This window comes from Lissotriton vulgaris, chromosome 8 (genome assembly GCF_964263255.1).
Source record: "Lissotriton vulgaris chromosome 8, aLisVul1.2, whole genome shotgun sequence".
NCBI classification, from domain to species: Eukaryota; Metazoa; Chordata; class Amphibia; order Caudata; family Salamandridae; genus Lissotriton; species Lissotriton vulgaris.
The window spans coordinates 1,350,603,895-1,350,675,983 of record NC_141696.1 but is presented as its reverse complement, the minus strand read 5'-3'; positions in this window follow the sequence as shown (position 1 = coordinate 1,350,675,983).

Here is a 72,089-nt window from a genome sequence, read left to right as displayed (position 1 = left end):
CTTCAGGTCAAACGGATTGTTGGACAAGGTGTGGAGCAGGCGCAATTATCTCGGGGGCCTCCGTCAAGCGGTTTAGGGAGGCACTGCATCACATTGTTTTCCAATGCAGTCAGGTCCACAAACAGCCCCCACTTACTTTCAGAATAGTGAAGCTGCAGCAGGTGCAAATAAGCTTCAGACAGTGTTACAAGCGCTGCTCGGAATCCTCAACTATGGCACCCAACATCCAGGACTTATGCCATTTGTGCAAGGCAGTGACATCGAAGCATCTCAGGGACCAAGCAACATACCATATCCAGAGTCCTTACCACAACCTCTGCCTTCCTTCTTACCTAGTTATTGTTCTTTCACTCCCACTCCAGGCTTTTAGACTGTGGATGGAAAAACATGAACCTACACTCACCTATGAAAATCTTACTATTGATGGTTGATTTTGAGCCACAAACACAAAGGCTTGTTTGGATCGATGTTGCAGCAGGCTGCCATGTAAATAGATATTTAATAAAACGTTTTACCCTGTTACTTGTTGATTTTGAGCCCCAAATACAAAGGCTTGTTTGGATCGATGTTGCAGCAGGCTGCCATGTAAATAGTTATTTAATAAAACGTTTTACCCTGTTACTTTGCTGGTGTGTTGTATATATTTATAATATTTGCATAGGGTTTGTCGTTATTTTGGGTGGGGTGGGCGGCGGAGCCGAGCTGTCTTGCAGCCATCATGGTGTCGAGCTCAGTTCCTCTCACTAGTTTCGTATTTCTCATGAGGGGTTGTTCATAATGTTTCTATTTTAGCGAGGTCAAAAAGAGATCCCATTAGTGGCCTACTGATTTTGCTTGATTCCTTTTGTTTTTTTAACGATTTTTCACTATCTGCAAAGACTAAACAGAGTATTACGACTCTGTGCTTGTTTGTAAATAGAGAATGAACCAAAGAGAACCAATTCCAAAACAATAAATGCTAGGATAACAATCAATCAAATGGAGAGGGAAGCAGAAATGACAGATTACAACGGGGGCAAAGGCCTGCGTTACCTACCCTTCACTATCTGCAAAGAGAGAATACTCCTAAAAGAAAAGAGGAGGGGGGGGGCAGCGTTCAAAGCACATCAGCATGCATAAACACGAAAATGTTTTTACCTACCACGTACTTGACATTTTAAAGCTTTTGATATTTGCTATTAAAAAAAACATTAAAATTCACTGAAAAAACCATAGGTTTTAGACCATATATAGTTAGGAATTAGCATTTACAAAACCTTGAAAATTCACTGAAAAAACCATGGGTTATAGACCATATATAGTTAGGAATTAGCATTTATAAAACCTTATTTTACTCACACAAAACCATTGAAATTTCATATATAGTTAGTTTCACTAACTATATATCGCGCACCCGCAATCCACTGCTGATCATGTCACATATTACATCATTCATGACATGATCAGTGACATCACTGATACTTGAACAGGAGGAAGAAAAAGTCAGATTCATTACCACATTTTCTGGCCAAGCTAATGAGGTTCGCAGAATCTTTAAAAAACATTGGCATGTCCTACAAACCGACACACATTTGAAGAAATATCTAAGTGACAATCCCCAAATCACTTTCCGGAAAGGGAGGTCATTAAGAGATGAACTGAGTCACAACTATGTCACCTCTAAAGATAATGACAATATTCACAAAGAGGAAGGCTTTAAATGCTGTCGTAAATGTAAGGCATGCAAATATAGTTTTGATTGCAAATCACTGACGGTCCCTCACACCAACAGAGAATTTACAATACGCAAACATCTTACATGCACCACGTCCTACAGTATCTATGTTTTAATTTGTCCTTGTGACAAATGGTATGTTGGCAGTACCAAGCATGAAGCCAAAAAAAGGGTACTGGAACACCTACGAGCGATCCACAATAACAACAAACAATACCCCATAGCAAGACACTTTTGTAACAAACATATGCAAAATGAGAAGCTGGTTCGCATGGTGGTAATTGACAAAGTGGATTTGGGTGTACGTGGTGGCAATCGGGAACTGTCCCTCAGAAAATTAGAGTCAAAATACATTGTGGACTTTGATTGTTTAACCCCTAAAGGATTAAATAACAGTGAAGAATTAGCGATACATTTACATGAATGAGAATTTTATCTTGTACATTTTGCCGAAGGTCTTCAACTCTACAGTTTTTAATGTTATTATTTTCTATCATTTTAGATTTCACTTAATGCGCTATAGCGGAAGAACTTGATGACTCAATGGACTCTACAATATTACAATAGACACTTTTCCTGATATGATGGTCTTCTTGATTGCCCACTGGGGCGGGACTATGATGCCACCTTTTGAAGTATATTAGCCCACTTGGGCTTTATTTGTTAATCATTTATGATATATGATTCACACATATTGGGTATTGCAGTATGAATTGCATAATATTACTATAACTATTTCTGCAGTAACCTCCATGGCAGGCAGCGTAATGGTATAGGCTGATGATAAAGACCATGTATCTTGATGTCCCTAGCCCACTCGGGCAGTATGCAAATTGTGACACAGAAACGCATTGTTCAGACCTGATACACAATAACTTTGTGAGTTTAGGAATACGTATAATTATGTGTATTCTCTCCATAGTAACGACACTTCCAATCACAATACTGCTCTTGGATAAGCGGCCAATCACAACCAAGGTTGCATCTAGTATCCTAGCGAAAGTAAATGGGTGTTTACTGTGTCAAATATAAGACCTGAGTTTTAAATAATGTAAATATTGATATTGCCATAACGAACGTATATTATGTGATATAATAAGATTATTTGTGTATGATTTACTTTATTTCGTGAATTTACGCAAAAATGTCTTTTTACACATAAAGACACAATGATAATGTTTAGGTAATGTTAATACGTCTGTTACCATTTAAACAAGAATGCTTTGTACATTTTTCTGGTATGTTCGTTATATTACAAAATGTCTGCCGCTTTGCGCATTATTTTCTATGCACGTGGGTGTTGTGGGTTTAAAAATGGCTGCCAACACATTTGAGACGAGCATGATCAAGCCTTAAGTGGTGAAACACGTCGTGAGACTTTTTCGTCTGCTTGAATAAAAATACCATCACAGAAGCTCTGGGTGTCCCGCATTTCTTCTTAAATACGGAGAACTTTGGATATAATATATATATATACACATATATATATATAACATGGCAACATTCTATTCCCAATAACTTTAGCGCCGATTGACAAATCTTCGCAACATTTTCAAAACGAATTGTTTGTTGAGATCAGCTCCTATGTTGAAAGTGTGGGGGTGATTCGTCAAGGGGGGGCAAGAAAAAAGGGGGTCTCAAAACGTGTTTTTTCAATGTTAATTTCCATTTGAAACTTTAGAGACAAGGCTGCAGGTCGAACGGGTGAACAGAATTACCTTAAATTTGGCAGGGAGAAGGGTCTTGGTCTAGAAAGCACTCTTTTGTTTATTTGGTGTAAATCAGTTCAGTAGTTTTTGAGAAATATCGAAATTTACAGATATCAATATTTGGGAACTTTGCCATCTGATTGGCTGAGGCGTTACTTGCACGAGCTTGCTGTTGATTGGCTGTAAGCGATACGAGCATTTGCAACTAGTAAGTATTGGCCGCCATTTTGTGGTTGCGTTGAAGCGAGTAAGGGGAAAAAAGGGTGGAAAAAGTGGGAAAGAGGAAGGTAGGAGCACTGTAACCTCTGTGGAGTGTTTAGGGTGTGCTATAGAAGGTGTGCGAAGCAAAGTATTCACCCCTACCTGTGTGATAGTGCTGGGCTACGGAAATTAAGTGAGGTATTTGTAGTGTGGAATGTTGCTAAGGTGAGCTGGTGCGCGACTCGGAGATTAAAGCGTGAACCCAAACTGTGTGTCTTATGCAGTGAAGTCATGTGCCCTGGCCGCTGCAGTAGAGTTGTGGAAGTATTGTTAGCATGTGTTTATACCTAGTAGGGTGAACTACTGACCCGTACTGGTGTGAAAACCTGTGGTACGGAAAATATGTGAGGTATTGTCTAGAGTCTCATGGAACTAGGAAGTGTTTGCCGCCATTTTGTGATTTAGTTGAAATGAGTAAGGGGAAAAAAGGGCGAAATACGTCGGAAAGAGGAGGGTAGGAGCACTGTAACCTCTTTGGGGTGCTAAGGGTGTGGTATACATGGTGTGCGAAGCAAACTACTCATATCTACCGGTCTGAAAGATATTGCATAGAGTCTGATGCTGCTAAGGTGAGGTGGTGCGGGACTCTGGGATTAAAGCGTCAGCCCAAATTGTGTGTCTTATGCTGTGAAGTCATGTGCCGTGGCCTCTGCACTATACATGTGGAGGTAGTGTCAGCATGTGTTTATACCTACTAGGATGAACTTCTGACCCGTACTGGTCTGAAAGTCCTGGGGTACGGAAAATATGTGAGGTATTGTGTAGAGTCTAATGGTGCTTAGCTGAGCTGCTGCCGGACTCCGGATGAAAGCTTGAGCCCAGACTGTGTGTCATATGCTGTGAAGTTTTGTATACTAGTCGCTCTGCCATATCTGTCCAAGTAGTGTCAGCATGTAGTTATAGCTACTCGGAGGAACTTTTGTTTAGTATGTTGTAGCTTGTGTATGGTGTTTAGGGGGTGTTATAGAGCGAGTGCGAAGGTAAATCTGCGCGTATCAAATCAATTCGGTATTTGTGAAGTGCTAAGTACTTACTCCTATGGGTCTGATCGTGCTGGGGGAGTAAACTGAGTTGCTGACGGACTCGGGGTAAAGCTGTTGAACTACTGACCCCTACCGATCTGAAAGTGCGGGGTACGGAAATTAAGTGAGGTATTGCGTAGAGTGTGATGCTGCTAAATTGAGCTGCTGCTGGAGTCGGGGTTGAAACCTTGAGCCTAAACTGTGTGTGCTATGCTGTGAGGTCATGGGCTCTGGGTGCTGTGTCACACCTGTCCAACTTGTATATGGTGCATGGGTGTTGTTGTATAGGGAGTGCGAAGGTAAATCAATACGGTATTTGTAAAGCGCAAACTACTCACCGCTATGGGTGAGCAGAGCCGGGGATCAAAGCAAAAGCTCTGTGCTGGAAAGAGAGATTGTCTAGCTGCTGCGCCACAGCTGTGTGGAGATTTTTTTTTTACGAGGGTCAGGAAGTTGCCGTTATGTGGTCGTAAAATAAGGGGTCTAAGTTGTAAGTTATAGGGTGGCTCTAAAAAGAGACCTTGTCTTCATTAGTTGGAGCTACATATAAGTGCCGATGCACAGCTTCAAGTTATTCAGGAAAACTCGATTTCCCTGATCTGTGAAGTGTACTCCATCACTTCTGTACATATCCGCCATATCAAAACGTATCTTGTTGTTGTATATGGACCCCATTTTGTGGTCTTTGAGGTATGCAGACACAGATTTGTTCACTTTCTTCCAAGATTTTTCAATCAGAGGACAACATTGTTTGGACCATTTCCACTTTTGTCTTTGGGATATAATGGAATATACAAAGACAGCTTGATGCAAAAGTAACATCAATTGTCCAAAGGTGTCTGTAGTATCTTGTTATTCTCTATGCTATCCCTCTCTACCTCTATTGGAATGTTCATGTGATGCATCTATCAGAATGCTGGTGATCTGCCTGACAGATTACAGTTGGCTGGGCTGAACACCATGTTGGATGCTCCTGGTGGGGTCTCTCTATACATCTTGGAATAAAGCATCTCAAAACTACATCTTCTCTCGTGGACATTTCATCATTACATTTATGGGGACGATCTTAAGAAAGAACCTACTTTTGTCAAGTCAAGAAGGACTTCAAACTACAAGATATTAAGAAAGAAATCTACAAATTATGAAAGGACCTCCTGCAACAAGAAAAGCTACCCCGACTGCCAGCATGACCCCACCAATGACCTACAACCGGTCGCCCACAGCAGTCTGGCAGTTGTCCTGTGTACCAGTGAGTCTTCAAATTTTAAGTTGGAGCTGTGCCCTGATGCTGCGGTATCCTCACATGAGGGTAAGCATTTTATTGGGCAACTCTGCATTTTGTCCTATTTACAAGGAGAACCGATTATATTCTGTGTTGGAACTGTGCCCTCAAGAGTAAATCCAAATCTTTTCAGCTTTTGGCTCATCCTGTGCTGTGCTTTCACATGAGGGTAAGCATTGACTTTCATCAAACCTCCCTACGCTGTCTGGGGATGAAGTATGACTGAAAACTTGTACCTTTGCTGCAGAAAGCTTTTATTTCTTGAGCTGTTTTCAGCTATCATTTTTTTTATGGAGCACCTGAATCGTTATGGGAAGCCTACTGCCAGCGTGTGCATGTTTTTTTTTTTTTTGGTTTTACTTTATGCTGAGGTGATGAGCTGACAATGAATAGTTCCCTGCTCTGTTCAAGTTTACATTTGACTTTACCTTGAGGTTTTGTCAAGTTCTTTCATCTTTTGAAAAAACCTCAATTTGTGGTAAATCAACATCGCCGTTTTTTTTAAATATTTGACTGTTTCCCATTTCTGAATTCAGGCACGACGTGTGAGGTATTATTCATGTATTTTTCATCCTTTTTGTGACAAAGAGCCAACGTCAGTTCAACTGCTAATATGAGATTTTAAAATTGTTGCGCGTGTTTGAGCGCACTTACCTGCTGTTTCCTTCGATGCTCCTGTGGCGTCCTGCCCGGTCTGCTCTATCTGCTGATCTGATGTTCCATGTTGTTAATGAGAGCTGTGAGCCACCCGGCTATGCGCCACTGTACGTGCCGCCATCTTACGTCGCTCTGCTTCAATCAGTTCTAGTTACAGCATTCGGCCAAGTATTCTTTTGTTTACAGCAGTTCTGTGTTGTTCATTAACTTACTACCAAGGAGTGCAGCAGTTCGTTTGGAAGTGTGGATCTGGTGTCAGTTCTTAAGTGACACCCGATATGAAGGTACTGTGCATCTGCAACTTCTCTTTCTCGCAGTGTGTTCTTCATTTTAATGAGGATATTTCTCTCGGGGGCAAGGATCGAGCTCCGGAGTTTAAAATATTAGTGAATGCTAATGTTGAACTTCAATCGATTAATTTACATTTCTAGTCTAGCTTTTCAAGCCCTGTCATGTCCTGCTTACACATTGTGGATTGCCTGCACTACAACACGGTGACAGGCACACCTATGACTTTTCAAAATGTAAGGTGTTTTGTGGTTGTGACAGGCACACCTTTGTCGAGATGTTAATACGAGCTTTAACAAAGAAGAAATGTTACTTTTCACGGATTTATGAAATGTTTATGCTTTTAGTGTATTTTTACAACATAGTAATTTTCCTTAATGTGTACTTTAAGGTGTGTTGTTAGCATAGGAGTGGGTTTTAGTCCCATTTCCTGTTAAAATACGTTTTCCCTTTCTTTGTGTTGGGGGTGGGTTTTAAGTCCTGTCACCCCAGTATGCCAGTTGGCATAATGTTTTTCGCTACATTTATTGTGGGTTTCAGTCCCACCTGTTTGATTTGCTATGGGTCCCAGTCCCATTTGCTTACAGTTACTGTGGGTTTTAGTCCCACTTGTGTAATTTAAATGTTCGCGATGGGTCATAGTCCCATTTGCTTGTAGTGGGTTTTAGTCCCATCTACTTTATTTAATTTACTGTAGTGGGTTTTAGTCCCACCAGGCATTACGTCAGTTGTCCACACGGACCTCGTCTATTTTTCTTTTGTGCCCTGTTGGGTGTGCGTATTTTAGTCTCCATCAGAGGAGTTATGCTAGGGTTATAGTCCTATAGCGTTTTTGTGTTTTTATTCACATTTATGTTTTAAAAGATTTACATCCACATATTTAGCTTGTTTTTCTATTTATGTGCTTTTATGCTTTCTACGCTAAGTATGTTTAGATTTGACGTATTTTTATTGCAACTTTTTGCACTGTTATCTCTTGCCTTATGTTATTGTATTTTGCTTAGTGGTAATAGTGTCTTGATGAGTTTTCACTTCTACTTTGAAAGTTTCTTTTGATCTTTCTCCTTTCTATTGCTTTACTTTGTTTTCTTCTTTTTAATGTTCTTTAAGAAGAGAGGATGGTTTATATGGTGTAAGAAGGGTGGATGGTCTATACGTTTTTTCAATTCTTCCCTCATGTTCTCTTTTTAAGGGTGTTTCCTCTTTACTGTTCTTTTTTCCGCTTTTGTTCAATTTACTTTCTTTCATTTTCTCCTGTTCTCCGTTGCTGTTTTTAGCTTTGTGTTTTCTGTTTAAGGAGAGAGGATAAAGTAGTATCTTGTTATTCTCTATGCTATCCCTCTCTACCTCTATTGGAATGTTCATGTGATGCATCTATCAGAATGTTGGTGATCTGCCTGACAGATTACAGTTGGCTGGGCTGAGCACCATGTTGGATGCTCCTGGTGGGGTCTCTCTATACATCTTGGAACAAAGCATCTCAAAACTACATCTTCTCTTGTGGACATTTCATCATTACAGTGTCCTTTATAAGCATTTCCAAACCTATATCAGTCAATGTGCCTAGGTCGTTTCCACCATAGTGCACAATGACGATGTCAGGGTGTTGGAGATGCACACAGGTTTTAACCAAAGGCAACAATTGGTGCCATTTCATTCCTCTCTGTGCAAACCATTTAATGTTTTAATGTTCACATTTTGTAAATCTAGGTCTGAGTCAATACGTCTCTGTTCTGCATACCTCTTCCACCAGAAAACATAGCTATGTCCTACGATGCACACTAGCATTTTGAAGGTATTGCTGGAAGGTATGGAAAGATGTCTGTAGGTCATGCAGTTTCTTCGTAGAATAATAGATATGTTTAAAGATGGGGAACTATTTTCCTTTCGCATACAAAACGGTACCTGATTGGATATGAAAAGGATTGTTTTTAAAAGTAGGGTGCACATTCGTTTTGTGGAAAAGCATCTTTGTGATTGGTTAAGAAAAAGCATTTTGAACGTGGATTACATATTATAGGATAACATTTGCTCAACTCAGCCACACCCATGCCTTTGGAAGGCACTGTTCGAACTTAAAACAATTGTGAACTTTTAATCTGCACGTGCCGTTAAATGTGCGAGAAAATGTTGCAAAAAAATATCGTTAGGTTTTAAAAAATTAATGAACTTTTAACCTACACGTGTTGTAGAATGTTCTAGAAAGTGTGTTGATAGAATAAGTTGCATTTCTGAGTTCTATGTGTACTTGAACATTAACCTGTTCGATGCTGATGACGGAACCGCTCCGTCATCAGCTGCGGTTGGGCTGTGCTGATGTCGGAGCGGTTCCGTCATGGCCCTGCCTCCGCGCCTGCGCGGTGCTGATTTCGTGCCTGCGCGGCGTGTTCTATTGAGCGGGCGGGGCCATGACGGAACCGCTCCGTCAGAAGCACAGCCCAACCGCGGTTGGTGACGGAGCGGTTCTGTCACCAGCATGCGGCCGCCGAGCGGCCGCCCCGCCCACTTAGCGCTGCGGCGGAATAGCCGCCGCAGCGATGTGGTTAAAAAAACTGTTTATATGGAAAATTAGAAAGACAGTAATAGAGGGAAGTTTTGAAACCTAAAAGAATCAAGGAACTATTCTATTTTTTTCTTTATGTATATTTATGTGTGGGGGAACAAAATTATAGAAAGAAGAGCAGCAGGAAGAGGAAGAAGCAGGGAGTGGGGGTACAGGGGAGATGGGTACAATGGCATACATGTACAGTGAAGTACAGCACAAGTATAGACAAACAATGGCCAGAATACAACAGACCAACAATGAGCATAAGTCACAGAGCTCGGCAACATCACAGTGCTGAATGAGCATAGAAGTGAAAACCACGCTGCATTCATATAGAATGTGTACAAAGGCCGGTCGTGAATGTTGTTGGATGTGTGCGAGTGTGGTCATCATGGATGAGATGTCCAGCACTTGGCACATGGGCAGGTTCATTGTGTGTTACGTTGCCAAACAGCTGCTCCTCCTTCCCTTGCGCCTCCATACTTTTGTGCGGTGCGCTGTTGTATCCCGTGCACTCGTACTGCACAGCATTGTAATGCGTACTTCGGCATGCTGTGCGGTATTCCAACCACATCGCGAGACTGCCGTTTGGAGGTGAATGAATGAATGAATTAGAGTATTTCTATAGCGCCTGACTACCCGGAGGCCTCGTAGCGCTTTGAAGAACAGAAGCCGGCACAGACAGAATTCTCAACTAAGAGGACCGGTCAAATAGGTGTGTTTTCAGAAGCTTACGGAAGGATGTCAAATTGCGATTCTCACGTAAAGACTGAGGAAGAGAATTCCACAATATGGCCGCCGTACATGAGAAAGAACGCCCTCCCCATCTTGCCTTCTTGATCTTACTAATAGAAGCCAGGTGTTGAGTGCTAGAGCGGAGGGGTCTTGATGGTAAATAGGGTGATAGCAGGGAGTGGGTGAATGGCAGGGCCCGTTTTCCACCAGGCCTTATGGGTTATGCACATCGCCTTGAACTGTATCCTGGTGGCCATAGGTAGCCAGTGAAGCTGTCGAAGGGCTGGCTTTGCAGATTGTCTCCTGGGAATCTGCAGAAGCATCCTTGATGCACTATTATGGACCACCTGCAATTTATTTATAGTGGCCAATGGAGCTCCTATGTACAGCACGTTTCCATAGTCCAGCTGAGATAGTATCAAGGCCTGGACCATTATTCTGCGTGCTTCAAATGGGAGTAGAGGGAGAATTTTACGTAGCATCCTTTTTTTTTTTTTTTTTTTTAGAGTTCAAAACTGCTTTATTGCACAAGATGAAACACAGTACACAGCTTTTTGCGCCTACAACCCGGAGGCCGGCAGCGTATTGAGGTAACCATAACACAGCCTCGTGGCCGGCATCCCTGAGGTCCGGCGGCACAGCACATTTGTAAGCGAGGATAGTGACACAGCCGATGTTGTGGCGCGTTGAAGGATGAGCAGCAGCAGAACAGTGTTTTTAAATTATTGTCCATTTGCGTAATAGGTAAAAGAACTTCCCAACAGTGAAGAAACTAAGAGGCAGTTCATTCTCGCTCGGAAAGGAAAAAGGTAACAAACCGGTATGGCAACCCAGATAGGCAAAGACTTGCATGTTGCAGTAGCCGCAACCCATTAATCCCAACAGCTAACCAGCAGTGCCATAAATAGCGACGTGTGTGGTGTCATGGAATGTTATGTAATAGAAAAAAATGCGAGTATGTGTCGGGTGTGGTTAAGGGGATCCCTTAATAACACAGGGGGGGGAATAGGCGACATCAGGAGGGAGGTCTTCGATGTTGGGTACCGTGTGGGGCGTGTCAGGCAGGCCGAATCATCGTGGCCTGAGGATGGTAGGTCCCGTTGAGGGCTGTCCGAGATGAGATGTGGATGTATGAGTGGGAACAATGGTCTGAGTCAGAGTTCAAGCCATAACGTTACACAGCAGCAAGGTTTTCTTCAGGCGTATCTGCATCATCTGAACGTGCGAGCAAATAGCTCACTAGAGGATCCCAAATGTCACTAGGCCGACTTGTGATGAGTAATAATTCAGCGAATGTAGTATGTTGTTCCTACGTAGTATCCTTAACAGCCCATAACAGGTAGATGATAGGACCGTGGCTTGGTGTCCGAAATTAAGGGCGTCGTCCAGCCACACACCTAGGCTCTTTATGTGCGGCTTTGGTAAAGGAGCGGGGCCTAAACATGAGGGCCACATAGGGACGGAGATTGAGGGGGAAGATTTGCCCAGTAGCATAATCTCCGTCTTGTCTCCGTTAAGATGGAGGTAGGAGCCCTTCATCCACCTGGCTACTGCTACCAAGCAGGGAGCCAGCATGAAAGACGATCCCTTGTCGTGGCACAAAGATACCACTAACTGGGCGTCGTCTGCATAGCTGACGATCTTGAAGCCAAATGGGTGGATGACTCCCTCCAGTGGTCTCATGTACACATTGAAGAGCGTCGGACTTAAGGCCGAGCCTTGCGGTACCCCACACTCCAGTGACAGACTAGAGGAGGCCACATCTCCCTCAAAGACTTGGAAGCGGCGGTTACTGAGAAAGGAGGTGAACCAGACCAGTGCAGCACCCAATACCCCGACACTCTCAAGTCGGTTGATCAAGATGGTATGATTGACCGTATCGAGCGCTGCACTAAGGTCCAGGAGAATAATGGCGGCACTTCCCCCTTTATCCACTAGCCTCCTTGCCTCTTCGGTTACGAACAACAGCGCGGTCTCCGTCCCATGATTTGGACGGAATCCGGTCTGTGTATCATCCAAAAATCTGTTGGATTCTAGATGGTCAACCAGGATGTTATTTATGTGCTTCTCCAATAGTTTGCTAAGCCATGGCAGAAGCGAGATAGGACGGTAATTCGCAAGTATGGATGGATCCAGGCTGGGTTTTTTAAGTAGTGCTTTGACCATCGCGCACTTCCACATAGGAGGAACCGCGCATGTTGAGATGAAGGAATTTAGGACCTCTATGATGACAGACTGAACAGATTCCATTAACGCCCTAAGATGTTGGGGCGGAGCAGAGTCCAGCGGGGAGCCTGAAGAGACTTTGCTGATGACCCGTCCAAGCGTTTCTGTGTCCAGAGGACAAAATTGGTCAAGCACCGGAACATGAGATGGATTTACGACATCACAGTCCCCCTGTTCAGACTGATTGGAGGAGAAGGTAGTATAGATGGCCTGTATTTTTTCCTAAAAGAACGCCGCCAAAAGGTTACAGCGTTCAGGAGCCCCTTCCTTTGAAGGAGGTATTTGAAGAGGGGCGATAAGGGACTTCCCTATTCGGAAGATCTCCTTAGGAGAATTAGCTGCAAAGCTCATTTTGGTCTCATAGAAATATGCCTGAGCCATTTTGATCTCGGCTTTATAACTCCTAATAGCCTTCCTATAGGTGTCCTTTGTGTCTTGCGAAGGGTCCTGTCTCCATAACCTTTCCAACTTGCGGCAAGCTTGTTTTGAGGCTCTCAGTTGGGGGCCGAACCAAGGGGCCGCGTTTTTCCTATTTTGTTTTTGGACAGGAACTTTGAGGAGAGTCTTATCAAGTGTTTCCTGGATCCACCTGTTAAAATTACAATTTGCCTCCTTAATATCAGTTCCCTTTGATGGCTTTGCGGCCTCAAGGGATGAGTTCCATTCCTCCAGAGGCAGCCTGCACCATTTCCTGTCCCACGCTGCATTGGGGAGTTGAGCTCCCCTGGCGGTCTTTGTTACTAAAAATAAAGGGATTAGTAAATGATCGGACCAAGGAAGGGGATGGGGTCTCCTGAAGTGAGGTTGTCTAAGTTACTAAAGACTGGGTCCAGGAGATGGCCTTTTCATGCATAGGGAGGTGGCATTTTAGACCCAAACCAAGGGCCTGAAGGCCCGATAGGAGGTTATTGGCTGCTGAGAGGGAGACGTCCTCCAAATGTATGTTAAAATGTCCCAGAGTTGTAAAGTTGGCCATGGCCAGCACCCTCTCTGAGGCTAAATCAATAAGTTTAGGAATAAAGTCTTTTAACGCCTCTGGAGGGCGGTAAATCAATTTGCCCGAGAGGCAGTCAGTTGAGGACAGTTCAAGTGAGAAAGCAAGACTTTCCTCATCTTTCAATGAGGATGGTAGTGGTCGGAATGTGTAAATGTCTTTATATATAATGGCCAAACCTCCCCCTCTTCCTGAGCTGCGATCCCTTCTGTAGATTCCGTATCCTGTCGGAAGTGCTCGGATAATATCAGGCTCATTCCCTGCTTGCAGCCAGGTTTCCGTCAGGAACAAGGCTTCAAGCTTATGTCCCTCGATTAAAAGTGCTAGTTCAGTACAATGTTTGGGCATAGATCTACAGTTTAGGAGGGCCAAATTATATTGTTTAGTGGATGCGCGATCTCGGTCTAGATAGCAATGTGGCTTGAAATGTCGCTGGCAATAGGGTATGATGGCACTCTGTCCTCTCTCTTGGTCTCAGCCTAAGTAGAGCTGCCCTACTATATTTTATAAGAATATCCTTGTGAGGAAAAGGGGTTGTGGCCCCTGGGCCCGGCCAGGCACGGACGGGCGCAGACGCGCTTGCCTTTGGCGCGCCGCCGGCGTGCCGGCTGCGCGCGTCCGCTGCGCCGCCGGGAGGGTGCGTTATTCATATGCCGGCAGAAGTGGAAATGGCCAAACAGCTAGAGCGGAAGTCCCGGGCTTCCCCCAAGATGGCGGCCAAAGCTAGCTCTCACCGCAACAGCACTTACTCGGCTGTACGGAAGAGCAAGAATGAGATGGTAGAGAGCGCGGTGAAATAAGCGTCCTTCACACAAGTAAGTTTTAGAAACAACACAATTTTTAAAAATCAGCGGGTCTCCCGACTTTTCGCCTCAGGAGGTCTGCGCGCAAGCAATCGTTCTGTGCGGGAGGCTGGGAATGCGCTTTAAGTACCAGCAGGGGTGGGAATGGCCGAACAGCTAGAGCGGCGGTCCTGGGCTTCCCCCAAGATGGCGGCCAAAGCTAGCTCTCCCCGCAATAGCACCTACTCGGCTGTACGGAATAGCGAGAATGAGATAGTAGAGAGCGCGGTGAAATAAGCGTCCTTCACACAGGTAAGTTTTAAAAACCACACAATTTTTAAAAATCAGCGGGTCTCCTAGCTTTTCGCCTCAGGAGGTCTGCGCACAAGTAATCGTTCTGTGCGCGAGGCTGGGAATGCGCTTTAAGTACCAGCAGGGGTGGGAATGGCCGAACAGCTAGAGCGGCGGTCCCGGGCTTCCCCCAAAATGGCGGCCAAAGCTAGCTCTCCCCGCAACAGCACCTACTCGACTGTACGGGAGATCGAGAATGAGATGGTAGAGAGCGCGGTGAAATAAGCGTCCTTCACACAGGTAAGTTTTAAAAACAACACAATTTTTAAAAATAAGCAGGTCTCCCGGCTTTTCGCCTCAGGAGGTCTGCGGGCAAGCAATCGTGGTGCATGGCAAAGTTATAAAGTGGTGCATGCCACTTTACAACTTTGCCAGCTTCTTGTGGCAGGCTACATCAGAACACAGAGACACACTTACCGCTCTTCCTGCACACAGACATGTGGGAGACACCCCGTTTCCCTTGCCGGATGGGCACACCCCTGCACTGACTTGTGTGGGCCGAACCAGCACACGTGTGTTGTGCTAGCAGGAGAATGCCTGGGTAGCTACATGTCCAGGGTCACTGCTAATGCTGAGGTGACATGGGAACGTCTGGTGAAGACAGCACACTGTGATGTTGTAGGGCATTTGCTTATCATGCTAACACAATGAGCACACGGACACACTTGCTCAGATGCGGGTTTGGTGTGCGTTGGTGGTCCTGGGGTTGTTGCGATGAGTCTGGTGGCCCTCATGGTTATCCCTGTATCATGCTCATTGACTCTATGGCACCTGTGGGGGTTCTGGTGTGTCTCTTCATGCTGCAGGTAGTCATCCTGTTTAACACTAGTATAAAGCATGTGTAAAATTCTTGGTGGTAACGTGGGTTATCGCCGGAATCAATTTTGCATTGTAGTTGTGAAAGTTGTGATGTCATTTGTTCATGTGCAGAACAATATACGGACTGGGTAGTGTATCCCGTTATGATCCAGCATCTGATGCAGTATTTGTAATCAATATAAATACAATGAGATTTCTTCATTGATTTTGTGTGTACACTGTAAGTGGAGGGACTACCTCAGTGCAATTCAATATAGGATTTTAGTATTTAGAATAAATCGCAAAGGTGCACCTCGTGTCTCTTTGCATGGGAACGGCTACTCTGCATTTCATTATTAGCACTTTAATGCAACATTAAGTTGAGATAAATCTAATACAGTACTTAGAAGTTGGTGAAAACTGGAGAGATTAATAATATTCCTGCAATAAGTTTTCTAAAATTTAACATCATGGTGGTTGCCACCAAATAACAGTAATAGGAACAAGAAAGGGTCACACAGCAGTTAAGAAAAAATCAAAAAGGTTTATAATTTTTTTTGTCAAACTTTATTTTTTAATAAAGTTATATAAATCATAAACTATTCTCATATTTTTTTTTATTAATATATTTATAAAAAATAAAGCAATAATTAACATTTTACAAATATAATAGAAAACAACAAGGTGGAAGATTCCTCTGGGGACCATGGATGTTGACGACAGAGCTTGGAAAATAAAGCACATAATAAGGACATTTGTAATGTGCATATGAAAGGACTGAGAGAGAGAAACAGAGAAGGAAATACAAGCCAGAGAGAAAAAGAGAGGAAAGGAAAGAAAGGGAGTGAGAAAGGGAGAAGGGAGAGCGAGATAGAAGGAAAGGAATGAAGAGGGTGAGAGCGAGAAGAGAGGGAAGAGAAAGAGTGAGTGTGAGAGATTGTTGCCTCTGCGCATCGATTAGCAAATAATTACTTAGTGCTATCGGAGTGTGCTGCAGTGGGCGGACTGCACGTTCCTGTCAAAACCCTGCCGATCTCAGATGTGTTGCAGAGTCCTGAGTCCTGAATGTCAGACACCACATTACATTGTGCGGGCATCTTACAGATGTCGATGAGACTTGTATAGCGGACACCACATTAGCTTCTTTGCGGATCTAATAGATGTTGTTGAGGCGTGTACGGTGGAGAACACTTGAACTTCTGCGTGGTCTGGCATATCTCACAGATGTCGCTGAGTCATGAGTCGTCAATTACGGAGAGCACCTTAGGGTTTGGTGCCGCTCAGCTTGAGGAACTCAAGTTAGTAGCATGTTTTGGTAGGCTCCTGATGGCCACATGAGTTTGGGGTGGCAGTAACTCTATGTATATGAAGTCCGCGCCAAGTGGATGCTGACGGCCACATAGTTGAGGGTGCGACTAATGTTAGGTGCAAGTTTTCGTGAAGTCTTTATGGTTGAGACCCGTGGACCGTTCGCCAGCTAGTGATCACTGGCAATAAAAGATGTGACGTTTTCGATCTATTATATTTGCGTGGTCTCATGGCCTGTGCCGAATTAGTGGGTTGTGTGTGCAAACCTGTCCTCAGGGTGTGGCCGTGAGATGTTGAGAACTTGACCACTGACCTGCACACTAACAGCGAGTACGCCTTCGACAGGTAGCTATGTGGGCCAACGTCGGAACGTAATCGGAGTGGCGTGGCGTACAATGGAACAGGGCAGGGATAGACACAATGACGCAGATGGCTCTTAGCGCTGCGTCTGGGAGTCGAGCTGACGGGCCGCAGCTGTTGGTGTGCGAGCCTGGGTCTGAACTGTTCATAGCTCACACTACATAAGTATTGAAAAACTATTTTGTGATTCAGTCCGTCAGCTGGCTGTCCGAGGCATTTGTGAAAACATACTGCTCTTCTTTATGTGAGTGATACCCCTTTGGACGTTTCCCACATTAGCAGGTAAAATACCCTTTTTTCATATTATCAACTACCCCCAACAACCATCTTGGGCCCAGAAGTATCACTGTGCGTTTGAACTAAGAAGAATCTTAGTCATGTATAGATTTACATATAAAAAAAACTATTTAAAGAAAAGAAGAACAAATAAGACTGAAGGGAGTCTGGTGCTGTGGTCTCCGCCACGAAGTTGGGGTCACTGCTGTTCAAGACTCAGGACACGGATATGTGGGATTTGTCAGTGTGTGTTAAATAGGGTTAGTGGTACCAGAATCATTGAGAGTGTAGGAGCTTGTGATGATGTTTGATGTGGATGGGTCGCACTGGTAGCAATGTGTCTTGCGTACTGGAGTGCGTCATGTGGAATCGGGACTGTATTTGAATTGTGAGGACTGCTGACCGTAGTGTAGGTCAGAGGTGTCATGATTCAATCACGTATAGGGTGGCTACAGGTCCCAGAATGCTTGGTTCTAGTCCACTTTCACTGTTTACTCTTTTCTCCCTTTCTGTTTTCTATATTAGCCTCCTGTGTGCCTTCCGCGGTGCTTGTCACCTGTGGTTAGCCGTATCTTCGAGTTCTGACTTTCAGGGGTATTGTGCGCAGTGGAGCGTTTTCGAGTCATTGTGAACGGTGCTGGGGAGAATCTATTCCTGGCCGTTCTCTTTGGGCGTTTCCTTCCGTCGGACGCCGCGGAGCAGCTGTGTGGAGCTCCAAGCTGTGAGCTGAGAGCCGCCTGGAGACCTGCTGAGAGCCGGAGAGAGAGAGACTCGCGCTGGGAACCGCGCTGGCAGTTGGGGAGAGAGCTGCGCTGGAACAAAGACAAAGGTACACGGAGCTCGCGGCCAGCGATTAGTTCTAGTACTTTATTTTCCCTTACTTTTCTCATCGGACCTGTAGCTAGCGGATTGCTAGCGTGGGAAGAGTGTTTTGTAACTCTTCGTGTTTTCGTTCAAGACTTGGCCTTTTGGGGTATTTTTGGCATTTGAACTCTGCCGAACATTTTTTTTTCTTTAGAGCCGTTGAGAGGCTCGGATTAAGTGTTCCATCATTTTTTTAAGTCACGGACAAACATATGTCTAAAAGGAACATTTGCCTTATTCACTGAGCTGAAGCTATAGCAACAAACTATGGATTACTTATGAGAAGCTTCCTGTTTCTCTCTGGATTTAGGGTTCTTGGGCAGATCCCTGTTTTCTTTTCCTTTTACTTTATTTTTCCTATTTTGCCTTCTTTTCTCAGAACGACTGTGGAAGCCTTACGTTGTAAGTGTATGTCCTCCCATTGCATACATAGAAGCGGTAGTGTACCATAGTGAAGAGTGTAACTTTCCTGCTCTTGTGTCTCTGTGCAGGTACCTACTTACAGAACCAACATTTGGCGTTCTCCTGTTGTCGAGTCCTGTAGATGGTTTATGGCTGCCACTCCTTTATGTTTTATTTATCCACTTTTTCCCCTTCCCTGGGTGGGGTCCTCATAGGCGAGTGTTAGTCTTATACTCGCTTGTGATACCGCATCTAGGGAGGAGTGAATCTAGCTTCTGCATCACTCCTGCTGTACCGGATTCCAAGGTTAATCCATCTGTATTCGTTGTGACAGAGTGACAAGCCCACGTTCTACTACGGCCTGAGCGATGGAGACCGAAACTATATTGTCATCTATGTTAGAAGCCCTCAATGCTTTACGGGTGGAGGTAGATGCCGTTAGAGGGGAAAATCATGAAATGAGGAAGGAAATGGGTACTCTTCGACATGAAGTAGCGGGAATAGCGCGATCCAGCCCCACTGCTTCTAGAGGAGCCCATTATATTAGAGAAGCCACATTGCCACCTCCGATGCAGACTCAGTCCCCCATCATTCAGGGAGGGCAAGATCCTTCTACCATTCAAGTTGTGCAGCCAATTCAATTACCCCTGGAACCCCCAGAAAGGTTCTTGGGGGATCCTAAGAAATTTGGTACTTTCCTGGGTCAGTGTAGATTACATTTTATGTGCAAGCCTACTGTATTCCCTGATGATCATTCCAAAACTGCGTTTATGTTGTCTTACTTGGGGGGTAATGCAGCGAGATGGTCATTCCCGCTCATTGAAAGGAATGCTCCTGTATTGAATGACTTTGAGGAATTTTGTGAGGAGATGCGTAAACTCTTCGATCGCAAGGCACACATGCTGTCTTTAGACAGGGAACTGATTACGTTGAAACAGGGATCACAAGACTTGTTGTCTTACATAACTAATTTTAACCGTCTTGTTGTCGAAACTGACTGGCCGTCCAAAAAGAGAGTCTCCTTGTTCTACCAAGGATTACGAGGAGAGTTGAAGGACGTACTGGCACAGGTGGTGACTTTGCCCACCACATGCGAAGAATTAATAGACCTCACTGTTCAGCTGGATCATAGACTGCAAGAACGAAGAGGCGACAAACACCGGTATGAACTCCGGTTTCCAACGTCCAAACCTAAAGCAGCTGCAGAAAGCGCTACTACCTCCGACACCACCGAACCTATGCAAATCGGAGGGATAAGAGGCCCCTTAACTGCGGAAGAGCGCACCCGCAGACGCAATCAAAAACTCTGCATGTATTGTGGTAAATCTGGACACTTCATTAGAGAGTGCAGAGCAAAAACCAAAGGCGCACAAACTCTTTCTGTGGTGGATTATCCTCTCAATGCCTCGGGAAACGAGAATTCTCAAGTGAGTCCCAGACCCCTTGCTTGAGCCCAGAGATAGATAAAGAGGTCTACCATGCTGTAGCTAATACAATGCAACCGGCTGTGCCCCACATGAACTTATGTGTTACCCTACAATGGCCAGGGGAACAACCCGTGATGGTACATGCAATGCTGGATAGTGGAGCAACGGGCAATTTCATAGATCTGCAATACGCCAAAAGATTAGGAATCCCTGGTATTCAGAAAGACACTCCTGAAGCAGTGAAGGCGGTGGATGGGTCTGATCTTACCTCTGGGCCCGTGTGCTACCATACAAGCCAGTTGGTTATGCGAGTTGGACAAAATCATCACGAATATATTGCTTTTGATTTAATAGATGCCCCTCAGTTCAAACTAATATTGGGAATGCATTGGTTAACTTTGCATGACCCTGTAGTTAAATGGGCTGCTCGTACCATCACTTTGAGTTCAGATTACTGCTCTGATCATTGCACCCTCCCATGTATTCATGAGACAATAAGGGTGGAAACCCCAGCAAGCACTCTGGCAAAAGCAGGAAAACATCTGGAAGTGAACGCCATCTCCACCCTTCCTGAGGTGTATAGACAGTACCAAGATGTCTTCGATGAGAAAGAAGCCAGCAATCTACCCCCTCACAGGGAGTATGACTGTGTGATAGAGCTAGAACCCAGGGCCAGCATTCCCTGTAGCAGAATATACGCTCTCACAGAGGCAGAAAATGTCTACCTTCAGGAATACTTGAAGAAGCTCTTAGCCTCAGGATTCATACGTCCCTCTACGTCTCCGGCCTCATCTCCTCTGTTCTTTATCCCGAAAAAAGAAGAGGGTTTGCGAATCTGTATCGACTACCGAGCCATCAATAGGGTAACCAGAAAGAACAGGTACCCTCTTCCTTTGATACCAGTGCTTTTGGATCAGTTGAAAGACGCCACAATATTTACCAAACTTGATTTGCGGGGGGCATATCATTTGGTGCGGGTTCGTCGTGGAGACGAATGGAAGACCGCTTTCCGCACTAAATATGGGCTCTACGAATACCAGGTAATGCCCTTTGGCCTGTGTAATGCCCCGGCAGCATTTCAATTTTTCATGGATGAGGTGTTAAGGGGCTTGCTGGATGTGTCATGCATAGTCTATATAGATGACATTCTCATCTACTCTGCCACGCAAGAAGACCACGTCAAGCATGTGATTGAAGTATTGGAACGGCTGCAAAGGCACGAATTATACGCCAAGTTGGAGAAATGTCTCTTCTATACCACTGAAGTGGAATTTCTTGGATACATCATCGGGTCGAATGGGTTACGAATGGACCACAAGAAGATCCAAGCCATTACACAATGGGAATCGCCTGCTAGTGTAAAGGCATTGCAGAGCTTCATAGGTTTTGCAAACTTTTATCGCCGATTCATACAAGGATTTTCGAGGATCATCCAGCCCTTAACATTTCTTTTGAAGAAAGGAGCTACTTTCAGGTGGACGGACGCTGCGGAGCAGGCTTTCCAAACATTAAAAACCCGTTTCATTTCTGCGCCCATCTTACACCATCCAGATGCCAGTCAGCCATTCGTGTTAGAGACTGATGCCTCTCATTTTGCTATAGGAGGTATTTTATCGCAAAGGAATCCGGATACAGGCCAACTACACCCGGTAGCCTAATTCTCCAGAAAATTGTCCTCCAGTGAGGTTAATTACAGCATATCCGACAAGGAGTTGTTGGCCATTAAGCGAGCCTGTGAAGAATGGAGACATCATCTTTTGGGGGCCAGACACACCGTTGAAATCTTTACCGATCATCGAAACCTCCTCTTCTTGAAGAGTGCGAAGGCATTAACACCTTGTCAGTTGCGATGGTCGTTATTCTTCTCAGATTTTGACTTTGTAATTAAGGACCGTCCTGGCACCCAAAATGGCAAGGCAGACGCCTTATCGAGACCAGAAGCGGTATTAAGGGAACAATCTTCAGAGATGGAGGATCCCCCCTTTCTTCTTCACAAGACGTCATTCAATCAGTCTGTATCTCTTATTACCGGTCCTGCGGATTTCCTGAAACAAGTTTGAGGAAAAGAGCAACCACGTAGACGTGCAATCCTGGTTAGCTAAAGAGCCAATGCAGAGACAGAAGAGAGGTAAACTCCTCTTCAGAAATAAACAGTTGTACCTTCCAGAACATGAAGTACAGAGCTCGGTTCTTCAATGGACTCATGATTCCTCTTTGAGTGGACATCCAGGGATGCTCAAAACTTTACAGACTACCTCCAGGTACTTTTGGTTGGAAACGATGCGTAAAGACATTGAAGAATACGTTGCCAAGTGTCCCATATGTATTCAAGCCAAAACACAGCATCAAAGAAGTACTGGACTGCTACGTCCCATACCGATACCTCCCTGTCCATGGCATACGGTATCAATGGACTTCATCGTAAAAATGCCTCTCAGTTTCGGCAACAACACTATTCTGGTGGTGGTAGACCATCTCACCAGAATGGGTCATTTCATTGCACTACCCTAGTTACCCACGTCAGGAGAACTAGCTATAGTCTTTTTACAGAATGTGGTACGATTGCATGGAATTCCTTCTGTTCTTATTACGGACAGAGGAACTCAGTTTACTTCAAAATTCTGGAAGGCCCTATGTGAGGTGATGAAAATCGATGCTAGGTTATCAACGAGCTATCATCCGCAGGTGGATAGTAAAACAGAAAGACTAAATCAGACACTAGAGCAGTATTTGAGATGCTTTACACTTCAACATGAGGAGGAATGGAGAACGTTGTTGTGGATGGCAGAGTTTGCCTACAATAACACGACTCACTCTTCGTTAGGATGCTCGCCTTTCGGTTGTCTTACTGGGTATCATCCCAACTCATTGCCGTTTGACCAATTATGCCCCTCATCCCATCCCACCATACAACAACATCATGCTCATCTTCAGTCTGTTTTACAGGATGCCAAAGAGCATCTGGAGTCAGCCAGAAACCGTGACAAAACACAGGCCGACAGAAAGAAAACTCCTGAGCCAATCTATTCAGTGGGTGATAAGGTGTGGTTGAGTACCAAACATCTGAAGTTGAAGGGTAACACAAGATTGCAACCCAAGTTTGTGGGTCCTTATCCCATTCTGGCTGTGGTTAATCCAGTAGCCATGAAACTGAAGCTTCCTTCCTCCTCGCACATTCATCCCGTATTCCATTGCTGAAACCATACATTTAAGGGACTAGAGCCGTAGCAAAACCCCAGCCTTTGGAAAGAGAATGGGAGGTTGAGTACGAAGTAAAGGCAGTGCTGGACTCCAGAAGGGTGAGAGGGGTTTTGCAATATCTGGTTGATTGGAAGGGGTATGGCCCTGAGGAGCGCTCCTGGGAACCTCTTAGTAACTTGCATTGTCCTGGTTTGCTGAGGTGTTTCCATACTCGATTCACATCGAAACCTGGTGGACCGCCGGGACGTCGATCATTGAGAGGGGGTTCTGTCACAATTCAATCACGTATAGGGTGACTACAGGTCCCAGAATGCTTGGTTCTAGTCCACTTTCACTGTTTACTCTTTTCTCCCTTTCTGTTTTCTATATTAGCCTCCTGTGTGCCTTCCGCGGTGCTTGTCACCTGTGGTTAGCCGTATCTTCGAGTTCTGACTTTCAGGGGTATTGTGCGCAGTGGAGCGTTTTCGAGTCATTGTGAACGGTGCTGGGGAGAATCTATTCCTGGCCGTTCTCTTTGGGCGTTTCCTTCCGTCGGACGCCGCGGAGCAGCTGTGTGGAGCTCCAAGCTGTGAGCTGAGAGCCGCCTGGAGCCCTGATGAGAGCCGGAGAGAGAGAGACTCGCGCTGGGAACCGCGCTGGCAGTTGGGGAGAGAGCCGCGCTGGAACAAAGACAAAGGTACACGGAGCTCGCTGCCAGCGATTAGTTCTAGTACTTTATTTTCCCTTACTTTTCTCATCGGACCTGTAGCTAGCGGATTGCTAGCGTGGGAAGAGTGTTTTGTAACTGTTCGTGTTTTCGTTCAAGACTTGGCCTTTTGGGGTATTTTTGGCATTTGAACTCTGCCGAACATTTTTGTTTTCTTTAGAGCCGTTGAGAGGCTTGGATTAAGTGTTCCATCATTTCTTGAAGTCACGGACAAACATATGTCTAGAAGGAACATTTGCCTTATTCACTGAGCAGAAGCTATAGCAACAAACTATGGATTACTTATGAGAAGCTTCCTGTTTCTCTCTGGATTTAGGGTTCTTGGGCAGATCCCTGTTTTCTTTTCCTTTTACTTTATTTTTCCTATTTTGCCTTCTTTTCTCAGAACGACTGTGGAAGCCTTACGTTGTAAGTGTATGTCCTCCCATTGTATACATAGAAGCGGTAGTGTACCATAGTGAAGAGTGTAACTTTCCTGCTCTTGTGTCTCTGTGCAGGTACCTACTTACAGAACCAACATTTGGCGTTCTCCTGTTGTCGAGTCCTGTAGATGGTTTATGGCTGCCACTCCTTTATGTTTTATTTATCCACTTTTTCCCCTTCCCTGGGTGGGGTCCTCATAGGCGAGTGTTAGTCTTATACTCGCTTGTGATACCGCATCTAGGGAGGAGTGAATCTAGCTTCTGCATCGCTCCTGCTGTACCGGATTCCAAAGTTAGTCAATCTGTATTCGTTGTGACAGAGGTAGCGATGAGGAAGGGTGTACAGCCTTGTGCATGCGTTGGTGCCGTCACCGGCCTGCGTAGTTCAGGTTCAGTGGCACCACTTGCGGCAGACTTGAATCTGAAAATACTCCTCACTAATCGAAGGGAGTGAGGTGCTGTGGTCATTCACACGAAGTTGGGGTCACTGCTGTTCAGGACACAGTCACACATGTGGGTTCGGCTTGTGTTGAATAGAGTTAGTGGCAGCACATGTCGCCAGCCTTCCATTTTGCAATATGTCTCCGTGATCGAAAGAAGTCTGGGGCAGTAGTTGACTTACGGAATTGTGGTCAGTGCTATTTAGTACTCAGGACACAGTTGGACATGTACGCTTGTGTTGAAGACGTTTAGTGGTCTATGTGTCGACGGTCTTCCACAGTGTAGGTAGGTGTAGTGGTGAGGAAGGGCCCACAGCCACATGCATACTTTGGTGCCTCCTCCGGCCTGCGTTGTAAAGGTTTAGTGGCACCACGTTTCGCTGGCTTTCCATATGCAAATATCATTCACTGATTGAAGGGAGTTTGGTGGTGTGGTCGTTGCCACGAAGTTGGGGTTGGTGCCGTTTAGGACTCAGAAACCAGTTACACATGTGGGATTGGCTTGCATTGAACACAGTGCAGGCCAGAGGCAGTGGTCAGCAAAGGTCCACAGGCAGGTGACGCTGACTTGAGCTGCACAGATTGGGAGCATTTGGTCTTCTTAACCCATTATAGTCTCTTACACAATTTGGGTCGCTACTAATCTTGAATTGTGAACTGTGTAACCCCAGTGTAGGGCGCAGGCAGCAGTCAGCATGGGGGCACAGCCACGTAGCGTTGGGTTGAGCTGCACAGTTAGTGGCACCTGGAGTACTCGGCGTGTACACACACTTCGATGATAAGTGGTCTCGGCGTCCCCTCGTGGGAGCAATGTCTTGACTTGATAAGGCCATGTGGTGATGATTTATGGTGCAATGAGTTAGTAGCAGCTGAAGCACACAGCGTGGTCCCGGCGGGCCGCACTGGGAGCAACGTATCTTGGGAACTGGACTGCGTCATCTGCAATCGCTAATGCATCTGAATTGTGAGCCCTGCTGTCCGCAGTGTAGATCGAGGGCAGTATTTAGCATAGACATCGAGCAATGCTTTTTGTTACTTCTTTTTGATAAAATCCGAGGACATAGAGTACAATTCTGTCTGCATTTAATAAATCAAGGCAGAGCTGAATGCAATTTGTGAACCCTGCTGTCTGCTGTGCAGATCGAAGGCAGTAGTTAGCATAGCAATCGAGGAATGCTTTTTGTCACTTTTTCTTCACAAAATTCGAGGAAATAGAGCACAGTTCTCTGTGTAATTAATAAAGCAAGGCTGAATTCAAGTTGTGAACGCTGCTGTCCACATTGTAGATCGAACACAGTAGTCGGTACAGACATAAGTCTGCAGTGTTGTGGCACTGGGTTCGCAGGGGGCTTGTGTGGAGGAGGCCTGCGGTCATGGTAGCAGCCACGTGCCAGGGTGAGGGCCGTAGTTCTGGCAGACTCGTTGGTCTTACCATAAGTGAACCAGGCACAGATTGAGATAATTTGGTCTTCTTAACCCATTATAGTCTCTTACACAATTTGGGTCACTACTAAACTTGAATTGTGAACCGTGTAACCCCAGTGTAGGGTGCAGGCAACGGTCAGGATGGGTGCACAGCCACGTTGCGTTGAGTTGACCTGCACAGTTAGTGGCACCTGGAGTGCTCAGGGTGTGTGCACACTGCGATGATACGTGGTCTAGGTGGCCCACAGTGGGAGCAATGTCTTGCCTTGATAAAGCCATATGAAGATGACTTATGGTGCAGTGAGTTAGTAGCAGCTGAAGTACACAGCGTGTGTGCATCCTGCGATGTTATGTTATTATGAATTTGTAGAGCGCACGTTCACCCCAGGGTTTCATGGCGCTGTGTGCCGCTGGGGAACCCGTCCTGGCTTTCCCTGTGAGATGGTCCCTATTGGGCATCCCCAAGGTGAAGCCAGGCATCCCCGGCAGCGAGGGGGCCGTTGTGGAGATTAAGCAAGCTATTGCCCAGAGTTGCATCGTTGGACCCAAGGTTAGAGAGAGGCACCGAGGCGAGATTTATCGAGCCCGCTGACATTGGTTCCGTACCCTGCCGCGTCGGGAATCGAACCCTGGTCCCGGGCCGACCTCTGCTTCTGGGTCTGCCGCCTCTAACCGGTGAGCCACACTTCTCCACTGATGATGATGCGTGGTCCCGGCGGGCCACACTGGGAGCAACATGTCATGGGAACTGGACTGCATCATCTGCAATACCCACTGCATCTGAATTGTGAGCCCTGTTGTCTGTAGTGTAGATCGAGCGCAGTAGTTAGCACAGACATCGAGCACTGCTTTTTATTACTTTTTCTTGATAAAATCCAAGGACATAGAGCACAATTCTGTCTGCATTTATTAAATCAAGGCTGAATTCAATGCTGTTGGTAGTGTAAATTTAAAGCTGAATTCAAGTTGTGAACCCTGCTGTCCGCAGTGCAGATCGAAGGCAGTAGTTAGCATAGAGCTGGAGGAATGCTTTTTGGCACTTCTTCTTCACAAAATTCGAGGACATAGAGTACAGTTCTCTGTGTAATTAATAAATCAAGGCTGAATTCAAGTTGTGAACCCTGATGTCCGCAGTGTAGATCGAAGGCAGTAGTTGGTACAGACATAAGCCTGCTGTGTTGTGGTGCTGGGTTAGCATGGGGCATTTGTCGAAGAGGCCTGCGGTCATGGCGGCAACGATGTGCCAGGGTGAGGGCCGCCGCTCTGGCAGACTCTTTTGTCCTCGCACAAGTGAATCACGCCCAGGGCGTGGCCTATGTATTTATACTCTTACGCTGGAGTTGCGTACGTTGGTCCAGCCCATTCCGCTTTCGCTTTAAGGGGGGGACAACACAGCTACATGACCGAGATCTTCCCCAATGTCTGAGGTAATATGGTTACGTCCACTGTGCAGTACACTACACGTATCAATACTATATCTCCACATGGAGAGGTTTGTGGTTTGCATAGTGAGTTCTCTGCAGCACATCACCGGTACACTTGGGATTGTGTGAATTATTGTTGATGGGCGAGTTGCCTCCTTCAGAAATAGTTGGTTAGCACATCTCCGAACATTCAGCTATTGTGTGGTTGAGAGGATATGGTATTTTGGGAAGGTCCGTTGTCCTGTTTTACGCTGCCTCGGTGGTAATAGGGGGGAGAGTGGTCCGGGGAGGAGGTTCTGGTGGTGGTGGCGCTGGGTGTTGTGGCTTTGTTGGGTGTCCTAGCTGCATGATTAGTACCTCTATCACATGTTGGTCTTTCGATGTGGGTGTGAGTTGGGTCTAGTTCACGCAGTAGATAGTCGACCTTCTTACACCAGTTAAAGGTTGATGTTAATTTGTTACTGGTAAGTGGGGCTATTGCCTGTTTTTAAGTAGCATTGCAGATTTGGATGGTTGTTGATAATATGGGGAAGTGGTGTTTTTGTGTTTTTTTTGCACGGGAACGCCTAGTTAGTATATCATTAGCGTTAGTTGTGGCTCTAGTTTGTGGCGATTTTGTTGGCGGAAGGTCGATGGAAGAGTGGTAGTATTTGCAGTTTTTACCAGGTTGAGAATGGGATGATAATTAAAAAAGACAGAAAAAAAGATATGCATAATGAACATTATAATTAGAAATTAGCATTTAAAAAACCTTGGAAATTCACAGAAAAAAACAGAGGTTTTACAGACGTTATAGTTAGGAATTAGCATTTAAAAAACCTTAGAAATTCACTAAAAAAAACATAGGTTTCAGGGACGTTACAATTAGTTGGACATTTGACTCATATAAAACCAGAGAAATGTGCCTGTTATAGTTAGTTGAGCTAACTATAACTTGTGTACCCACAATGGACTGGTGATGACGTCACATAATACATCACTCATGACATGGTCAGTGACATCACTGATGACATCACTGATGACATCTCAAATGACATCACTGATGACATTACTCATGACATCAGCCACATGATAATCTGATGCACATACCGATGCCCTAATATAAACTATGATGCACTCACTCTAAAACACAGACTACTATTTTTGAAACCATACACACAAGAATGCCAGATACTACATATCACCTACTATTCCCTAGGTCTATACACACATTCAGTGTCTTACACATACAGTTTCTCATCAATACAGTACTATAATATGTACTTATACACCTATACATACAGTCCCACTCTACCACTCATCCATAAAGTTAGTCACATACCAAGTCATGAATTACATACTTATTTACTCATGTATACAGTTATTGATACACACACCACAATACTTATTTATGCAGATACTAAGACATACTTATTGTCTTACACAATCACTGATACAAGCAGCCAGTGGTTTATACACCCACTCTTCAAATAGCTTACTCTCATGTATACTCATTTATATACTCCAACACTGACATATACTGCCTTAACACATATGTAGTTACTCACACATATACCATTGAGACATTCCAAAACTCACCAACACACCCATACACACACTAAGTCATCCATACAACCCTTTACAGATGCACTTTTGAATCTATACAACTAGTGAATCAACCACTCAGACATCTATGCACAGAGTCACACACACCCCCACCCACTCACACACACTCAGGCACTCATACAGATACACAGACAAGAAATAAATAACCCATATAGACACCTATATAGCTACTCACCAACCCATCCAGCCGATTACACACCAACTGAGAGACTAATATAGAGTTTCACACAGTTTAGTCACTAACCCATGCATTCAGTAAGACACATTCAATCACTCACTTATACAGTCAGTCTTGTGCCTAGTAAATAATCCCTTCAGGCACTTGTAAATCCACTCATTCTTCAATACACCTTAGCATAGATATATATGAAAAATATTTAAACTTTACAGAAACACACATTCACTGGATGATGTCATGAGTGATGTCATTTGAGATTTCATCAGTGATGTCACTGACCATGTCATGAGTGTTGTAATATGTAACGTCATCACCAGTGCATTGCGGGCGCGCAAGTTATAGTTAGCTCAACTAACTATAACAGGTGAATTTCTCTGGTTTTATATGAGTCAAATATCCAACTAACTATAACATCCCTGAAACCTATGTTTTTTAGTTAATTTCTAAGGTTTTTTTAAATGCTAATTCCTAACTATAACATCTGTAAAACCTATGGTTTTTTCAGTGAATATATATATAGTTGGGCTACTTATATATATAGTAGTCCAACTATATAGTGATATTTTATCTTCAAAGGACCCTGTGGGGAATTGTAGTAGCCCAACTATATATATAGTTGGGCTACTAAAATTCACCACAGGGTCCTTTGAAGATAAAATATCACTATATAGTTGGACTACTATATACATATACAGTACCTATATTTATATATAGTTGGGCTACTATAGCTATAGTTCTGATATATATATATATATATATATATATATATATATATATATATATATATATATATACATGTATAGGCTGTCACTATCGATAGGCTGTGAGTCAGGATGAGTGGGATCAGAATGAGACTGCTCGAGTTAGAGGTTCATGTTTGCTCATAGCAAGTGGATTCCTTTGGGGCTTGTCTCTAGGTGGTGACTGAGCATGGATGTATATCATCTGGTATTTAGTTGGTAACTCACTTGTGATGTGCATTGCAGGACTCGGGGTTTGGCTTTTTCCAGACCCAAAAAGGCCAAAGACCTCCCACTGAAGCCATTCTTTGCTATTGGCACACATGCATGGGCAACTTGAGAACTTAGATAAGAGAAATAAGACTATGTGATGTTAAACGTTGGATCTGGAACTGAACAATTGTGGTAAAAATCATCTGCTTTATTCAAACTGAATTCAATGTGTTGTATACCCTCATAGTTTATCTTCTATTAAGATAATTCTGGGTGCAGGAGAACTGATATGGTGCTCCTGCACACCTTTTAATGAGGGCCATCAGTTATCTTATACTTGCATACTTGAATGTTGTATTTCCTCAATACCGTTTGCAGATATATAAAACTGCAGAAATTTGCCTCATAATACAATTAAGCATGTTTTCCATATTATGAGTCATGACTTTACCTGTGCATGAGTTAGACTTTCTGTGCAGGGCACCGGAAACGTTAAATAAGAACATAGCTCCTATTTATCATAGGAAAACATACCATTAGTAAACGTTTCTCTTTGCTTTGTAGGTTTTTGCTCTTGTTGACTATTACAGTACAATCTCTGCAAATTCCACTAATAACATCATTAATCAATGTACGAATGCTTTAGAAGTACTAAATAGACTTATTGTTCGGGGACCAAACTGGAATTGTGCTTAGTTTATTATTAGTGCCCATTAATTTAGGAGCACTTCTGAAACCTGCTGCCCCAATTTGTTTTTATAAATGCAATATAATTTGTTACATTGTATGGTTAGCTGCATAAATACTTCCTTGAAGATTAGCATACTAATCGTTCATCTCATTACATTAAATCGTAAACATTACTAATCCTTTTGTTTTGTAGTCATCTCTTTGAAACTGTTTTGCTTTAATTATCCGTGAAATTATTATAGGTCTTATAGGTTATATAATTTACTTCCTGTATGAAACTGGCTCTCTATTTAGTGTACTAAAAAGAAGTACACTGTGCAGAGAGTCAAGAGAATCCCCAAATGGTACACAGAGGTGAAAGTTGATAGTACTAATCATCTATTTGTGGTATTGTGGACAAGCAGTTAGGCTTATCAGAAGGTAGTGCTAAGCATGTGTTGTACTCCACAGAGGCAATAAATGAGACACACACTCAAGAATAAATCTAAGACCAAATTATAAAAATATTATCGATTTATATAGAATTTATGACCAAGAACACAGTTCTATGGTAAGTACATTCGTAATTACAATTTTGCAAAGTTCAGAAAATATATCACTTGGTTGCGCAATTACGCACCATGGGAAACAATGGGGAAAAAGCTGAAAAATTCAAGGAAAACCAGGCAATCTTTTCAAGAAGTTCACATTCTCGTTTCAGGTGGATGTTGGTGCCAGGTCTAAAGATCTGATACAGAAAAGGGGGTTGTGATGAACAGAGTGTCTGAATTAAGCAGACCACTCTTACCCAGTCAAGGGATCACGGCTTAATCCATCACCGTTATTTAGCTCACTGCATCACCCCAGTTCAGAACCTGGCTATATGCAAATTAGCCTGCCCCCGTGCCTCATGGGAACAGGGCAGACCAAACTACCAAGCCAATTCTTCACTGGTAAGGATACAAGCTTCCGGGGACCGGTTTCTGGCATTTCAGCCGTCGTCGGCCCGGCTTGCTTGAATCCTGGTGGTGCAGTGAGCAAGGGACTCATGTCTGAGTATACCCTGCCACACCTGTAGTGGCCAAAAACGATACAGAAAAGGGGGTGGTGATGAACAGAGTGTCTGAATCCAACAGGAGACGTTCGTGATCATCCCAAGCCGGCTGGGAGCAGAGTACTGAGGATCTTAGAAGCTGGTGTGCACAGATGAAGGGGGACACTTGCTAACACACTGCACAGGAGGACTTACAAGTATGTCCGATGGGGCTCCTTCGAGGGAGGAGGTCGCAAGGGCTTAGGACCATGGTAGCACAGATGGTTAGTCTGTGCTGGGGCCGGTGGGGATGGGTGCAGATCGAACAAGTCTGCCGGGTGTCGTGTGTCTTGAGGTCCTCGCGGTCAGGAGGAGGCTACTTTAAGAGGCAATCTCAGGACAGGTGGGCCACTCAGTAAGTGGATTTCGGGTGTCTCGACGTCCCTCGACTGGTGCTTGCTTTTTGTTTTTTGGGAGTCCAGAGTGGACTCTTCTCTGTGTTTGCCATTGGGGATCTAGTACCCCGGGTATTGGTACACTGTGGTTCCTGTAGGTCCTGTGACCTCAAGATTGGTGAGGAGACATATCTGAAATTCTGGAGCTGTCGTACCTTTTCTTGCTTTGATGCTGCACCAAGGTCATCGGGGAACAGCAAGTTCACAATTGGGACTTCACGGGATCGGTGCTTGCAGAGTGCAGGGGAGTGATATCTTTACTCTAAGGGAGCTTCTTGATCATTACTTCAAGGCTGGGGGTGCTTTGTGGGTCTTGGGGTCCACTCAGGTTTCAGGACGATAGAGCAGCAGTGATTGTCGAGTCCTGGGAGCAGCAGGTAGGGGCTGACACCTTTTTCTTCTGTAGCTGGGCTTCAGTTCTCACGCAACAATTCTTCTTTGTCCTGGTCTTCTCTTGTCTATGGAATCTGAATTTAGGGGTGTTATAAGGGGAGACAGGTAGTAGCCAATTGGCTACCTACCTTTAGGGTGCCTGCACCCTGTAGTGACCCCTTCCTGTAGGAAGAGGCACTACCCGAGCCCTGATATATTGTTTTTCCTCCATCCCAAGATGGTGGAATTTCAGTAGAGGGGTTCACATCGCCTTTCCCACCCTAGGGGTGGTGTATGCTAAGTGGGGACCCTCCTCCTAATCTAACTAATTTTCCTGCCTTTACTCCTGCCAAAAGTGGATCAGAAAATGGGGCTCGGCTTCCCCCACTATCCAGAGGTTCCTGGGTTGGATTTCAAAAGGAGATATCACCTATGATGCTCCCTCCAGGAAGGGCATCCTGTCCTGGAAGAGGTGGGAAGCACCTCAGCCCAGAGCAGGCTATGTCTTTGACCTCTTAGAATGCTGGCTCTCACCCCATGAGGTCAGAAACATGTCTGGTAGTGGCAGGCTGGCTAAAGAAAGTCAGGACCACATCAGTGCTCAGTAAGTTTTCAGGGGACCCTCAGGTCACCTGTGTGAATTTATTAATACATTCACCACTGGTATCAGTGAGAATTTATTAGGACACTATCTTTGGTACCACACAGCTTAGAACTCAGTGAAGCCATCATGGGGCTAGGAAACGCGGTTGACAAGTATCCAGCCCATGCACTGTTCATGGCGTCCCTGTGCATTTACAACATCTCAGAATAGACTGGATATTGTAGGGGCATATCTGCTCGGGCTGGTGTGCCCTCACATAGGATGTAGTGTACCCTGCCATAGGGCTAAAGGCCTGCAGTTAGGGTTTCTTACCTATACCTTATGCAGTGTATGGGAGGCATGGCACACACGGCTGTGTGACATGAAAACTAGAACAGGTGTGCTAGGACAGGCATGTACTACGACGCCCTAAGGCTTAAAAGTAATCAGACATAAAGAGTCCATACTCCAATGATGTGCTGGTATTCAAAACAAGAAGTGTTTTTTAATCCTGTTGATCGTGGAAATCAAAGTTATTCACTAATGTTGACAGCTCACTTGTAAATTTTGTTAGTCAAACATATTTTTCAAAACTGTGTGTCCACAATGGCCTTCTTCGAAACCCAATGCATTTCGGGTATGGTACCCTTCATCAGGGGAAGTTAAAAATAGAAATAGAGAGAACAGAATGTATTATATCAAAAGAACCGACATTTTGCAATCCACTACCAACAAATAAACATGTACCCCAATATGGGATAAGACCGTTAGTCAATTTGAATTGTTAGATGAAACTAGTCACAGAGAACTTCAATACCAGTATGCATCAGTGATGTCACCAGAAAGAAGTAACCCTTTGCTATTTGTGGTTCTCAAACATACTCTGTGAAAATTATCCCTGAACTACTATCCAGAGACCTGGAGAGACAAGAACCCAAAAACATGCCACTGGTTAAAAATGGATAAAACTTTTGATTATTTCAAACATCATGAATGGCTAGAAAGCCTAGAGTCTGATCAGAATCCTATTGAGGGGTGTTGATGCAGAAAAAAGTACAAAGTATTAAATAGCGTAGTGCTGCCCCCATGAAAATGTATGCATACCTGCGAGCATTGTCCAAATCATCTAATGTACCAACTGTATAAAGAAAACCGAAAATGACTTAAGTAATATGAAATTACACGGGTTACCAGCGCAATGCTGTAACAATAATTACATGTGAAGGACTCCAAGCTTACCCAAACAAATGAAAAAACGGCCTGCTGGTGACAAGTTGAAAAACGGTCGTTCCCCTTGTGTATGCTTAACCAGAAACAAAGTGATTCCGAATACCCAAGTGCTACAAATTAGGAACCCTCAGAGTGTCTTGCTAGTCTGTTTTCATTCTTTGTTACTTACTTATCCTATTATGTCTACTGGGCTTTAGGACTCTCCAGCCTTTTTTGTCCTGGGCTTTTCTCTAAAGTCTGATTCCAAGTGTAGCCCATTACTCGCAATTTCCTTAGGACCACTGTAGTTTTGTCATATGATCGTTTGTTGCATTTAGAAAATAGGCAAATTCATGCTCTTACCTCTTGTCAGTCCCTTCTCAAGCATTGCTCTAGGAAGTAACACTTTTGTTGCAAGTCAAGTCAAGTAAGCTACAAATGTGAAAGAAGATGATTGAGCATTAGAGCACAAGTGGAAAGTTCACAAAGTTACCATAGTCTTCAGACTACTCAGTTCATAAGTTCTTACTGGGAAAGAAAGCAAAGTTTGAGGCCTTCATGAAATACAGCTCATGCACAATAAATTTGTGCTAAAATATGACTCTCACATTGCAGTGCATTAATTCTTCAATTAAGCATAATAATATCATCCCATTATGAATTGTAATTAATTCATGTAAGTATAGGGTATAAATCTTAACATAATCTCAAGTAACACCTATTCTCTTGTTGATGTCAGTGCTCACAATACACATTTCAGCACTTATCATTCGTTTTCCTAACACATAAATCTGCTTTATTCTTGTATACAAATTTCCTGTGTAATTGTTTATTTACCACTTTCATCTACGCATAAGAAAACGTCACTAAAATGTCAAGTTTCATATCATCTTATTGACTGTTAAGTGTTATCAGAAATCTACTTCTGACATTCTGCATGCTTATAAGATGCACTATGTAAATAAGAACTTCACTTGTGTATTTCTTGATATATGGAAACTTAATACACGCCGTCATTATCATGTAAAATAGTGTCACATACCATTTCTTTTTTAAATACATCTTTTTATTAAACAAGCTCAAGATAAATATATACTTTTCATGATTATGCATGCATGTCAACACAGTCAGCAAATTTGTGAAACATTTGTTAGGTGCTCGAGCATTGGTCTGTACCCTAAAGTCGCCTGTAGTTCCATGACAAGGGTTTAAATCTATAACACTAACGTTGCACATGTATTAGACAAGCACAATCGCTTATGTATGTATAAATGTATTCCCCACTTGTAGGCGTCTCAACTCCCTCTCTATTTGCGCCATTGCGACCAGACCTTCTCCCACTTCTTGATACAGCCCCTGCTTTTGTACACAGTTTCTTCTGCTCTATGGCACCAATCTAATTCCTTTTCCCAATCAGCCACTGATGGTCACTGAGGCGCTCCCCACAGTCTAGCAACATTTTGCTTTGCAACATCAGCCACCAATGTCAACCAAATATTAACATATCTGGGTATTTCTGTTTCCCCCTTAATCAATAGGAGAAGGTCCTTTGCATCTAGTGTAACCTCCAAACTGGATACTTTTGCCATTACTTCTGCAATCTCCCGCATGAAGGGCACAATCTTGGGACATTCCCATAGGATTTGGAAGAATGAACCCTCCCGCTGGCAGCCCCTAGCTCAAAGCTGCGTCAGCGCCCTCCCTCATTTAAACAACTCTGTGCGAGGATAATATGTACGATGTAACACTTTAAGCTGTACCAGCTGGAATCTTGATCGTATTGCTATTTCTCTAGGGCCTTGAGCACCTCCGACCATTCCTCATCGTCTGTATTACCCAGATGGTCAACCCAGTCTGCCCTGAGGGCTATCAGAGGGTCTGGCATGTTGTTCAGAAATTTGCTGTAGATTGTAGATGTATCTTTCTCGAGGATCGGGTCTGCCAGGAGTCTGTGTTCTAGGGGGGAGTGATATGGAAGGGTCTTGACTCGCTGTACATGGCTTTGCAGGACATGCAAGAGTCCCACGTATGAGAATCTTTGAGTCAGGGGTATGCTGTATTCCTTCTGTAGGTCCTCGATCGATAGAGGTGCATCATTTCGCCATACATCTCCTAACTTTTCTATTCCTATTGCCTGTCAGCTTTTGAAGCCACTCAATGTCGCCACTTCTTTGAACTGGTCCCTTACCCACAGAGGTGTCATGCTTGGTAACCTGCCCTCCATCCCAATATTTAGTTTTCTTCCTTCCAGCATGCCACTACTGTTGCAGTGTGACTAGGCCATGTGGAGCATCCCTTTCCGGCATAGATAAGTGATTCACAGCTCCCTTCTACTATTGCTTCTCTGTCCACTCTATAGGCCGGTTCATTTCTATCCGCGATCACCAAGTCATTTACGACCAATAGTTGTGAGTCTAGATAGTATAGCTTTATATCCGGAACGGTGAGTCCACCATCATAAACTCCTCTCTGCAGCTTACACGAAAGCTATTCTAGGTGTGCCACCCTGCCACAACAATGTCTGGACATTGTGCGCTACTCACCTGAAAATCGCTGAGGGAATTGGATAGGAAGAATTCTGCATGATATATAGGAGGCGTAGTAGGGCCATCATCTTGTATAACGCCGCTCTGCCCATCGGAGACAGCGGCAGGGTTCCCCAATGCCGTACATCTGTGTAAAGTCTCTCTAATTGGGGAGTAAGATTTCTCGCCTGAAATGTCTGGTGGTCTCTGGTGACATATACGGCTAGGTATTTAAAGCCATCTGTCACAATCGGGGTCTCGCATTTCGCTGGCAACCACGGGGGCCCGACATAGGGAAGATCACTGGCTCGTGCGTCTTCTCACCTGGAACGGTCTTGACAACACTCCGTTGACTCGAACTCGAGTAAGCGGGCTACGGTATAGTAGCTTTAACCAGCTGGAGAAGATGGGACCGAACCAAATTTAGTGAGATCCGCAAACAAGTAAGGCCACTTTAAACTGCCGAATGCCATTGAGGCATCAAGTGCCATCAATGCTGTCTGCTGCAGGGCTGGGTCTTTAGTCAGGTGGAGGACGCCATACAGCCTTTTTAAGTTGTGGCAGGGGCTTCCGAGTGGCATGAATCCAAATTGGTATACGTGTAGAATAGTTGTTATGGTGGGCACTAATCAATTGGCCAGAACTTTGGCCAGGACTTATGCCTCCACATTGAGCAGAGAAATTGGCCTGTATGAGTTGCATGTGTCTGGTGGCTTACCTGCCTTGTGTATGACTGTAATGGTTGCCACTCATTGATCCACGGGCAGCTGTCCCTCCTCACTTGCTTCTGTGAACATGTTGTGTAATGGTGTTGTTATTTTAGATGCTAGGCATTTATATAGCTCGACTGGAATGCCGTTCGGGCCAGTCGCCTTCTCTGACTTTAGGGCACCCAGTGCCTCGGACAGCTCCTCAGTCATAAGGGCAGCGTCCAAAGCCTCTCTCGACTCCTCAGAGCGGGTCGGCAGCCTAAAGTCTAGCAACAGTTCATCACAGTCTCTCTCCGATCCTGTGCATACCAGTGCATATTGGCCCTCGTAATATGAAGCGAAAGCTTCTGCTATCTCTAGATTGGACTTATGTAACAGACCGGCCTTGTCTCATATGTTGACTGCCCATGACCTCTTTCTGTCCCTCTTATATAGCCAGGCTAGCAATTTAGTGGCTTTGTCGCCCAAGTCGTACAGCTAGTGCTGTGTTGCCAACGGATAGGCTCTCGCCTCACAATCTGCCAGTGCCCTCAATTCTCTTTGGCAAAGGGCCAGTTTGTGTTGCCCATCTAAGTTCCTCCGTGACGTAACGTCCTTTTCAATACGCTTTATTTCACCTACTAATGTCTTCATTTGTAAGGCATTCTCTTTTTTCTTATCCCCTATCATTGCCTGAGCCTGGCCCCTAAGTACAGTTTTGTAGGCTTCCCACAGGGTCCGGTGGGACTTCTCTGAGCCTGTATTTTCACGGAAGTAGAGGTATGTTTGCTCTTGGAGTTTGTCCTTGTTTTGGGGGGTCTCGCAGTTGCCGGGGATCTATCTTGGAGAACTGTGCTCTGCTGGTCATTGGCCCTTGCACCTGGATGCCCACCCGGGAATAATCAGAAATGCCCCTTGCTATGATAACTGGGGAGGTGAAACCACTCACACTGTCTGCACACGTAAGCAAGTAATCATTTCTTGAGAAGGAGTCATGTCTCGCTGAATAATAAGTATATTGTTTAGCATGCAGATTATATGTTCGCCAGAGGTCAATCAGACCCATTGCTGTCACGAATCCCATGAGAGCCTGTTCCCTCCTCTGACCCATCTGTGGTGTGGATCGAGCCAGGTCCAGGTCCAAGACTGCATTGGTGTCTCCTCCCATCAAGAGAGTGTCTGTGGGGAACCCGACCAAAATAAAGCTAATCTTGGGGAAGACCACCGCCTGCAGCCTCGGAGGGACGTACAATGAGCAGCATCAGAGGGACGTAGAATGAGCCCAGCACTGTTGTTCTTTCCTCCCATTGACCTGCCACCGCCACGCAGCAACCGTAAAAGGCAGGGTGTTTCGCATCAGAATTCCCACTCCCCTGGTGCCCATTGTGTATCCCGAGTGCACTATCAAGCTGTATCCCAAGCGGTCTAGGGCCTTACCACAGCTACCTCTGAGGTGTGTTTCTTGTATCATTACTATATCTGGGGAATGTCGCTTTATCTACTGCAGGACCAACGTTCTTTTAATCTTATTCCCCAGGCCGTTGACATTCCAGGTCCAGACCTGACTGCTAGCTCCATCCCCTGTCCTTACCAAGGTTTCTGCCTTTGGCCCGGAAACGTATCTCCACTCCAATCTACCCTTCTCTGGCATGTGCCGTGCATTCACTATATTCAGCTTGAACAACAACGTACAAATAAACGAAAAATATAAACAATTCAATCACACTCTTATCTTTATCTGATGTCACATTTATAAGGCGGATGTCTTCACAAAATTTTGCCTAGTTTGTTGTAAGGCTTTTAATTCATCGTAATACCCACATTGTCTATCTTCTAATTCAATTTCTGCTTTCTTTCTCTTTATTCACCTATTTTCTTTGTCAGTTTTTGTATGTTTATATCCGATTACTATTGTTATTATTAATACGCATGTTTACATCCAAACGCAAATAGCAATAGTTAGTATATGTGTTAATATTTTCACCACTAAACTACCTCCCAACGTTGCAAACCATTTTCCCACAGAGGTAAATACTTTACCAATAGATTCCCATGCACCATCAATTTTTAATTCAGCTAAATCTTTTCCCAAATGTGTAATATTGCTGGTATATCCCTGCAAATCTTTGCTTTTGTCCTGGATATAAGTACAGCACTGTTGGTGAATTTGATGGCTCCCCATGACTGCTCTCAAAATTCCTTGTTCAATCAATGACTCAATCAGAGATGTTATACCGACATTGGTCTTGGGACTCAGATAGTATGGTGGAATTTGAGGAAACTGCATTTGGTTTTAGAGTGATTCGTACAGGAGCCACTCCTTTGGTCAGTCCAAAATCCTTTCCCATGGAATCCCAAACTTCAGGTAAGACGGTGTCTCACAATTCTAAGAGTAAATCATCATTGTTTAGCAAGGGGAATAACCTTTCAATTTCAGTCATTTTTTGCCATTTTCAATACAATGTCTTCATTAGTATCAAACTGTATTCCTTTAGGAGTGCAATAGATAGAACAATTCAATTTCAATAACCGGTCTCGACCCAAGAGATTTACTGGGCTAGAATCAAATATCACAAATTTGTGCAAATACTCAAACGATCCAATTTTTACCTTAACAGGCTCGGTTATAGGGACTGACATTAATCGGTTAGAAACTCCTACAACTTGTATTCTTTAAACCGAGAGGGGTAGGTTGGGAACTTCTGCTGTTCTCACAGTGGAACAGGTAGCACTAGTGTTTACAAGAAATTAAATTAGTGTTCCATTTACCTTGCAATCCACATAAGGACAATTCTAGTCTACATCTAAGGACGCACCAAGCACACATTCCTCCTCTCCTCCTCTCTCAAGCACCGTCATTGGGACAAATCAGAATCACTGTCATCAATATGTATCAAGTATTGCTGGGTTACTTTCGGATTTGTCAATTTTATCATTTTGTATGGAATCCCAAGTTTACATTACATTTCTGCACCTGATAGGCATCTAGGGCATAGAAACTTGCGGCATAGTCAAATAAAAAAAATTCTGTCTTTGAGTCTGCTGATTCTGCATCATATCACCTGCTTGCGCCTGCGCAGTTTTACCCTGCCTCACCTGCCCATTCATCTGATTAAGTGGATTAAACCTACACTCACGCTTCCAATGCCCAAACTTTCTGCAAATGAAACATTGGTTAGTCTTTTTCAACATTTCTATAGAAGCCTCTCTTTCTCTGCCTTGATTTGTCACATTTTGTTGCAGACCTGCTATGACTCCTCTCATACCAGTATTCGTCTGACTATTTCCCTTTACTAAAACAGAACAATCAGCACCAACTTCCACATAACTTTTTTTTGCTGCCTTTATTTGCACTAACCTCAATTTTTTCTTCAACTACTTACGTTTGGAATCCACCTCATCTCTGAGATATTTTGCATACCAAAGAATCTCGTCTATGGGCTTGCTCTGAAAACAAACAAATGCTGTTGTATCATGGCACTTATTTCAGGTCTTGATCCATACACAAATCGATATACAAAATGTCCCATATCTTTTCCTGACACATTTTCCATACCACTATTCTGTTTAAATGTCAGCAGAAAACCCTTGTAATACGCGTGCATTGTCTTTTTCAATTCTTATGGCTTCCTGTCAATCTTTTCCCAGTCAGTTTCCTTTGGAGACATTTTTCCCTTTAAATAAGTAATGATCTGATTGTATTTTTTCATTAGAATAGGTGATGGTGCACACGTTTTTGAATATCTTGCAGGTTCTGTTTCTGACCAATCTACTGCAATCTTGCACTCTGTCCACAGATCACTTGAGACCACAATGCCAAACAAGGTATCTAAATCCTTCAACAAAACCTTTGAAACCTTCACAAATCTCTCAACCTGTCTATACCATTCAACTGGTTTCCCTCTTAACTTTGGGACATCTTTTGTAAAGGACAATATGTCTGGTCTAGTCCAAGGAACATGAACATATCCTTCCCGACACTTCCCTCATTGATAGTATTTTCATTTCTGAATTTTCGGTTTCCTCTTCGGTAATCGGAAACATTGGCATGATTTCCTTTTTCATGTCCTTCTTTTTAGACCTTCTGCATTCCCATCTTTCTAACTCACTCCATTTACAAAGTGTCAACAGTAATTCCTTATTCTGTAATATTTTTCCTGATGGGTTTAGACTCTCGAGATCTTTATCACTTAAATCCAATCAATACGTTTTTTGAAATGTTTTCTGTATGTTCACCCCATATTCCTGTGCAGCCTCAGGCTTCGATGACTAGAACCGTAAAGTCCAGCAGTGAAGTACCTGAAAGGTGGCTGCAGGTCAGCTAAATCAGCAATTCTGCAATGGTAAACACCTGCATAGCATAATTGATGTGCAAAACCATCAACATCACCTTCAAGATTATCCACAGCCCCACTGAACAGCACATGCCACACACAACTACATCACTGACGCAAGAAACAGCAGCTGGAAACTACTGCTACGAAGCATGCTCTTGAGAGCAAGATGTGGACAAATAAAGCTTGAGTCCATGGTGGATGAGACAGGGAGGGCTGAACCTCAGCTCCTTGTACTTCTATGTATAGTCCTTAAGCAGGGCCGGACTGAGTACCAAAACTAGTCCTGGCAATTAAGTCAGACCGACCCTGGCAGAAGGGGAAGGGGGTGTACTGGTGGAAAATACTGCTGCTTCTTTTGATACAGGGGGCTGATATTGAGCAAAACCAGCTCCCAGTAACAGAAATGACCCCTGCAGGTCCAAAACCAACCCTCACTCTTCCAGTGCACCAGGAAAATGCCTGGTTCATGGTACGGTCAGTCCAGCCCTGTCCATAAGCCTCAGTCAGTAAGGGAAAATGTGGGTTAGACAGGGAGAGGTTGATGCTTTGGTCAGAGCCCCATACACAGGATGACATCAGAATTAGTTGGAATGTTGGTGGGGCAGAATACAGTCTCTTGTGAACAAAACCAGACAAGAGGAACTCTGGCGTTTCACCCAGACACCTTGTTCTACAGCCCTTAAATGTGAAGGTACTGGCCCTCATGCAAAAATAAATCATTGCTGGTATGGAATAGCACGTATAAAAGAAAAAGAAGGCATTGCTCACATTGACACTGGTAAGTTGATCTACAGTCAATAAATCAGGGTTTTGTAAAGTTTACTACTCACCCGTGAGGTTCTCAAGGCCCTGGGGGTGGGTGTGCGCAGCTCCATTGGGCTCATTTGAAGAGCCAAGTCTTGAGGTCCTTCCTGAATTGGTGCAGTGTCGAGTCCGTCCGAGGTGAAGAAGGAGTTTGTTCCAGGTCTTGGCTGAGAGGTAGGAGAAGGATCTTCCACCTGCTCTGGTCCTGTAAAAACGTAGGACGGTAGCTAGGGAGAGCTCGGTTGAGTGGAGGTTTCTCTTGGGGGCATGGATGGAGATTCAGTCATTGAGGTATTGGGGTCTGGTGTTGTGGAGAGCCTTGAAGGCATGTGTGAGCAGCTTGAATATTTTTCTTCTTTCGATGGGGAGCCAGTGGAAATCACTGAGGTGTTGGGTGATGTGGTTGTGCCATGGGATATTGAGGATAAGTCTGGCTGTGGCGTTCTGGGCGGTCTGGAGTTTGCGAAGGAGTTTTTTGTTGATTCTGGCATAGAGGGCGTTGACGTAGTCCAGTCTGCTGGTGATAAGTGCATGAGTGATATTTTTCCTGAAGTTGGGGGGGGGAGGATCCACTTGAATGTATTTTGGAGCATGCAGAGGGTGTTTAAGCATGCGGAGGATACAGTGTTGATCTGGAAATTCAGGGTGAGTGATGAGTCGAGTATGACGCTGTGGTTACGTGCATGGTTCGTTGGGTTGGGTGGGTTTCCGAGGGCGGGGGGCCACCAGGTGTTGTCCCATGCAGAGAGGGGGGAGTCGAGGTTGAGGACTTCTGTTTTCTCTGAGTTGAGCTTTTGGCAGCTGTTCTTTATCCAGGTCATGATGGCTTTCATATCCTTCTTGGAAATTGTGCCTGGTGATGTTGGGTTCCTTGGTGAGAGAGAGGATGAGCTGGGTGTCATAGGCGTAGGAGACAATGTTGAGACTGTGGTTTCTGACGACGGTTGGGAGGAAGGCCATGTAGACGTCGAAGAGTGTGGAAGTGATGGAAGATCTTTGTTGGTTATGAGAGGAAGGGCGGGAGTCTTGTTCTCTGTGTTCTGCCTGAGAAGAATGATCGTTTCCAGTCTAAGGCCTTTCTTTGGATGCCAGCGTCGTGGAGTCTGGTGGCTAGTGTGCGGTGGGAGATGGTGTTTAAGGCCGCCATAGGACCGTATTCAAGGAGGGAACGAATGTCAGAGGCAGCGAGGAGGACGGTCTCAGTGCTGTGGTTGCTGCGAAATTTAGATTGAGAGGTGTCTAGGATGTTGTTGGTTTCTATGAAGTGTGCTAGCTGGGCGATGACATCCTTTTCAATTACTTTGGCTTCTAAAGGAAGCAGTGATATGGTCCTGAAGTTCTTGAGGTCTGTCGGATTTGCGGAGGGGCTTCTTTAGGGGGGGTTGACCTCGGCGAGCTTACAGTAGTCATGGAATGTGGCTGTCTCGAGGGAGCAGTTGATAGTTCGGCGTAGCTTTGGGGTGATGGCAGTGGCTGCCCTGTGGAAGATGTGCGGTTGTGGAAGATGTGTGGCAGGCAGGTGTCAGAAGGTGCACAGCAGTGGAAGCTGTTCACTGTTTTTAAGGTGTCTTCTGTGTTTTCTATGGTCCACACATGACCAAAGTGCAACTCGAACAAATGGCTAAATCAGTTTTGTTATCTTTCAAAAAAGTTTTAAGTGAACAGCCCTCCAAAGAAAACAATGTAACTAAAGGACTTTGCAGAGGATGGTGGTTCACAACAGGTGGGCCATGGTTTAGGATCTACCCTGCCTCACGACCCTTGGCCACCATTACGTAACAAGGAAAACAGAGATGGCAAGATTTAGGGGAGTATCCACATGTGCAGCATTCATGGTGTGCCGCCCACCAGGCCTGACCACTACAGACACTATATACTGAGTGCAGATTCAATTATGGTAATGGTGGTTGTTGACATACAATGTCATAATTCAGGGCGGTATGTCAAAATCAAAACATAAGACCTATATGTGTTGACTGTATCAGTCAATGTGACTGAAAACACAACTTTTTTATAAGAACACTTCTCACATGTACATAAATGCATGTGTAAATGAGGTAAGTGTGTGTCCACATGCATTTTCAATGTACACATTATTTGATTATAAGAAATGTTTGGTCATGTACAATAGGCAGCATGTAAAATACTCATTCATTTGCATCACCTAGCAAAGAGAGCGGGACACACGAGTAATCCAGGACGATGGGAAAAGTGATGCCTTGGTATCAATTATATTCACAACAGACAATAATGTCCAAGCTGAAGGGGGATGCAAATGATGTCAGTGATGGCATATTGACAACATATGAGGAACAGCCAAGTGTTTTTATGCAGGGTAGCATGGGTGATCATGATGAACACTTTTAAAGCTATTTTAAGCAATGAACAACAACACTGATGCCAACATCTATTATACTAACGTCATATGTACAGCTAAGGCACAAAACCATGTTTGTTCGAAACGCAGTGCAGTAAACAACCTGTTTTGATGATAGCTTGGAATCTTGATATTTAAGATACAATCAGGCAATAGCTGTACACATGTCCTTCACTCTTTTGTATGGGACGTGTTGTCCACAAAATACTACAATAACAGCAAATATGTCATTGTGAAAAGACAGCGTTAATAATAATGTAGTATTAAATGTAGGATTAAAGTAACAACAATGTAACACAATCAAACCCATGGACTGGTGCAGCCCAAGTTGTTTGCCAGCATGAAGTGCATCAAGATTGATACGTTGGTAATGTCAATGCAAGAACTCATGCAGGAGCCATTTTAGTAGAACAATTACATTGACTGCAATTAGGCTGTAATGCAAAGTAGACTAAAATGTCTCCTGGCTAATTTGTATCAACTTCAATGTTACTGAAAAAGCCACTGATATAATGTAAAAATGCTATACCTACTAAGATGCATATAAAAAAAATTCAAACACACCATGTAAATAAGACTCATACTAGACCTCCCACACTGCACCCATATTACACCACACCTGAGGAAGCTTCATTAGCTCCCCATTCATAAGCATTATCCTACATCTCACTCAAGACATGGAACGACCTCCCTCAACACATCAGAGCCTCCTCCTCAGTTCTTATGTTCCTCAAGAAGCTGAAGATCTGGCTCTTCATATAAGCACCTTGGGACACACACCTACACACCTTGCACAAGTGGCTGGATACCTTCTCAGGTGATTAGTGCTCTATGCAAATCAACATAACATAACAGAGTACAAAGAGCAAATGTCTACGGTCATATTGGAACTGACGAAATATTAAACATACACATGCACCCCCCCCATGTGTCAAATGGTCTTTGTAGAAATTGAACCACCTACCTCATTTTGATGTTTGACAATAATCTTGTGCTTTCTGGTTGAAAATGATAAATGCTTTGAAATCTATACAGGCTAAATTACCACAACCATTGCATCAGCATTGAAGACCGATGTGGCAAAATTACCGGAACCACAAGACCGAGAAGGCATTTGGCTTACAAATAATAAAAAAAGGTTCCAACACCTGGCAGACATGGAATATCAGTCTGAGCCAGTTGCAGAAGCATTCAACAAGAAATGTGAACAGATCCTCAATCTATGCAACATCATAGAGCAGTTCATGGAGTGGCAGAGACAACTATACACCAAACTCATCACATTTGAGAAAGCCTTTGACAATATCCACAGTGACAGCCCCATGTAAATAAAAATAATAATAATCCATATTTGTAAAGCACAACCATATCTCCCCTTAAGGTTTTGAGTTGCTGTAGGTCGTCGTGGCAATTAAATGAGCTATTGCCCATAATCACATGGTGCTGAGCTGCTGCCAGCGATCGAACTGTGAGCCCCGCGCTCCGGAGTCAGCCACTCTGGCCACTGCACCACACCTCTCCCTTGCAATTACTGAGAGCCTATGGCATAATGCAGCAGATTGTTCTTTTTAAAAGCTCTATGATAATTTTACCTTCAAGGTGGGAGATAGTGAGTATAGCTTCAAAGTCAAGACCGGTGTGAGACACAGATGCAGGATGTAAGCATTGCTCCCTTGTGTTATACGACACACCAAAGAAGACCATGTCAGAGGCACTAGATGGACCATATTATGTACTCTGATTGCTTCCTTAAGTGTATAAGCTCTATGTGATTGGCTGATAGTGTAGTTGCAGGTGTATTGAATGGGAATGAAGCCTTGTTGCTGCATGTATTAATAAAATTTAATATGTTGAAATCTTTTTTTGTAATGAATTTGTAAAAAATTGCATTTGTTTTTATTTTAAAACATACAACTTTTCTCTTTTTTTTCTATTAGCTGCAGAAATATTAATTCCGCCCCTATTGATTTCTATGTTGTTCACTTTCTGTACCAGTGAGTGGCTTTGTGTATGTGTCTTACACCAAGGGTTGTCTGGAGTACATTTAAGCCTTGTTTATCTGTAGTACTGCTGGAGTAGATATAGGTCTAACTTTCGGGAATAGTAATGGGCTTTCTGTTTTGTATGTTCCTTTGTATTTACATGTGCCCTCACTGTGCTCCACCTTAATTTTCCCTTTACTTCTCCCTTTTTGAGGTCCGTATTTCTTAAAACACTGACATTAAAATTAATTAAATACATACATAGCCATATCTGCCCCTCATCTTGATCCCAACTAAACGGTTATACTTTGCTTTTACTGCAAAAATGCCAACTCAGTTGAGGACTTTTAAAGTTCACACCATGAACCATGGATCTGGTTGGAATGAGAGAGGGTGAAGACCAGATTCCCTTCAATAAGGTAATTCTTGATTAGTATTTACAGTAGTCTTTTATTCCCAAACACTGATGCTGAAAAATAGTATATAATTGCTGACAATGAAGTGTTGGCAATTAAAGAGACATTTAGAAAATGGTGCTTTAGAAAGGTCAGTTTATTAAGAGAAATATGTGTACAGCTTTAATACACCTTGAATGTCTTTGTCAATTGTCACTATAGTTTGGAATACATATGAGTAGAAAATTAGGCTCCATGTATGCCAAAAAGGTGATCATTAAAATAACGAAGCAAACAAAACTAAATCATTAATTCAGGGTGCACTTAAAGATTCTGAGACAATTCTCAAAGACATTTATAAAATCGCAACTTTCTTAAATGTGTTTGTTAATTGGCCTGTTTGTGTTGGAAGTTCATCATATCGTAATTGTTTATAGATACTATTGTAACATGCAAGTTTGACATTTATCAATTTGCTTTCTTTTCTTTGCAGATTTTAGGTTAGTGATTGCATGCAGAATTTGTAGTCTTAACGTCCAGCCCGGCAGCACAAATTTTTTTTAAATAATTAGTTGTCAAAGTTTCCTTCAACTTTACTCATGCCGTGCGGAGTGCTCCAGAGTCTTGTATTATCCCCAATAATTTTCAATATGGATCTCCATCCGCTCGGAGACCTGGTATTATGGTAGTCCTCTAAAACTGTTGTCTTCTCCAATATGTCAAAAATACTCCCTTACTTCTATGATTATCATTGCTATCTGAAGAGTTGCTGTCCAAAATTAAGGACTGGATGCAGCCTTAAGTGCAAGTCTAATAAGAGAGAGAGCTTCAAGTAGAGGTTGGCCACTTGGATCACAAGTTGTTGTCACTTTAAATCTATCACCTCTTTCATGATGGTAGCTGACATTCTTCAATATGTACAGGTCTTACCTATTCCACCAAATAATTGTTGCTCTTTCCAATGTGGAAATGTAGAATCTGTTGGTCGATGACCCAACGACTTGGCCAAAACCTCCCTTGGACATACCGTATGCTGTGAACTCATATCTCTCATATCTAAAGTTCTCCTCCAACTGACTCAACACATAGATAGCACCAACCTCTTAGACACCCACCAATCAGGTTTCAGAAAAGGCTGTAGCACAGAGACAGCGTTCCTCAATGTCATCGACGTTTTACAAAAATCACTCAATGCAAGCCAATGCTCAATACTCATTATCCTGGATCTATTGGCTGCCTTCGAGATGGTGGACCACAACCTACTCATCAAGGTACTTCAAGAAATGGTAGGTGCAGAAGATGTGGTCTTAAAGGGGTTCTCCTCCTTTCTACAGAACGGCACCCAAAGAATAAAGATCTGAAACTTTTCATCAAACCTACACCCTGGCAGCAGGGGTGTCCCTCAAGGATCAGTTCTTTCCCCCCAAGTGTTCAACATCTACATGGAACCCCTCACCACCATACTCAAAAAGACAAATATCCCCTTCCACCTCTATGCTGACGACACCCAGATCTACCTTGAAACCTCCTCCATTGATGACATTCTTAGACTCAACGGCACTCTAAGAGAAGTCCAACACTAGCTCTCACTAAACCACCTGAAACTCAACAAAGACAAAACGGAAATCCTCCTCAACTCCAACAAAGAGGAGAACCCCCAAATCGTAGAATGGCTAAAAGCAATTGATGCTCTAAACTGCAATCTCACCCGTAAAATCACTGGGAATCACCCTAGACCCAAAACTAGACATGACTAAACACATCAAGAATACTGCAAAGAGCGCCTCCCTTAACATGAAGCTACTCAACAAAATAAAACCCTTCATCCCGCCTAATGACCTTAAACAAGCTCCTCAATCCCTTGTGCTGTCCAGACTAGACTATGGGAATGCTTCCCTCACAGATACAGCAAAATCCCACTTAGCCCCGCTCGGATCAACTCTCAATGCTGCAGCTAGAATGGTCATCGGAGTAAAGCAGTATGAACACATCGTGCCCGCACTCAGAGAGCTAAAATGGCTCCCAATTGCAATGCGTGCCAATTTCAGAACAGCTTGCCTCACGCACACATTCCTGCAAACAGGGAAACCTGCCTACCTGACTGCCAACCTCAAGAAGACCGGTCAGACAAGGAGCCTCAGAAGTTTCAACACTCTACTGCTCGTCCCGAAGAAAATCCGCAAACAAAAAAACGCTACTCGATCCTCCTCTGGAAATGCATCCAAAATCTGGAACTCCATCCCAGTCCACATCAGGACTACCCTCTCCTTTATACAATTCAAAAGGCAGCTAATAGACTTGTTCCTCAACCGTTCGCTCCCGAATGGATAGCCGTTCCCGAAACGCTTAAACTAGCGCATTACAGGATACAGACACTGTGTCACTAAGACTTCTACCTCATCCCCATTCTGACCCCTCCTCCCCCTCTAAAGGTTGCTCAGCTCGAGTCTATGTGCTCAATATTGTGATTTTCTATGTCTTCCTTTCCTGCAATGCTTTTCAGTGCTTCAAGACTTCCAGTGCGCCATGACTCAATATGTATACGGCTGCCAAACGGTCTGTTTTTACCCATGCTGTAAAGCGCACCGATACCTTCGGGTCTGGCTAGTGCTATATAAAACTCTTCAATAAATAAATAATAAATAAACAACCACTAAGGCTTTAATGAATAAAACCGTAAAGCCCAGGAGTGGAGTTCCTGAAAGGTGGCTGGAGGTCTGCCAGAACAGAAATTCTGCAGTGGTACACACCTGCATAGCATCATGGAATGTGCAAAACCAGCAACATCACCTACAAGAAAATCACTGACACAAGAAACAGCAGCTGGAGACTACTTCCATGAAGCATGCTCTTGAAAGCAAGAAGTCGCCCAATAAGAAGCTTGATCCAATGGTGGATGAGATAGTGTGGGCAGAACTTCAGCTCCTTGTACTTCTAACTATTGTTTATAAGCCTCAGTCAACAAGGGGAATTGTGGGTTAGACTAGGGGGAGGGTCTCACACACAGGATGCCATCAGAAGTAGTTGGAATGATTAGTGGAGCAGACTCCAGTCCCTTGTGAACAAAACCAGACAGGATGAACTCTGGCGGTACTACATTCATTTTATAAGAAGGTACTGACTCTCATGCAAAAAGAAGGCATTGCTGGCTTTGACACTGATGAGTTGATCCACACATGCCCAATATATATGTCAACCAAATAGTTAACTCGGTTATGTTACCTTTCAAAACAAGTTTTAAATGGACTGCCCTGCCAGGAAAAAAATTAAACTAAAGGATTTTGCAGAGGATGGTGATCCACAACAGGTGGGCCCTGGAGAATGATCCTCCCTGCCTCGCCACCCTTGGCCCCCATTCTGTGACTAAGTAAACTGAAATGGCAAGGTGTAGGTGAGTGTCTACATGTGCAGCATTCATGTTGTGCAGCCCATGCAGCCTGACCACTATGGCTACTATATACTGAGTGCAAATGTAATTATGGTAATGGTGGTTATTGCCATATTACGTTACAATTCAGTATTGTTTATCAAATTCAAACATAAGCCCTATGTGCGGGGTGTATTGAAATATTAGCAATTCCTAAAAGAAAACTTCTCACAGCTACATAAATGCATGTGCAAATGAAATGAGTGTGGCCACATGCATCATATGATTGTGACATATGAGAAATGTTGTTCTTTAATGTAAAACTGTGTACCAAGAAGAATCAGGATACTCCCGTACTATACAACACGTAAAATACCCATTCAATTGCATCACCTAGCAATCACCTAGCAATGACAATGGAAAAAGTGACCCCTTAACGCTTTTTGTGTTAGATAGCTTGGAGCCGTCCGCATACACAGTGGTTGTGTGCTGAGGGTTGCTCCAAGCCATCCTCGCATTCCACCTGTGATGGCAGATCAGCCATTTTTAGGCTAATCTGCCCTCTGAGGGGGAGAAGCCCACTAGGCTTCCTTTGTTATTGGGGGAGCCAACCTTTGGGCAAGGGTCCCTCTCCTTTAGGGGCATTTCTTTTGTATTCCACCCCCTCAGAAGGCAGACCTGTTTTAGGCTATTAGACACCATGGATTTTGCACAATTAGCGCTAATCGGGGAGCGACCCATTAGGCAATGGTTGCTCCCTTTTATTTTGGGCAGATATTGTGGCCATTTCTCCCTGGGGGCAGAACAGAGATATGTGTAGGCCTACCTGCCACCAAGGGGTGCGGACTTCCAATAGACCCCAGAGATAATAGCGCAATTCAAGGAGCTCCTCTTTATTTGGGACACATAATTTTGCCATGCCTACCTCTCTTCGGGGAAGATTTATTATTTTTTTTTCTCAAAAACTTTTATTGAAGGATAGAAACATGGCAGACACAATATACCATGAAGAACCAACATTTTGGCTATGGCGGTACGACCAGCCAAAGATAACGGCAAACGACTGCACAAAGGGATTCTGGATTCAAGCCAATCGACAGCCTGCCCGAAGTTCGAATTCCACAATTTATCCAAATCCCTACATAACCAGATGCCCAAAAAGCGCATGGGGCCGGATGCCCACTCGAATGGAAAGTCCAACATGAAGGGGACAGTGGCATCCGTTAGGGAAAGTAAGACCGACTTACTCCAGTTAACATGGATACCTGAAAGCCTGCCGAAACGCACAACTTCCCACACCAGGGGGCCAAGGTTTTCTTGGGAGTGACGGACATATAGGGTAACATCGTCGGCATACATTGAGACCAGGAGAGAGTGGGATGAGAATCCAATGCCCCTGTGTGTATGGTGCTGCCGTAGCCTAGCAGCCAGGGGCTCCATGGCGATGGCAAAAAGCATAGGCGATAACGGACACCCCTGTCGAGTGCCACGGGCAATGCTACTGGAGTCGGAAACCTGACCATTAATGCGGAGGCGTGCAGTGTGACTGGAGTAAAGGAGTTTGATCGCAGAAAGTGAGCGCTGAATCCCAAACGCGGTAGAATGTAGAATAGGAAGGGCTATTCCAACTTATCGAACGCCTTGGTGGCATCGAGTAATGCGTCCACGGCCGGCAAGTTAGGATTCATTTGATGTAGGACAGAGAAAATGGTGCGGAGATTATGTGAGGTTGCCCTGCCAGGTATGAGGCCAGATTGATCAGGGAGGGCGATGGTGGGCATTAACAGAAGAAGGAGGGAGGCGATCAATTTAGCAAAGATTTTGTTATCTATGTTTATTAGGGAAAGAGGGCGGTAGGAGTCTCGACGGTTGGAAGGTTTGTCAGGTTTAAGGAGCAGGATTATCAATGCTTCGTGCAGGGAAGGCGGGAAGAGCCCAGTGTCAAAAGACTTGTTATACATGGCCGCCAGATGCGGTTCCAGGATGTCGGCGGACGATTTGTAAAACGACTCGGGCAGGCGGTCCAGATCAGGGGCCTTGTCACTATGTAGGATGTTGATGGCTGCTAATATTTCTTCCCTGGAGAATGGCTCAACAAGAAATTTTCGATGGTAGTCTTCAAGTCAGACTAGCGCAATGGACTTGAAGTAGTGCTCGAACTCCTCCCAGGGAGAGCCGGCAGAATAGAGTTGATAATAAAAATCAAGAATACGGGATTGTATCACTTCCGGGGATGTGGTCCTATCCGGGCCGCCGTCACTGAGAGCCATTATATAGGAGGCAATGCGGTGGGCGTAGAAGGTTAGCGTGGGTGCGCCCCGGGCGGTCCCCCTCCCTGAAGCGGCGCGCCCAACCCTCTCTGCCTAGGAAGGACAGCTCACGGCCGGCTTCTTCTGAGAATTCTGCATGCTTTTGGCGCAGCAGCACCAGCTTCTCAGAGCTGGGGCATACCGCCTGGGCGGCATCGAGATCCTTAATTTCCCCCTCAAGCCTAGCCAGGGTGGAGCGAATGGAGCGGAGGACACCCGCCTGCTTGGAAATACACTCGCCCCGAACGACAACCTTGAAACCTTCCCATATGGTGGAGGCAAAGTCAACAGAACCAGCGTTGGGATCAAAATAGTTGGTGATTGCCGTATGGATTTCAGCACAGAACACGGCGACTCAGAGAGCGTTGGGAGAGAGGCGCCAAGTGAAGGCACGACGCTGGGAATGGAGAAGGTACGAGCCATATGCTCGGCATCAGCAAGCCAAGTCAGGACTTCTGGTGTGGTCAGCCAGAGATCAATCCGCTACCAACAGCCCCGCGTGCCGTTACGCAGGTACTTTCTCGGGCATCGGGACGGAGGCGGTGCCAGGCATCATAAAGTGCATTATCAATTATAAAAGGCGTGAGGGCTGCAGCCGTGCGCGGATGAGACATGTAAGAGCCAGAACGATCCAGTGTCACCGAGAGAGTGACATTAAAATCTCCACCCCAGACTACCGCCGCGGAGCCACAAGACGAAATGAGGTGCCAGACAAGATTAAAACATTCCAGGTCATCTGAGTTGGGGCCGTAAACTGCGGCAATCGTGACAGACTGGGCAAGTAGTAAACCATGGAGGATCACGTACCTGCCCTCTGGATCGAGGAGAACCCGGGAGGTCTGCCAGGGGAGCCCTCTGCGCAGCAAGATTGAGACTCCCCTGGCGTAAGAAGAGTATGTAGAGGAGTGGGATTCCCCCCAGAAGCGAGAGTGAAGTCTTGAGACCGAACCGGGAAACAGGTGCGTCTCCAGTAAAAGGCAGATGTCCACCTTGTGGCGCTGTAGGTGGGAATGTATCAGACGGAACTTGCGGTAATCATTCAGGCCGCAGACATTCCAAGTCCAGCAGACCATGTCAGCCATTGGGGGGCGGGGAAGGGTGCAGCAACCTGCGACGTGGACAGCGGAAAGCACAGCTCATCACAGCGCACATTTGGAGCAAGGGAGCAAAATGGAAGCCAGAGGAAATGCTAATGGGGAGCAGCGCAGTTGGGGAAAGGCAGTTCACGGTGGGGTGCTGCCGGCAGAGCAACTGGGGCAAAGCACAGGAGCAGCTGACTGGCAGTTGTGGCTGAGAGAACGCAGCGCTCCGGATAATGGAGAGATCACCCAACATGCCCAACCGCTGGAGGTAGCAGCCTACGGAGCGAGGGAGGAACCAGTGGAGCAGCATGTGGAACTGTAATACGTAACCAGTAAGTACAATCGAGACAAATCAAAGAACAATGTGCAATGTAAAAGTCAAAGCAAGGCAAAATGTGGACTGTAGTCGACTTGCGACGATGCAGTGCTTGAAACACGGTGCAGTGTCAAGGACCAAGCAAGAAGAGACACGTAAACCCGACCACCCATCACCCCAATACATCCCCACCAACCCAAAAAGAAAGAAACCCATCCACCCGCACCCACGCCAACCCCCAATCAGGCTGAGAATACCACCCAACCCACCCCAGGGACCCACAACTTAGAAGGGACAACATAGCATCAGAAGAGGGAATCATGGCAGGACTCGGCGGGCACCCTTGCAATTAAGCAGGGTGGCCAAGCTTGGGTTAGGTTGTGGCATCAAGAACAGATTTCATGCTAAACCAGGAATATAGTCCACACAGTCAATCATTGTCACTAAGGCGGCTAGCACTTTCAAGTGGGGACTTTGGAGGAGAGGACCGAGATTCTTTATCCAATTTCTTTGCGAAAGCCAGGGCCTCCCTCGGGTCTGGAAAGATAAGTGTCTTGGAGGCCTGTCGGACCCTCAACTTCGCCGGGTAGGCCAGATACTAGGCAACGTCGTGCTTCTGGAGGATGCATTTGGCCGGCAAAAACTCTCTCATGGCAGCCTGAACAGTTAGGGTATAGTCCGGGTAGAAAGAGAGGGTGTTTCCCTGGTGTGTGATGGTGCCCTTGTCGCGAACCACCTGAAGGATAGCATCACAATCTTGGAAGTTCAGGATCTTTGCCACAATGGGGCGAGGTGGCAAACCAGGACCTGTGTGCGGGCCAAGAGAGCGGTGGGCTCGCTCCATGACGAAGAAGGGGGACAAGACGTCACCGAAGATCTCCTTAAACAGCTGCTCGACAATTTTGAAGATGTTGGTGGACTCTGGAAGGCCCGTGATGCGAAGGTTACTGCGACAGGAGCGAACCTCCAAATACAAATTTTTCTCCCGAATTATTGCAAGGATCTTGTCCATTTGGAGTAGCTTCTGCCTGTCTTGAGTTGCAGCGTCTTCAGTGTCCGACATTCTGGATTCAACATGGAGCAGTCTCTTATCATGGGAGTCGACACAAGCCTTCACTGAATCTAGGCGAGCCGACAGCTGATCAAGCTGGGACTCAATTCCGGTGTCGGTAGACTTTACCTCATACATAATCACCTTCAGGTCGTCGTCTCGGCTCGGGGGGGGGGGGGGTCCATCGTTGCAGCAGAGTCGGCTCCGTCTGAGCCCGCACTGTCCTGGCGTGAGTATCTCCTGATTTCGAAGTGATCTTGGGCTGCTTGGGGTCTGATGTTCCCATAGCGATGGGCACTCGAAGTGGGAGCCAAAGGAGGGGAGTATGCACAAGTAAGTAGTAACAAACAACACAGGGTCCAGCAAGGAGCAAAATCCAGGCACCAGAAGAGACACAGTTCCAGCAGGCCAGGGGGGACGTCCCCGGCAGCACAGTACAGCGAGCAACTGACAAACAGAGGTGGAGGGTGGGAGCCAGCAATGCAGTCCCACGGTCAGCCGTCACCTGCCGGAAACGTGCAAGGAGAAGCAGGAGCACAACACAGTATGGAGCGCCCCAAACTGGAACAACATGCAGGTGGCACTGAGGCTAAGTCGAATCTGGCAACCAGTGGGTCCAGCCAGGTGTGAAGAAATGACCCACAATCCCTGGGGGCCAGGAGGGAGCAAGTGGCGCACTATGGTAGGTATCACGCAAAATTATAGGTCCAGACCTGAGCATGATTTCTGGCAGCCCCCGCCAGAAGGGCCCAGATATAGCAGGATGGCAGTACAGCAGTGGCAGGGCATCAAGGAGGGCTCTTGCAGAAAGGAATGGTGGGTAAATGGTCGTCTGTTCACCAGGCCCAGTCACGTCCAGGAAATCTCCCGACAAGGAGAGAGCAGCCAGGTTGATTCGCCCAGGGCCCCCAGGATGCGAGAGTCAAGCACCGAGGCCCAGCAGGGGCAGACCGGGATCCCCCGGGGCAGGCGAGGTGAAATTCAGAAGCTGCCAGATAGAAGTGCAGGCTGGAGAGCAGCTGGAGGCCGCCCCACCGCGCACCCAGGAGTGGGCCACGAAACCTGAGGCCCCGGTAGGCCCCAGGGCGCAGCGGGGGAGGAGATTACAGGTCAGCCAGAACGCAAGGGTGGATGTCCCCTCACAACGCTGTACAGCAAGGTTGGGGGTGGGAGTCTGCAGCCGGAGCACTTATGAGGGGAAGAAACCAGCAGGGGATACAAGGGGGTCCGCTGCTCCCTCAGCCCAGTCCAGGCGCTGCAGCACTCGTGTGGAGCGGGGGAATCACGTTAGGCCGAAAGTAGGCCGCGTCGCACCCGACCGGACAGCACAACGGACGGCCCCCAGCCCCGCCAGCAAACCCCAACAGCAGCGGCGCAACTCACCGCCTGAAACAGCTGCAGGTCTCCGACGTCCCAAAGCACCTCAGCAGAGCTCTGCCGGCCACGACAGCCTCGAGGTGAGCGGGGGTGACCCCCCGGCACAGGAACCCAGCGCCGACCATGATATGCGAAATTCCACCGGAGAGGCATCTAGAGGCACCAAAGTTGGGCAGGTAGGTGCACAATATGCCCCAGGGGATGGGAATCGCGATGTAGTGTGGGTTAGGTGGAGATGCTTAAGGATGATGGCGGATGAAAAAGCTTGGCCGGCAGAGCCCACATAGAGTGCAGCCATCTTGCAGCCGGCCAAATCACGCCCCTCTCTCTTGGGGGAAGATCAGTGATATTTTTTAGGCCCATCTACCCCCACGGCAAAAAAACACTAGACACCAGTCAAAGTTTCTGTGTGTGTGTGTGAACTGGAGTTCGCCTGATGGTCTGCATGTACTGGCATTTGGCTTGCTGTGTCTGAACTGGCATTTGGCTGGTGGTGTGTGTGGACTAGTGCTTGGCTGGCGATGTGTGTAGACTGTACTTTGCCTGGCTGTGCATGTAGACTGGCACTTGCCTGGCAGTGTGTATAGACTAGCGCCTGGCTGATGGTGTATGAGGACTGGCATTTGGCTGATGGTGTGTCTTGACTTGCTTCTGGCTGGCGATGTGTGGTTGGCATTTGATGGAGAGGGGCAGACTTCATAGTCTTTTCAATCAATCACTCAATGAAGTTTTTGTATAGCGAGACTATTCACCCGTTAGGCTCTAAAGGAGCTGAGTGGGGGGTGGGTCTGTAGTTCAGTCAAAGAGCCAGATCCTGAGGTCCTTCTTGAATTGCAGCAGCAATAGTGATTGCTTGATGTGCAGAGGTAAAGAGTTCCAGATCTGCATCGGGAGGTAGGAGAAGGATCTTCCTCCAGCCGTGGTCTTGCGGATTTGTGGGATGGTGTTCCGGGCCAGTTGGACAGAGAGGAGATGTCTGGAAGGAGTGTAGAGGGAAAGGTGGTGGTTGAGGTATGAAGCTCTGGCGTTGTGGAGGGATTTGTAGGCGTGAATGCAGAGCTTGAAGGTAATTCTTTTGTTGATAGGAAGCCAGTGAAGGTCTCTCAGTTGGCCAGTGATGTGGCTGCAGCGTGGGATGTTCAGGATGAGTCTGGCGGAAGCGTTCTGGATGTTCTGCAGTTTCTTTAGGAGTTTCTGGGTGGTGCCGGCATAGAGTGCATTGCCGTAGTCGAGTCTGCTGCTGATGAGCGCATGGGTGGCCATTTTCTGGACTCGATGGGGATCCATTTGAAGTTCTTACAAAGCAGGCAGAGCGCGTGGAAGCAGGAGGATGAGACGGCGTATATTTGGGGGTTCATTGAGAGGGAGGAATCACGGATGATGCTGAGGTTTTGTGCGTGGTCCGTGGGGGTTCCGAGTGCTGTGGGCCGCCAGGCTGTACGTTTATCTGTGAGGGAGTGAATCAGCTGGCTGTCGTTGGCATAGTAGACGATGTTGAGTCTGTGGCTTCTGACGATGGCTGCAAGTGGGGCCATGTAGATGTTGAAGAGGATGGGGCTCAGGGAGGATCCAAGAGGCACTCCGCAGCTGATCTCTGTGGGTTCTGAGTTGAACAAAGGGAGTCAGACTCTCGTCCGGTGAAGAAGGAGCACATCCATGCTAGGGCTTTGTTGCAGATGCCGGCGTCTTGAAGTCTTACACAGAGGGTGTGGTGGGATATGGTGTTAAAGGTGGGGGAGAGGTCAAGGAGGATGAGGGCAGCAGTCTTGCCTCAGTCGAGGAGGGTGCAGATGTTGTCTGTAGCGGTGATGAGAGCGCTCCCTGTGTTGTGGTTGCTTCTGTAGCCCGATTGGAAGAGCTCCAGGATGTGGTTCATTTCAATGAACACCTAGAGGTTTTGGGCATTGTTGGCTTTCTTAATGACTTTGGCTGGGAAGGGGAGCAGAGAGATGGGTCTGTAGTTCTTGACGTTCATCGGGTCAGCAGAAGGTTTCTTCAGCAGGAGGTTGATCTCTGCATGTTTCCAGTCTTGAGATAAGGTGGCAGACTCAATTGAGCAGTTGATGATGCAGCAGAGATCAGGTGAGATGGAGGTACAGGCACTGTTGAAGACGTGGTGAGGGCAGGGATCCAAGGGGGCTGCGGAGTGGATCCTCTCTATGATCTTGAGTGTGTGTCAGAGTTGAGGATGGTCCAGTTGAGCAAGGTCTGCTGGGGTCTGGAGCCATTGGGTGTGGTGGTTGCAGGTGGGGTGGGTGAGTCTTAGTTTGCGAAGCTGGCGTAGATTACCTTGATCTTGTGGTGGAAGATGGTAGTGAGGTTGTCGCAGAGGTCTTGCAAGAAGGGACTGTCTGATGTCTCTGTGCTGGCGACTTCTTTGACCACAGGGAAAAGTTCTTTGCTGTTGTGTGCGTTAGTGTTGATGGTTTCCTATATGGCTGCTTTCTTTGTTGTTCTGATGAGGTGGTATGGTGCGGTGATAGCAGTTTTGAAGGCTGAGTGGTCTGCCAAGATCTTGCTGCTCTTCCATCTTTTCTCCAGCCGTCTGCAGGTATGCCTGGACTCTGAGATGACAGGGAATAACAAGGTTGCTTTCTTAGAAGGCTGTTTGCCTGAGGGTTTCCAGAGGGGAGCGCAGTCGTAGATCCAACTGTGGAGGTTGCATCCATGGATGTTGGTGGTGGGGTTTTGCTGAGGGAAGTGGTGTATGGTGGGTTTGGTAAAGGAGAAATGGATGGAGTGGTGGTCAGTCCAATTTGGCTCTGATGTGTTGCTGATGGAGAGGTTGTTGCTTGCGGAGATGATGGAGTCAAGCGTGTGTCTTGCTGAGTGGGTTTGAGATGTGACGAGTTGTTTGAGTCCGATGGTGGCGAGGTTCTCCAGTAGGGATGAGGTGTTGTGGTTATCGAGATTATTCTGGTGGAAATTGAGGTCACCGAGGAGGATGTAGTCCATTGAGGCAAGAGTGTGGTGAGCAATGAAGTTGGCTATGGCTTTACTGAAGGGGGGGCAGGGCCCGGGAGGTCTGTAGACAAAGTTGAAGCAGAGGGAGCCTTTTGGGTTGGTCTGGATCTGGAAGTGGAAGTTTTCCATTTCGGGTGAGTGGTCCTCAGAGCTGGTAGAGGGGTGGAGGGTGTTTTTGTGTGCGATGGCGATGCCTCCTCTCGGTCGGTGGGCACGAGCCTTGTTGATGATTTTGTAGCCATCCTGGGTGACGTTTGAGATGCCCAGGGCTGAAGTGGGGTTCATTCAGGTTTCCATGAAGAAGGCAATGTTGGCAGAGAAGGAGTCGAGCAGGTCCCAGATCTCCACAGCATGTATTTTGAGAGAGCGGGTTTTGAGTAGGATGCAGCTGAGGTGGTCAGGTCCAATTCTTGAGGGTTATGCGGTCTGTGGGTCTGGTGTGCAGAGGGATTTTTTGTACTGTTTACTCCGAATGAGTATTATTGCCCTGCAAGAATGCGCTTTTTGTAAATGGTGTAATAATATCAGCATATTTAGCTTTTGTTTTATTGTATGTCAAATTCTTCTTGGATTTGTGAAAGATGTGTATTGTGTTATCTTGTGTGTAATTTTTTTATGTTTTTCCTTTTTAATGGTACATCATTGGTGCTTGCTATGTCTGTGCAGAGTAGATGCAGGTGATACTCAGACTAGCTGTCTCTCGCAAGTCAGTGGTATATTGTTCTTTATGTGCTTTGTATTGATTGACTTTTCTTTCCAGATTACTGTATGCCAGTAGTATTACTTTCTGTTTCATAAAGTCATAGTTTGTATATTACTTATTTTACATAGTGTTCGTTATTGTGGAATTATATGTTGTGCTATTTTTATTAGTAAGGATTACGGCTAACCACAGGATTACCTCTCAGCAGGTTGTTAGCATGCTTTTTAAATCTTCATCTAACCATGATTCTGAGACTGACTCTGTTTCAGACGCAGATGAGGAAATCCAAGAATCTGGCAGTGAATATTCTGTCCAAGAGAAATCATCTGATGATGAAACCACTCTCAGTGCGGAGAAAGTGCCTTATATAAGGGAGGACACTGATATGCCGATAGTGCAGCAAGAGGCATCTGGATTGCAGCTTGGAGCTGATACACTTCCCATTGGAAATGCTGAACTATGGGTTGCCCCAAACAATCTGCAGCCTGTGTTGTTTGCCTTTAGTGGCGTTGCAGGGCGTATGGTCAATACTAAAATATTTTGCCTATAAATTTCTATCAGTTGTTTATGGACGATGTATTTTTGGATGAGATTGTTGATCCTACTAATTTGTATACTGAACAGTATTTAAGGCAAACCAGTGCCAGACATTGGGATTGACAAGGAAGGTGTTGCTTGCTTTATAATGGTCTACCAGTTCCTTGATGGAATCTGCTATATTTTCTGCAACTATGAGTCATGATTGGTATTCGCTTCTGGTCTGGATGCTGCATTTTATTGATAATGCCTCATCATTACCACAGAATCACAACCATCTCTTCAAGATTCAGCTTGTCTTTGATCATTTTATAGATTGCTTTTCAGAGATCTGTGATCCAGGGAAAGAAATAGCTGCGTATGAGGCTTTGGTCCTGTTCAGAGGCTGTTTGGTTTTTAGGCAGTTCATTCCTAGCAAAAGGGCACGTTATGGAATTAAGATGTATGTGCTGTCTTATTAAAGTACTAGATGTGTCTATAATTTCAGGGTGTACACTAGTCGCGTTTCCACTTTTGACCCTGCTCATTGTTTGTCCGTTTTTGGAGTCAGTGATGAAATTGGGTGGGTACTTGAAAGAGGATTTTTTAACAAGGGGCACCATTTATACATATGTAACTTCTACACTGGTGTGGAATAGTTCAAGGAATTGTTCAAAGTGGATCCTGTTGCATGTGGAAAAATATGCTCTAACTATATACCCTAAAGTGCTTGTTTGTAAAAAAAAAACTTCAGAGGGAACAGTGCAGTGCCTTGTGTAGTGATAACACTTCTATCCGTGAAATGTTCAGACAGGAGAGATGTTTACATGCTGACTACCATTCATGATGAAAGTACTACGCCTGTTGCCAGTGACGGTGTGGGGTCAGGTTGCTGAGGTGAGAAAACCTGTGTGCATTTTAAACTACTGTAACCACATGGTTGGTGTTGATAGAGTAGAATTGAGAGTGGAGCCTTACAGTGCTGTTCATAAGCCATACATTTGGTATAAAACGTTGGCTGTCCATCTTTTTCATTTGGCAACCTTTATTGCATTGTTTAATCCGAGAATTGTTTTCCAGATTCAAAGATTACTTTTGTTAAGTTTCAGCAGGGTGTAATAGGCAGAGCTGGAAGAGGATGCAGCTATTTTAAAAGATCAACACAAAAAGATGATGGACGGAATGTTGGATATTGTCAAACATTCACCCCCACTGACAGATCAGGGTTTAATCCATCATTATTTTGCTTGCTGCACCATTCCAGTTTGGATTCAGACATATGCAAATCAGCTTTGACCCTGTTTCCCATGGGAACAGTTCAGCCCGAACTGCCAGGCCAGGTCCTCTTTAAACCGGAAAATAAGCATCCTGGGACCGGTTTCGGGGCATCACCCCATATCAGCTAGGCTAGCTTAAAACTGGTGGCGTGGCAACCAAACTGGGGTGCATAGTGAGCAAATGAATGATGTATTATACCCAGATCTGTGACTGGGGGTGAGTGGTTGATAAGATTCAGCACTCTGTCCATCATTTTGTTGTGTTTGCGATGCTCATCCTAATTGGCCAAGGGTATGCCCAGACATAGGTCCCTTGCTCGCTGTGCCACTGGATTCAAGCTAGCCTGACCCTGGCCTTGATGTTGTTTAGCTGTGTGCCCCCTGTTACTGTAAACTCTGGACGACTGCCCCACCATCCATTACTCATCATGAGGAAGGGAGACCCCAAACAGAGCAGGCTATATCTTGACCATCGAAAGTTACATAATATCCCAAAACTGATGGACACAGAGATGCACAGAGATGCACTGAGTGACCCACCACGCAAAAAACCACCAGGGGAAGATGCAGTACTCCTGGAGCTTAAATCTGAACTCCAATCTATATACGCTACAATAGACTCCTTGTCCACCAGACTAAACATATTCATAGAGCGACTGCATAGACATAACTCGAGGCTTGAGGGTTCAAAATGATGCACTTGACCCTCAAGGATGACGTAACTACCAACACTGACAGAATTGTAAAAAAGGAACAGCATCTAGCTGCGGCCATGACAAACAATTGGAGGCAAGCTCATGCTGCATCAACATTTGTGTCTCAGAAATAGCCTAGACCAGTGTTTCCCAAACTGTGGTCAGCGGACCCCCAGGGGTCCGTGACACTTTCCCAAAGGGTCCTCGGGCAGTAATTTTAAAAGCACAACAAAGTTCCTTGTAGAATTATCAGTTTTCCAGCAACAATAAAAGTGTAAAGATAACATCAGTGATTAATGTACCTGCTGGAGAGAGATGAGAGTTTTGTCAAGTGGCAGCTTTGACGTATCTAATGTAGCACAGAGCGTTAATATGCATACTCCAAAGAACGTGTATCATGCATTTTTTAAAAAACTGTTTTTTATGTGAATAGGTTAGTGGGTTACTGCTTTTGTCACAGAGATTCTTTTGTTACTGTGCAGTTCATAAGTGACAATCTTAATCTAGCACACCGACCTATAAAGTGTCATCAAAGAGCTGCTTGCAAACTACATGGTACAAGTTAGACACTGTCAGTATTAATGGAACAACTGATTTCCCTGCTACAGTTCGGTTTCGTACCACACAAATCCACGGCCGTTAATCTCTGTATAGTTTTTGGAGTATTTAATCTAATGAACCCCAAACTGGAGGCTGTGGTCATGTTCCTAGATGCCGAAAGGCCTTTGATTTTCTGGAACGGTTGTTCCTCATAGAATTACTTCCCAAGGTGGGAGTGCCAGAGGGATTCACCAACTCTTATATACACAACACATGGCCAGGGTACAAGAGAATGGTCTCACATCTGATCCCTTCCCTATTCACAAGGGCATTCCACAGGGTTTCCTTTGTCACTCCTATTGTTTGTCCTTGCCATGGTCCCACTGGCATGGCTTTTATTGGAGGAATACCTACACAGGGGACTCACTTTCCACACTGCCAAACTCCTACTGTTCATATATGCCATACTATTATTTGTCAGGAACTTATAGGTAAATATCGCCTCTATAGTCTGCAAATTATTATATTCAGTGCATTTTCCAGCCTAACCATTAACCGGACCAAGTCTGTTTTGTTCCCCTTATGGAATCCACACTCTAGGCAGATCAGGAATACCCGATCCGATGGATGACTGAGTCAGTGACATACTTGGGCGTCATGCTCCATAGAGACAGAGATATAACTCCCCGCCTCAATTACGGTGTGGACATAGACACGCTACAGAACCAGATACTTTTTTGGAATTAAAGTTCCTCTGTCACTTGCTGGTAGAGTGTAATTTAAAAAAATTGAGATACTCCCCCACTTTATATATCTTTTCATGAACATCTCTATCCCACTTAAACAACAAGTATTCCACACACTCAGGAGCACATTGTGTGAGCAGGCAAACAACTCGGGATGAGCTAGCACATTCTCACACTATCATACGAGAAATTGGGCTGGAAGTTCCCGATTATCTGGTGGCACAAGTCCACTTTGATAGGTACTGGTAGTATCCAGAAGCCAGGCAGCCTTATCTCAAACTTGAACATAACCAAACATATGGTATCCCCCTTGAGGTGTTATTGCCGAAGGGCATACCAGTAGATTAAAGAGAGGTAACGACTATTACCTCAACCTGCTGAGCATGGACAATACTGGCCCGGTGAGTAGGATACTCATTTATTTACTCAGCCACACTCCTGCTCTTAAGGAATCCACTCTTGCCACTGACCAAAGAAACACTCGTACACAGCACCTTGAAACGGTAGGGGCTATAAGAACTTTGCAACATAAATGATCAGAGGATATTTATATCTATTGATCATATCCAGCCAGCCCACAGGATGACCCTGCTTGAACTGTACTTATATGCCAGACTGAGACACAATTCATGAGAACATCTACTCAGGTTCCTAGAGAAACCAGAATACTTTGCCTCATTGACCACCCTGATAGATGTCACGGATGCTACTTGTTGAGTCTCCCGGCTATATAGGACTTCTACCTCACCTAAAACACACCACACTGACCATGCAAGACTGGCCTGGGAGCGGCACATAGATGTCACTATAATGAATGCACAGTGGCAGTACTGTTGCAAACAAGCTCTCTCTGTCAACCAACAACTCTCCTCACATCTGGAACGGAACCTCCTACTTGACTCCTTCCAATCTGGATTCCGCAGCAACCACAGCACTGAGACAGGCCTCATTGCGGGTGCTGATAACATCCTAACCCTACTCAACTGAGGAGGTACTGCTGCTCTGATGCTCTTAGACCTCTCAGCAGCCTTAGATATGGTCTTCCATCACACTCATCACAAGGTTGTACAACATAGGCATCGAGCAGCTGCTCTCAGATGGATCACCTCTTTCCTCCCTGGAAGAATGCAAAATGTCTGCCTTTGCCCCTTCATCTTTGAACCCAAGGATATGATCTGTAGAGTACCCCAAGGATCCTTGCTCAGCCTCACCTTCTTCGACACTTATATGACACCTCTGGCCAGCATCGCCAAAACCCACAGACTCAAAATCATATCCTATGCCGATGACACACAAATCATCCTCTCTCTCTTTGAAGACACCATCAACTCCAACTTCCACAACTGCATGACAGACCTCACCAACTGGATGAAGGACAATTGCCTGAAGCTCAACACAGACAATACAGATGTACTGATTTTTCTAAACAAAAGCTCCCCATGGGACACATCCTGGGGCCCCTCAGAACTCTGGTCTACTCCTACCCCCACTGATCACGCTAGGAACCTAGGTATCAATCTGGCCAACAAGCTAACAATGACAACTCAGGTCAACTCTGTCTCCTCTACTTGCTTCTTCATCCTCAACATACTTCATATAATATTCAAATGGCTACTCCAAAGCTCAAGACGCGCCCTCATCCAGGCCCTCATTGCCATCCAACTAGACTACGGCAATGCTCTCTATGCAGGGATCACAGACCACCTCCTCTGATGACTAAAGATTATACTGAATGCCGCAGTTAGATTCGTCCTGGATCTCCCTAGAAGAACCCAACCCACATCATCCCCTACCGCAGGGAACTCCACTGGCTCAGAGTACAGAAACGCTGCCAGTTCAAGCTTCTGCCCCATAAATACATGGCCCTTACACACCTGCGAACCTGCCTACTTGCACCACTGTCTGAACTTCCATCGTCCCACCAGACACCTCTGCTCTGCGTCCCTTTCTCTAACCCTCACCCCTTGCATTCGACATAGCAGATGCAAAGGTCACTTTTTTGACTAGCTTGCAGTGAAGACATGGAACAATCTACCCTTTCATCTACGGACTTCTCCATCTCTTCCATAGTTCCAAAAGTCCCTGAAGACCTGGCTATTTGGCTAACCAACTATACCCTACCTGGATACCCTCATGAGTGTCAAGAAGCACTTTACAAATCTACTGATTGATTGAAACTAAAATGGTCTGCTTGATTCACCGCTACAAGTTACTCCGCTTTAAATTTCTGCTGCACCAGGTGTGACTGGGAACCACATAATTTATACAATAAACTTGGAATTGTCAAGTTATTCCGGCATTTTGGCGGCATGTGGTTGGCATGCTGTTGGACATACTGGACTGAGTCACGTCAAGGACATTAGCACAGGGCTATGTAGATTGACAGCACTGGCTTTTCTACTACTGAGACGGAGAGTTGCTATTTGCTGAGTATGGTATTTGGGCCCTAGGCCCTCATAATATTAAAATGAGGTGACACAGACACAGGTATTGTAGTTGGTTTACTGGCCCAGAGCACGTGCGATCGGCCCCCTTTTATTCTCAGGGTCATCTGACTGATGACGCCTGTAGTGGGTGGGTGTTCAGTGTGTGTTACAACATGCTGAACACTAGAACGTATCCAGTGCGCTACTACACTGAGAAAGAACAAACTCACCTCTGAAAAAGCCTTGTTAACTAACCTGGACCTCTGCAACACCGAATGTGAAATATATGCAGATTTGCAACCTCTGACATCTAGACTTAAGGCCCACTATGCACCTATTTGGTCAGTTTTGAGGAAGATATTACGGCTGGAATATCGTCTCCCCCTGTGCCGGATTGCAAATGAGACCGTACTGCATAGAAGGCTAGTAAGCACTACGCTAAGGGCTGTTATTAGGTGTTTTAGTCTCCGCTCTTCGGACTCTTTATATCGCGCTGCTAATTCGAGGTATAATGTTTTTGAACCTGTAATCTTTTTAACTTTGTGAATCTTTATTTTATATTGTGAATTGTACTTTCCTCACCTGCCTTTTCAGCTGCTTCTCCGATCTGCTGCTGCAGGTTCCTGCTGATTGCGTGGAGGGTCGTAGCTCCTCCCCTTGCTTGCACCAGCTTCCAGTAGGGTGGCAGTCTAGTGTTTTTGGAACACTAGCACCTTAAACCGCATGATGGGCCGGATCCGCACTGCATAGAAGGCTAGTGAGCAGTAGGCTGAGTGCTGTTATTAGACGTTTTAGTCTCCGCTCTGTGGACTCTTTATATTGCACTGCTAATTCGATATCTATGTTTTTTAACTTGTAATCTTTTTAACTTTGTGAATCTTTATTTTATATTGTGAATTGCACTTTCCTCACCTGCCTTTTCAGCTGGTTCCCCGTCCACCACTGCAGGTTCCTGCCAATTGCGCGGACTGTTGCGGCTCCTCCCCTTGCTTGCACCAGATCCAGATAGGGTAGCAGTCTAGTGTTTTTGGAACACAAGCTATTTAGACCGCACGCTAGGCACAGCTGACACGTCGCTGGCATGCGGAATGCATGCCATAAGCAAGCCCGTCTGCTCCTGTCTGCGCCTAGACCATGCCCAGGGCAACAATCCCTGGTAGCTGCAACTCAGAGCATCAAGAGTATCATAAAATATACATGTAAGGAGTTACTTACGTTTAAGAAATGTACTGGAGGGTGCCCTAGTTTGACATGGCCTGGGGTGGGGGGGTCAGGGACAGTTGTGTAGTCTGCGGTTACTCCCTGAAAATAGTCTGCACTACATCAGATTCTCACTCTCCTCCGTTATATCGATGTGCACTTGTGAATGCTTGCTCCTTCATAATACACGCTACAGAAATAGCCATGCTTACTGAGCCTCAGAAGCTGGATATTCTGTGAATCCCTGAAACTTGGGTCAACGGTTCATCCATGCCGGATCATGTATCTGCAGTTCTGCCCGATTTCACTATCTTAAGACTCAACCAACCTATTAAAAGAGGAGGAGGTCTGGTAGTTATTTACAGGGACCAGTTTAAAGCGAGACTTGAATCTTCATCAAATGAAGAAAGTTAGGCACTATCATAATTGCGCGAAGTAACCAAAAATATATCCTTTAGAGGCCTACTCATTTATCACCCTCTCGGCTGGAGAAGCATTTTTCTTAATTCTATTAGTAATCTACTAGAAGGTTTAATCTATTACTCAGAACTTACAATTTCGGGAGTCTTAAATTTCCACCTAGACCAAAGGGAAGATAAAGACTCTAGAGTCTTCCTGGAGACTATGACTAACTTTGGGCTTGCCCAGATGGTACAAACTCCCACCCATATTGCTGGCCACACGTTAGATGCCATTTTTAGCCATCATGATTTGGTTACTAATCCGGAGGTTCTACCTCTTCCCTGGTCTCTGATCACTCTGCCATTATTTTCGAGCTCATAGACATTAACACATTCCTAAGATGTTAAAATAGTGCAATCCTTTTATGACCATGGAAAAGGAAAAACATACATTTTAGTCATCTTCAGACCCAACTATCAGACGATTTACCCACTCCTTTACTTGATCCTGAAATGGCGACCCAGAGCTACTTGTCTTGGCTAATTTATGCCCTAATTAAATTTGCACCTTGGAAATCGATTAAAGGTAAGAGACCAAGCTGTTGTAAACGCATCTAGGGCTCTAGTGTAATTTTCCCGATGTATGCCCTTATATAGGTATAACTTATCATATCCTTAGATAGGCATAAGAATCATAACCATATTTAGGCACAGCCAATGCAGTCCAAATACGGCATGGCTACTTCCAATAAGCTCCTAGAGTACAACGAGTTCTTGAAGACAACCAGCCTTCAGCAGTACGGAACTTCCCCCTGCTTCAGTATTGATTTATCCCAGAACTCCTGGAGCGTGTAAAAGAACTTCGAGTTCTTAGTGACGTTATTATGTCCACCCTTACGTCAAACTCAGCACCTTCCAGGTATAAATATACCCACATCTGCCCTAGCAAACACACGGTGGTTTGGAGCAGATCGACTAACTACTTGCCCGACGCCCTGCTGTAGCGAGTGCGATGGAAGCCGACCCTCCAGCTGACGTACTGAGAGAGACGCTGTCTTTTCTCCTGCCGAGAAATCCAGCTCCAGTGTTTCCCTTCTACCCTTGCGGGTTACTGGGAGATTGAGTCCTGAGAGAGAGATACAAGACCTCCTTCATTCTATAACCAAGGTACGGAGCTGATTAGACCCTCAGAGAATTCTTGGATAGATTCTTGGCAGAAACTATTTAACTCAAGCTACACCTCACTTACTTCTTCCCTTGTACTAGACTTAGGCTAGTTACACCGGGGTAGGCGTATTTTAGATGCACCAGTTGACTAATTTTAGACATTATTTATCATTGTATGTATTTTATCTATTTTAAGTATCTTATGGCTTAGAAACCATATAAATGCTTTTACAGTATTATTTCATAATACTCCTTTTACTGTACGCACTTTACTTCATAGCAAGTATTACGATTGTTGCAATTAACTTTTCTTGCATGAGAAAGAAGACTGCTCAATAAATAACCTTTTTATTGAAAACGCCTGTCTCTCTATTTCTCTGCAAAAACCCTGGTGAAACGAAGCATGCACGATTGACTGAGTGAAATAGCCATCTATTGTTTCTGCGACTCTGAAGATATATTTCTTTTTCTTGGGGAACAAAGTTGTCATGTTATATGTTTGTCAGACACTAATCCCTTCTTGTTTATTCGAGAAAGTTTCTAGTGACCTCTGAGCTAGCTGACATTCACAATTAAGTCTAACATACTCAATAGAGACCTAGTCGACTTCAGTCCTACGTCTAAACTATCGTTTATGTTATTCTAATGCGCAGAGCCTATTGGGAATATAGGAACTACACTACATAGCGCCCAACGTTTGGTATGGCGATAATTTAACGCTAGATCCTAGAGTAACTCAGTTGTGCTTTTCACACAGACCCCTTTTTCCGTAAAAACTCCAATAGACATTGGGAGTGGGTAAAAGGTTAGGATCCGCCAGAACTAAATAGAACGAGAATCCTATGTATTAGTTTTTGGTTTATTCAACGTTGAAGCATACAGTGTTCCAAAATATTGTGCCCTTACCTTTGTTTCCTTGAAAACATACTCTGCAAACTTTCTGTCAGCGAAATGGCGGAGAGTGACGATGAAAGGGAGAGAGCTAGAATAGCAACTCAGCTATTAGCAGAAGACACATGTCTTCAGCAAAACAACCCGGATGCAGTAATCATCCCGGTAAATGTAATGAAGAGTGAAACTTACAAACTAATAAATAATGGAGTATCATCGAGATGTGGTACAGTCATATTTGTGGTAGAGGCACATGAGTATCGGCAGACAGAGGTATTCTATTCATGGATAACTTTTCCAGCAGCAAATGCTGTAACACGCGAGTTTCACTACTACAAAGCAGAGGAACCTCAAGCGGAATACGTTCCTTTGGAGGACGTCGAAATTCCACTGACTTACCAGGAGCACCAGCTCTAGTTTGATGGCGCCCTAAAACATCAAAATCACATTACCAGGCTCGGTCCACTAGGTAGACCAGGAGCCACATGGCCGGTTCTAGCCAGCTATACACCAAATCCTGACATTGAATAAATGTCAAACAGAGAACTGTTAGTTCAACTAAAACAATAAATTAAAAACATAGACAATTAGTCCAATATGTCATGCAGACTTTAACAGTCCAACCAGCAATAACAATTCCACAGCAAACCCCTCACCAGGAGAATAAAAACAAAATTACACCACAGACTATACAATCAGTCATTGGTAAATTACCCGCAAAACGGGAACAAATTCCATTCTGACTGGCTCAAAAGATTACTCAAATAGAGGCAGTATTCCCCGATAGTACACCTCATGAAAAACACAGAATTCTGACAATCTGTTTACCAATGGGGATAGCACCACATGTGGAAGACTGTGACACTTGGGGAACAGTCTTTGCTTCAATCTACAAAAAAACAAATTGCATATATTTAATACTAAATCGGATGGTGGCCTCTTATATATTTTTAGAGCAGACTACCTCACCGAGAAACATTGGCAAGAAGGCGTCGCTATACCTTCTAATGTGTAAGGTATGTATTGACCCCTAGCGTTAAATCATATACCAATGCATTTGAACTAAATGTCTACAGCGGTAGACCTTGTAAGTGTATAATTCAATTTCTCCTTTTTGTCTATACCGCAATTAGGGAACCTTTTAATATTAAGGAGGACCCTTTTCTTTAAAACACGCAGCCTCGGGAAGTGAACAACTAGAAAGGTACTTAGTGATTATTCAATTCTTTCTTAATCTATTAATGTTTTTAAAAATCTGACAGGCTTAGCTAGCTAG